The following is a 72,089-nucleotide window of genomic DNA, read 5'->3' as shown; positions in this document are numbered from 1 at the left end:
AAAAAAACAATACTAGTGCAAGATTACAAAAATGACGGTCCTGATAAAAATGTGAAAAACAGACGTCTGTTTTAATAAAATTTTCATTAAAAAATGACGTATTGGAGCATTCAACGACCGCAATGTATTTACCGACGTCTAAAAGCAATGTAAAAAAGAAGAACCACGACGGTATTGTGACACAGTTATTAACGATATCACGTCAGAGAAGCCTAAAGAGTGGACATGTAATTACAAATAACACAACTCCAATTTCATAATACCGACGTCTAAAAGACGAGATATCTAACCTGAACATTACAAAAGACGACGTCTTAGATTATGAACTCGTCCGTATCATCTCAAAAATCATAGTCTTAAATTTTACCATGTCGCTTGTTAACTCATAAACGAAGTGGAAACAGTACAATTCACGACGGTAGTTGAAATCCATAGGTAAATTTGTCGACGTAAAGAGATATTTGGACGTCGTTCTTTTATAAAAACAACGTTATATAGAAATATCCGCGTCTCTTTTTTTATTCTTCTGTCGTTAAAATGATTTTACACGACGGTTAGCTGACAAACTTTGCCGTCTCAGGAATATTAGACTATCGTAATTTTGGTAAAGATGACGTATAAATTCCGAAACACGGCTGTCTTTGACATGATGACGACGTTGTCCATCAAACACAACGTCGTCTGTAGAAATAAATGTGTCATAAGTAATGACCCTAACATATTTTTCACGCCGTTTATTTTCATATCATGTCGTTAAAATAATTTTACACGGCCATCGACAGACAAACGTTGCCGTCTCAGATACATTAGACGACGGTGATGTTTTTAAAGACGACGTATAAATTCTGAAACACTGCTGTCTTTTATCTGAGGATGACGTTGTTTATAAATACAACGTCGTCTATATAAATACATGTGTCGTAAATAATGACCCGTACCTCTATTTCCACGTCAACATTAATGGAAAAAATGAAGTGGAAAATTTGTTTCACGATGGTTATTTATGCATAAATAACGTCGTCTGTTATTTATTTAAAGACGTCATAATTGTATGTGTTGTGAAAGGTATATGTAATGGCTGTGAGTTTTAGTTTTTGTCGTGGTATGCGTCTCTTGCGGCCATTTTCTGTTAAAATATGTCATGTGTTGCGTTGTAAAAGACGTTTGTTTGTTAAAATTGGTCGTCTATTCTTATCCTTGACAATTTTTTTGGCTCATTTTTCAATACACAAATGTCGGTTGTTATTTGGTAATGATGTTGTTTGTTTTAACAACGATGGGGATTTATCGTCGTGGTTTGATTTTGGAAAAGATGTCGGTTGATTTCACGACTATTTGAAAATCGGATACATGACGGTGAATTCCTGTCGTCTTTTTCCTTTTTTTGTAGTAGTGAAGCCAATTCCGACACTTCCTTTTACCCATAGGAAATAGTCATCTTCCAATGCCTAGCTTTACTTGTTGGAAATAAGAATGACCCAATGCTCCCTTTTACCCATTGGAAATAGACTAGCTCCAACACATCCTTTTACCTATTAGAAATAAAGGAAAACCCTCACCCTCTATAAATTGGGAGGCATTTACTGGGCAAAATCAACCCTCTCTTGGTTGCTGCAAGCTTCTCAGCAACCATGAGAACTCATCTTCCTTCCTCCTTTAAGCTGCTGCAAGCATTCCAGCGGTCATCCCAGCCATTAACCTTCATCCTTTGGTTGCGGCAAGCATCCCAGCAACCATGAGAACTCACATTTCTTCAGGTACTGCAAGCATTCCAGCAGCCATCAACCCCCTTCTTCAGCCATCGGCCTTTCCTTTAGCTGCTAGAGCAGCACAACAACTTCTTGCTTTGGCTGCTGCAAGCATCCCAGTAGCCATCAACCCCCTTCTTCAACCATCGACTCTTCCTTTAGCTGCTGGAGCAACACAACAACTTCTTGCTTTAGCTGCTGCAAGCTTCCCAGCAGCCATCAACCCCCCTTCTTCAATCGTCACACCTACTTCCTAGTTGTTGTAAGCACCCCAGCCATAACCTCCTCCTCTTGAAATCCATCATATTCTCTATAAAGCCTCACCAAGCATACTCCAAGCTTTTCCTTCCTTTCAAGCTATAAACACCATAGCCTTCAAACATCAAGCTTTTCCTCCCATCCTCTTTCTCTTGAAACTCTTAAATCCATAAAGCCTCACTAAGCATAACTCCAAGCTTTTCCTTCCTTCCAAGCTATAAACACCATAGCCTTCAAATCTCAAGCTTTTCCTCCCATCTTCCTCTTGAAACTCTTAAATTCTCATAGTCATAGCCACAAAAAATAAATTATCAACACCCAAACTCAAGCATATCCAACACCAAGCCAAGCACATGCATTCTCATTTGCTAAACTTGGGTCTTTAGCTCCCACACTCCAAGCTCTCATGCCAAGCTCACACAATCTCAGTTCAACATCAGCAAGTCATCTTCAGCTCTTTGTCAAGCTGCCGGAAACATCAGCAAGTCACCTTCAACTCTTCGTAAAGCTACCGGAAACATCAGCACCAAGCACGCAGCCGCTAGAAGAAGAACAGAGTACTCCCCCCAACATACACTTTCATGTAATTCCTCTTAGCTCATCTTTATAAATTTGGCATTGGGTATTTGCTACAAAGTTGAAGTACATTGAAGAGCTTATGAGGCTACAAAACCAAGGTAATTTGTGCATTTATTTATAATGGACATCATTAGGAAAATCAGCATTTGCATCCTTTAATTTGTCGAGATGACTAGTCATATAGGCCAATATTTCCAGCACGAGATTTTTAACCAAGGCACGTTATTTTGCTTATTGTGAGTCCAATAATTGGCTGCCAAGTGTTCTTTTGACCTACCAAAGTGGCTAAGGGTGGTCTGGACTCATTAACACTCTTATTTACATTTTTCAAATGGGTTTTTAGGGAGTGAGAGAGTTCTAGTGAGAGATGATGTATAAATTAGGTTTTGGTTTTTGGGAGAAGAGTTCATGGGTTCTTGATTTCCTTTTGGGCTTTCATTGAAATTTCAATGCTCAAACTTTTGTTAGTGATACAAAGTTTTCATCTCTCATCTCTTTCATTTTCACCATTTTGGAAAACTTGGTTTTCTCTTTGGTTTGTCTGAGAGTGTTCTATGGCATAGGAATGGGTTTTCAAGCTTTCATTTTGAAAGCTACTTCTTTTTGAGAAAATTTGACCATAGCTTTGCATATCAAAGTTTTAATCTCTCATCTTTTTCATTTGCACAATTTTGGAAAACTTGGTTTTCTCTTTGGTTTGTCCAAGAGTGTTCATGGTTTCTGGAAATGAGGTTTTCAAATAGCTTTTGAAATCTGCTTCTATTTTCGAAATCCATTTCATCCATTGAGAATTTTTTAGAGTAAAACTTTTACTTTGCATTCTCTACTTGGTGAGGTTTGGATTTCCATTATGGGATTTTGAAAATTGGTTTTTGAAATCTGTTGTGGTTTTTTGAAATATGCATCTAGGGTTTTTGTTTAAACACTTCATCATCCTAGCTAGATCAGATTCTCTTTTGATTTCTTCAAGAGGATGATTTCTTGAAGAAATTGACCATTTCATTCTAGTATCTATATTTCATTCATCGATGACTATCTGGTGCTAAGTTGCGATGCCATAGGTTGAAGAAGCTAATGGAATAGCTACCATTTCCATGAAGGACAAGCTACTAGCTGAACTAAGTTTGGAGAAGAAGGTTTCACTGGGAGGTAGTGCTCATTTCCTAAATACACGTAGGATTGTTTGAGCTTGTGATTACTTTTTCTGTAAGAATCTTCTTGACTTAGTGGACTGCCTAGTCGAAGTGATGACCCCCAGTTTTTCCCAATGGTGGGTTTCTGGGTAAACATTTCTGGTGTGATTCTCTTATTCATATGCCTAATCATAGTGTATGTGTTATATCTGAAATGTTGATGAATGTTCACACACCTATCACTCTAGTTGTTGCTAGCATAGGGGATGCCTAGATTGACGGGTCCTTCTGAGTGCCTAGGTTGTCATGTAGTTATCTTCTAGGCTTGCAGGGATTTAAATATTTCATACTATCTCGAGGTTTATTTGATCATTGATGTCATACATTTTTCCATCGAGGCTTTAATTTACCCATTTCACCTAAGTACCAATTTCAGCTATGAATCTTTTCCTATAGGCATAAGCGCCATCAAGCAGATATAATAGAGCTTGTGAGTTGGATGATCGGCTTCCTTTCATCAAATGACATGGTGTCAAAGCAACTGTAAAAAGAAGAAGACAATTAGAACAAGTCAAGGCCAGTAGGAAGGAGAAGACCCCACTCCCCCCCAATGAACGTGGCAGTAAAGGGAATCGGCCAGCTGGTCTCGGCAATGTAGAAACTGGATAGCAGGCCGACAAAAAAAACTGATCAAGTCACGGCTTACCAAGGAAATGGTGCAGTTGGTTTCCTCTCTCTCTTTCTCTCCTCAATACATGGAGCCTCTCTTCTTTGCCTCTTGTCTTTGCCATAAGTCAAACAGAGGAGAAAATTAAATAGGGATGTAGCACAAGCAGTGGCGGAGCCATGAATTTATGTGTTGGGGGGCCAACATATAAACCAAACAAGACATTAAAAAATTTCACTTTTTCAACCTTAACAATGTTTGGAAAAATTAAAGGCAGAAAATAATTGTGTATTCAATTAGGTATCAAAATAACACTCGTCGTTCTTTCATATCTCGAAAACCATCTATGATTGAGTCAATGCTAAACTTTTCTGCAATTTCCCTTTCGATGTACATAATCAAAGAGTCTGTGAGAAAATCGTCTTCCATCTTGTTACGAAGCCTAGTTTTTACTATACGCATAGCAGAAAATGATCGCTCTGCAGTTGCTGTAGAAACAGGAAGACTAAGCACAAGCACAACCACTCTATAAACAAGTGGATATGTAGTTGATCTTCTAGTCGTTACCATCCATTGAGATAGATCAGAAATTGTTGACAAGTTTTTCAACTCTGGAAGTCTAACGACGTCACTCTCAAAATGTTGAAGTTGTCTTCTCAAACCTATCTTCTCATGATCTTCAAAGTCTTGCGGATAGAACTTATCTACCAATTGACAAATATCATCAATTCTAAAAGATTTATTCACTTCACGAGGATCCAAAGCCGACCCCAGAATAAGCAGCTCTGTTGTTTGATCACTAAATCTGCTATTTAATTCTTGAAGTTGAGAATCTATTGCAGCATAAAAAATATCTATCATGTAATAATGCTTAATCATAAAATCATCTTGTTGATGGCGAGCTCAACCTCGTCTCGCAACATAACGAGCATTCATATCTACGATATCTATGTTCCGTGCTTCACAAAAAGAATTCACCTTGGTCAGCAAAGAATCCCATCCATCATCTCTTAATTCTTGGATGAGTGCTTTAGTGGAAGAAACAAGATTCATGGCATTTATGATGTCTTGGGATTGACATTGCAAAGCTTGACAAAGATCATTAGTGATCTCCATAAGTTCTTTCATAAGATATAAGATAAAGACAAATTCATATGAAGTCATTGCCTCATAAGCTGCATCAGCATCTCCTCGTTGAGAATAAGTAGTTCCGTTATCAATTATATTAATTAGAACTATGCATATTGCACTAAACATATTTACCAAGCTTGTAATTGATTTCAAATGAGAACCCCAACGAGTATCACCAGCACGTTGTAAGGTGCCAATTTGGTTCATTCCTTTCCTAGTCTCGAGCTCATCAATTGCAATCATGTGCTCAATTTCAGCAGCTTGAGCATTTTTCAGTTCATCATTACGCTTACATGAAGCACCAACAATATTGACAATAGAAGTCAATTTAGTAAAAAAGTGGTGAACATGAATAACTTCTCTTGATGATGCAACTAATGCCAATTGTAATCGATGTGCTAAACAATGAACATAGTAAGCATATGAGCAATCATTCAAAATCAGAGCTTGTAACCCATTCCATTCACCTCGCATGTTACTTGCACCATCGTATCCTTGTCCTCTAATATTTTGAATATTTAGTGAATTATGAGAAAATATAGAGTATATACCTTTTTTCAGAGTTAATGCCTCAGTGTCTGACACATGAACAAGCCCAAAAAAAGGCTCCTGAATAAGACCTTCTTTGTCAACAAATCGCAACACTATAGACATTTGATCTCTCTTGGATTCATGACGTGCTTCATCAACAATTATAAAAAACTTTGATTCCCCAATTTCTTCGCAGATTGCTTTCTTCACTTTAGTTGAAAAAACATGTAAAATTTCTTTTTGGATCTTGGTGATGTGTAAGAGGCATTTTTGGGGTGTGTTAAGTTCATAATTTCATACATATACATGCCCAATTTACTTACTTCTTTTGCTTAGTTTCCTATAATTCTGAGTTATTTGCCTCTATTTGTGTGTTTTGTAGGCCAAAAGAGCAAGAGAGCATAATTCATGCAATTCATGCATGTTAAGGCCTAATTTGGATGAAGAGAAGAAGAGCTTAAAGACAAACTCATTTTGGCTACAGCCCCCTGCCAGTCCAGTTCCGTAGGTCATATTTCAAGCTTTGTTTCAGCAACCTACATAGCTCGGATGAGGCAACATTCTTCATGAAAGTTGTTCCAATGGGTGTGTACTATAACATATCCAAAATTCAGCCCCATTGGATAACTTTGGAGTCCGTCACCTAGCAAACACAGATCCATGCTCAGGATGGAATTTTGTCAGCGAGCAAACTGAGTTAGCAATTTGTTTCGGCCTTAACTTCCTCCTCCGAGCTTGTATTGGGCCAATACTTGTGTGGTTGGATCATACACATTCTGAACTTCACAATGGACATCTTAAAGTCTTCATTTGATTCAGCCTAGCCCAAGTTGTAAGCCCTTGAAGTTGCTGGTCATGCTGACCTCAGGATGAGCTGGTTGGAAGCTTGGTCATGGTGAGCTAGGTATGAGCTATCATTTCTGGTTGGAAGCTTGGTCATGGTGACATGAAGATGAGCTAGGGCTGCTGGTGGGATTTATTGGTGAAGTGCATCAACCAATTCAGATTTTATAATGCAAGTGTTGTATGCATTAGTGAAGTGCATCAACCAATTCATCTTTTATAATGCAAGTGTTGTATGCATTAGCCATATTGAATTCAGATTTATCACTCCCCTCTCCCTATAAATACCACATCCATTCCACATTCAAGACACAACAAATCCTGAGATTCACAACCCCACAATTCACTCCAACCATCCTCAAACACTCTCACAATCCCAAACACTCCAACAATCACCAAAACAACTCCAGCAAACTTCTCTTCCATTTCCCTACGAATTTCATCTTCCTTAGCCATCACCACTCACTCAAACTCATCCCAAATCACCTCCATATCCTTCATACATCTTTCTAGAAGTGGGGAAGCTCTTGGAGAAGCATTAGAAGTGGAGAAGCACTTGGAGAAGCCTTGGACACCACAAGAACTTCAGAAAAAGGGTTTTTCTACTCTTATTGCATTCATTATGTTTTCTCATTTCTGTTCAAGTCTCTTTTCCATTATGAGTAGCTAAATCCATAACTAGGGCTTCGATGTAACCTAACATGAATATTCTGGGTTTATAAGTTTGGAGTTTCAAGTTTGATTCATGATTCATGTTCTTATTCATTATGCTTATAAGTTAACATGCTTGTTTGAATGATTGATCACCATTAGAACTTGTTTGTTAACTATCTTGGTTTGAATTAAGAGTATACACCATGCTTTAATTCGAATTGAACTATGAATAGGAAGAGTATGTATGGACATTCGACAACAGGGATTAGATACATACTTGGTTGTTTAAAATGTTCTTCTATGCTTAATGGGTTCCTAATGCTTAATTTTAGGTTAGACAACAAATGATCAAATTAGGGAATTAGGAACACAAGGTTAGGACCAAACACCATGGCCTAATCATACTTTAGCTAGAATCAATCTTTGAATCTGAATTACACTTGTTACTTGAATCTTTATAACCCAGAATTGAATTGTTATGGTGATTCGAATGCCCTAGTCTCAAAATCTGTTTTCCAACTCTTAAAACCACTCTTTGTTACATTTGTTTACTTGTTTTTGTTTGAAATTTCATTTTGCTTCTTTTGTTCAACAATCACAACCACTCTTGTTTTAAATTCTGTTTTAGACATAACCTCCTACTTTCTTGAATTTGGGAATCTAAGTACATAACTAGTTTTAACTTCTCAGTCTTCGTGGGTACGACCTCGTACTTGTCTTGCTATACTACTAATTGCCCCGTACAATTGCGAGTTAACATAATATTAACAACAAATTTTGGCGCCGTTGCCAGGGACTGAACGAAAGTTCTTCCCTGGTTATGTGCCCAAGGTTACCCTATTCTTTTTAGTGTTTCTAATTAATCTAATTTTCTGTTTCAGGTAGTTTATGTCTAACAGGCCATTCCTTGAACAAGTAAGGTCTTCGTTCCAACGTTCCAGATCTTTGAACGCAGGACCATCATTGCAACCAAATCGTGTGACCTCTGAAATTCAGAATCGTCTAGAAAGGGAGTTGTCAACTGCAAAAGAGCAAGCTCTTGCTACATTTACAAGTCTTGCTCTCCACACTGAACTTACTGGTTCTTCACTTTCAAATTCGGAAGCAAGTTCAGACCAAGAAGAAGAAGAAATGATGGCTGCCATTGAGTTCATGGGAGAACTTGATATCCCAACAATTCCAGCATCTCCTTCAAGCATTTCACTGCCCACTGTAGCTCGAAACTATGAGCTTAAATCTTCTCATCTTAATATGTTGCCTTCCTTTTATGGTTTACCTAATGAAGATCCATTAACTCATATAAAGGATATTTTTAATGTTGTGAGTTCTTTTCCCTTGACAGGTGTGACAGAAGATCAACTTCGAATGAGAGTGTTTCCATACACTTTGAAGGATAAGGCAAAATATTGGTTGAATTCTTTGAAGCCGGGATCACTCACTACATGGGCTGCCATTCAAAAGAAGTTCTTGGAGAAATACTTCTCCACGCAAAAGACCGACATGCTTAGGGATAAGATCTTGTTATTTGCACAGCAAGATGATGAATCGTTTTGTGAAGCATGGGAGAGATTCAATGGGCTGCTCAACCAATGTCCTCATCATGGGATTCCATTGAAGCTTCAAATGCGTATGTTTTATAAAGGACTAACCCCTTCTAGTCATAATATAGTCACCAATTTTGCAGGTGGTTTTTAAAACCAAAACTCCAGAAGAAACGTACGAACTCTTTGAGGAGATAGCAATGGAGACCCAACATACGGATACAAGAGGTAAACGTGTTATTAGTGGTTCTAATGATGCTTCTAGTGTGCAGATTTTAAAACTGGAACAAAAGCTAGATTCTCTTCTTGCATTAAACTCAAGAAGCCCTCCGAAGGAAGTGTGTAGCATTTGTGAATCTCATGACCATGCTACCACAGCTTGTCCACTTGGGGCTGGATATCCAGAATTTGTGCAAGAACAAGCTAAGTTGGTAAATTCCTACAACCAAGGTCCAAGAAATGATCCATACTCTCAAAGTTATAATCCAGGTTGGAGAAATCATCCAAACTTTTCATGGAGAAATACCCAGAATCAAGCAAATCCCCCTTCATTCCAAAGGCCACAACAATCATCATCATCATTGGAAGATATAGTGAAGCAGATGGCAATCAACCAATCCAATTTTCAGCAAACTACACAAGCTGCCATCTCCAAATTGGAAGTCCAATTAGGCCAAATAGCTGCTGAAATAACTCAAAGAGTGCCTGGGAAATGGCCAAGCCAAACTGAGATCAATCCAAAGAACCCAGAAGCCAAGGCCATTCATGTGCTCAGATCAGGTAAGATCATTGATAATAAAGATGATTCTAATCTTTCAAATGATGTTGTGATTGTAGAAAATGAAGAGGAGGAGACCATGGCCACGGAAGGAGAACAACTCAAAACTTCTCAATCTGCTCCTAAGGCCAAATCAGATTCTCAGAAATCCGATCAATTCCAATTGCATAAAAGGGATGACAAATTTGTGCCACCACATCTTCAAGAAGATAGATACGTGCCACCCGCTCCATATGTTCCACAGATTCCATTTCCAGGCCGTCTTAAGAAAGCAAAGCAAGATAAGGCTTTTAAAGAGATTTATGATATTTTGAGTAAAGTTAATATCAATTTGCCTTTGCTTGATCTTATTGAACAGATTCCTGCATATGGAAAATTCATCAAGGACTTGAAAACTCACAAGCTCAATTTCGCTCCAAATGAAGGAGTAAAGCTCGACCAGAATGTAAGTGCTGTATTGCAAAGGAAGCTTCCACCAAAACTAGATGATCCTGGCAGCTTTGACATTCCCATTAACATTGGAGGCAAGAAGGTTGGAAGAGCCATGTTGGACTTGGGAGCAAGCATCAATGTTTTGCCATATTCAGTTTATCAAGAGCTTGGCTTAGAAGGGATGAAGAAGACTTCAATGCGACTTGAACTAGCTGATCATTCTATAAAATATCCAAAAGGTATTGTAGAAGATATTCTAGTTCAAGTTAATACACTAATTCTCCCTGCTGATTTTGTAGTGATGGACATGGAAGACAATCCAAATGGAGATCGTGTTGATCCCATTCTCCTAGGCAGGCCATTCATGGCCACTGCAGACACAATCATCAAAGTGAAAGATAGCACCCTCTCCATGACTGTTTTGGGTGAAACTGTTGAATTTAAAATGCTTAATGCTCTATCTCAACCTTCTATCTCTCTTGATTCTTGCTTTTCAATTGATGTTGTGGATCATGAGGTTTCTTCCAAAATTTTGCAGAGAAAGTCTAATGATGCTCTAGAAGCTGTCTTAACACAAGAAGAGGAAGATCTTTGTGAACTGGAGTTCCAAGAAGTGGTGGCTGCCTTAGAAGTATTTCCGCCATACCCACCATCCTTTAGGCCACCAATCGAGCCTCTTGGACCATCATCCACGAAATTGGAGCCATCCATTGTCATCCCACCAAAGCTAGAACTTAAACCTCTTCCCAATAATCTTAAATATACATATTTGGGTGCTAACGAAACTCTCCCTGTTATAATTGCTGCAGGTCTCTCCTCACATGAAGAAGAGAGCTTAATTAAAGTTCTAAAAGAGCATAAAACAGCCATTGGGTGAACCATAGCAGACATCAAAGGAATTAGTCCAAGCATGTGCATGCACCGGATTTTAATGGAAGAAGACAGCAAACCATCTCGTGATGCCCAAAGGAGGCTAAATCCCAACATGAAAGAGGTGGTTAGAGCTGAAGTTTTAAAGCTACTCGATGTAGGAATCATCTACCCAATTTCAGATTCTAAGTGGGTGAGCCCTGTGCAAGTTGTTCCAAAGAAGTCCGGAATCACCGTTGTGAAGAATGAGAAGAATGAGCTAGTTCCTACACGAACTGTCACTGGTTGGAGAGTTTGCATTGATTACAGGAAGTTGAACACATCCACTAGAAAAGATCATTTCCCTTTACCTTTTATTGATCAAATGCTTGAACGTTTATCTGGCCATGCTTACTATTGTTTTCTTGATGGTTTTTCAGGTTATAATCAAATTCCCATTGCTCCGGAAGACCAAGAGAAAACCACATTCACATGCCCATTTGGTACGTTTGCTTATAGAAGGATGCCATTCGGTTTGTGCAATGCCCCAACAACTTTCCAAAGATGCATGATGTCAATCTTTTCAGATATGGTGGAACGATTCATTGAGGTATTTATGGATGATTTTTCAGTTTTTGGTTCCTCTTTTGATAATTGTCTTCACCACTTGTCTCTAGTGCTTAAAAGATGCCAGGAAACAAATCTGATTTTGAATTGGGAGAAGTCTCACTTCATGGTGAGACAAGGCATTGTGCTAGGCCATGTGATTTCAAGCAAGGGAATCGAAGTGGATAAAGCCAAGATCGATCTCATCTCAAATCTTCCACCCCCTACCTCTGTTAAAGGAATTAGAAGCTTTCTAGGTCATGCTGGATTCTATAGAAGGTTCATCAAAAATTTCTCAAGCATTACAAGGCCATTGTGTAATCTCCTTGCTAAGGATGCTGTTTTTGAGTTTAATGAAGCTTGCATGGAAGCTTTTACTACCTTGAAGAGGGAGCTAACTTCAGCCCCTATTATCATAGCTCCGGATTGGTCTTTACCATTTGAAATAATGTGTGATGCCTCTGACTTTGCTATTGGTGCAGTTTTAGGTCAAAAGAAGAACAAGCTGCCCCATGTGATTCATTATGCTAGCCGGACCTTGAATGATGCTCAAATCAACTACTCCACAACAGAGAAGGAGTTGCTTGCTGTGGTTTTTGCTTTAGAAAAATTTCGTTCTTACCTTGTTGGTTCTAAAGTAATTGTTTATTCTGACCATGCAGCTCTTAGATACTTGCTCACTAAGAAGGATGCCAAACCACGCTTGATTAGATGGATTCTCTTGCTGCAAGAATTCGATTTGGAGATTCGAGATAAGAAGGGATGTGAGAATGTGGTAGCTGATCATTTGAGCAGAATTGTGGTTGAAGAAAAAGGAGGAGCTGTGCTACCCTTGAATGAGACTTTCCCTGATGAACAACTATATGCTGCCCAAGTCAAAGAGCCATGGTATGCTGATTTTGTTAATTATCTTGCTTGTGGTGTTCTTAGAAATGATCTAACTTCTCAGGATAAGAAGAAGTTCTTTTCCATGGTGAAACATTATGTATGGGATGAACCTTTCTTATTCAAGCATTGCCCGGATCAACTCATCAGAAGATGTGTTCCAGAAGAAGAGCAAGAAAGCATACTTAGGCATAGCCACGAATTGGCCTGTGGAGGTCACTTTGGAGCTAAGAAAACAGCACTTAAAATTCTGCAATCTGGTTTCTTTTGGCCCACTCTATTTAAAGATGCATTTAATTTTTGTGTTAAGTGTGATAGGTGCCAAAGGATGGGAAACATAAGTCGCAGGAATGAAATGCCATTGAATAACATACTTGTTGTGGAGCTCTTCGATGTGTGGGGTATTGATTTCATGGGACCATTCCCATCTTCCTTTGGTTATACTTACATACTTGTTGCTGTTGATTATGTGTCTAAATGGGTGGAAGCCATAGCCACCAAAACCAATGATTATAAGGTGGTGCTGAAGTTCTTGAAGGATAATATTTTCACAAGGTTTGGTACTCCAAGGGCTGTCATTAGTGATGGAGGCAGCCACTTCTGTAACAAGCCATTCGAAGCACTCATGAAGAAGTACAACATCACCCATCGAGTCTCTACACCATATCATCCGCAAACTTCTGGTCAAGTGGAAATAAGCAATAGAGAAATTAAGCACATCCTGGAGAAGGTGGTGAACAATACAAGGAAAGATTGGGCAGCTAAGCTCAATGATTCATTATGGGCTTATAGGACTGCATATAAGACTCCCATTGGAATGAGCCCTTATCGTCTTGTGTTTGGGAAAGCTTGTCACCTGCCAATGGAGCTTGAACACAATGCTTTTTGGGCCATCAAGAAGTTAAATTTTGATCTAGACAAGGCAGGCCATGCAAGAAAGTTTCAGCTCAATGAATTGGAAGAAATTAGACATGAGTCTTATGAGAATGCAAAGCTTTACAAAGAACGAACCAAGAGTTACCATGACAGAAACATTCAACGGAAAGAGTTCTCCAAAGGCATGTCAGTTCTTTTGTTTAACTCACGTTTACGTCTCTTTCCAGGAAAATTGAAGTCTAGATGGCAAGGCCCATTCACCGTGGTCAATGTTTCTCCCTATGGAGCTGTGGAGATTCAAAACCCTAAAGATGGCTCGACTTTCAAAGTAAATGGACAACGTTTAAAGCCATTCTATGAGGGAGTTTCAGCTGGCATCCAAACTGGCCATGTGGTAGATCAACTTCCCTTCGTACCATCAACTTAGCTGATTGCACAATGTCTTGCCAAGACAGTAACTAAGGCGCTTCTTGGGAGGCAACCCATGTGTTCAAGAAGAAGGTGCTTGGTAGCAATCGACCTAATCGCATCAAGGGGAAGCATTTCAATCCTTTCTCTTTACTTGTTTTGTTTTTATTTTAGTCATTTTAAGTTTCTGTTCCTTTTTATAAATAAATAAATTTAAAAAAAAAAAAAAAAAATTTCATATAAGCTAACTTTTGGTAACCCCAGTGAGCACCTCCGTCAATACAGTGTCTAGGAGTTCTTTAGGCGACACCTTCGGTGTCTAAGAAGTTTGGGTTTTAAGCGGGACCATTGTGACCCCTCCAACCTTCCCGGATCCCCTGGCTGTGTTTTCTGAGGCCCTTAACTGGTCATCCGTGAGTTGCTTATATATTCATTTTTTTTATTTTTTATTTTTCCTAAACCTTCTTCTAAACTTTTCCCTTTATCATTTGTTTGTTCTCAATCATCTTTTGTATGCTTTCACATTGAGGACAATGTTCAATTTAGGTCTGGGGGGAAGGTTTTCAATTTCAATTTTCTTATCCATTTGTGTTTTCAATTTTCATTCTCTTGTCACTTTATTTTTTATTTTTTATTTTTTTTAAGAATGTCATACAATCGATGCTATGGAGCTGCCATTGAGGTTTTCATATCAGAATTTTGCACTTCACAAAGCTTTGGCTCTTAGAATTTTGGTGGCTAAAGTACCATGCTCAAATTCTTGAAGGAAAATAGTGGAGACTACCCTAGTGAGCTATATCAAGCCTAATTGCTTTCTTGAGAGGGTTTAAAGTGTTCTATTTCTCATCCCTACTTATTTTCTTCAATTCACTCTAATTGATCTCATCATTTCATTTTGATCGAATACTAAGGATGATTCTCTTTTGCAGATATCATATGCTTGCTCTCATTCATGAATGAACTCATTGAAGTGATGCTAGGCTATGTGTGTATAACCATTCTATGTGCTTTCTTTTCACCCTACCCATATGTGTGTTCCATTAGCCCTCTTGAAGCCAAACACTTAAAGCCTTTTTCTTCTATCACCCTCATCATTTCCCTACCTTTGTATCTCAATCTGAGATACTTGACCTATTGTAGCCATACCCTAGTAACTTAGAAATATACCAAGGTTTGCCAACATAAAGTTTGATGCAAGGAAGTTGCTGCCATGTGCCTAAATGAAATTTGGTGTGAGTCTGTGCAATAAAATTAAAGAAGTTGCAAATCAAATCAGCAAAGATGAAAGTGTTTCAATATGATCTAAGTGTGAAAAATAAAGTCTATGCCAGGTGATACCATGAAGTTTGCTGCCATGCCAATCTAAATCAATGATGCCTTGCAGATTAATGAAGCATGCAACCTTGGTATGTTCTTAAGTTATTTGTTTTTCCTTCCAATTCTTCCATTTCCCCTAAACCTTAGCCTTTCATTACAACATTGTGAAAGACCTAGCTGATCTTTGAGGATGTATTCATGGGTGCTGGTAAGTATGTGTGTATCTCTATTCTTAGTATTTAATTCCTTTCATGAGATCTAACCAAATTTGTGCTTCTATTTCATACACTCACTTATGCTTTCTTGAGAGAATTAAAACATAGGTTCTGAGTGATTGAGTGTTATCTGTGAGAATTAGAGTCGAAGCATGTTCTCTATTCAAGGTTTGAGTGTGCTTGCTTTGAAACTGTGTGCCTTTGAGCTATAGCTTCCACTTGTACACACTGATTGATGACCTATCTTGGCAACTCTATGGTGTTGGAGGTATGACTAAAACTTTCTTTCATTTTCATTAGTTGATTTCAAAGTTGTTTTTCTAACCATTTTGTTTTGTAGAGTTAGAAAAACGTTTGTGGGTATCGTATCTGTTAAACCCTCAGGAGACACAACTCCTCCTACTAGGGATGCCTAGAGGTTTAAAGGCTTGTTGCATACGCTCAATGCAATCGAGTTACCTACGAAAGTGGTCTAGTTAACTTCTTGTTTTGTTTTTATCTTTGTTTCTCTTTTGTTTTGCTCGAGGACTAGCAAAATCTAAGTTTGGGGGTGTGTTAAGCTCATAATTTCATACATATACATGCCCAATTTACTTACTTCTTTTGCTTAGTTTCCTATAATTCTGAGTTATTTGCCTCTATTTGTGTGTTTTGTAGGCCAAAAGAGCAAGAGAGCATAATTCATGCAATTCATGCATGTCAAGGCCTAATTTGGATGAAGAGAAGAAGAGCTTAAAGACAAACTCATTTTGGCTACAGCCCCCTGCCAGTCCAGTTCCGTAGGTCATATTTCAAGCTTTGTTTCAGCAACCTACATAGCTCGGATGAGGCAACATTCTTCATGAAAGTTGTTCCAATGGGTGTGTACTATAACATATCCCAAATTCAGCCCCATTGGATAACTTTGGAGTCCGTCACCTAGCAAACACAGATCCATGCTCAGGATGGATTTTTGTCAGCGAGCAAACTGAGTTAGCAATTTGTTTCGGCCTTAACTTCATCCTCCGAGCTTGGATTGGGCCAATACTTGTGTGGTTGGATCATACACATTCTGAACTTCACAATGGACATCTTAAAGTCTTCATTTGATTCAGCCTAGCCCAAGTTGTAAGCCCTTGAAGTTGCTGGTCATGCTGACCTCAGGATGAGCTGGTTGGAAGCTTGGTCATGGTGAGCTAGGTATGAGCTATCATTTCTGGTTGGAAGCTTGGTCATGGTGACATGAAGATGAGCTAGGGCTGCTGGTGGGATTTATTGGTGAAGTGCATCAACCAATTCAGATTTTATAATGCAAGTGTTGTATGCATTAGTGAAGTGCATCAACCAATTCATCTTTTATAATGCAAGTGTTGTATGCATTAGCCATATTGAATTCAGATTTATCACTCCCCTCTCCCTATAAATACCACATCCATTCCACATTCAAGACACAACAAATCCTGAGATTCACAACCCCACAATTCACTCCAACCATCCTCAAACACTCTCACAATCCCAAACACTCCAACAATCACCAAAACAACTCCAGCAAACTTCTCTTCCATTTCCCTACGAATTTCATCTTCCTTAGCCATCACCACTCACTCAAACTCATCCCAAATCACCTCCATATCCTTCATACATCTTTCTAGAAGTGGGGAAGCTCTTGGAGAAGCATTAGAAGTGGAGAAGCACTTGGAGAAGCCTTGGACACCACAAGAACTTCAGAAAAAGGGTTTTTCTACTCTTATTGCATTCATTATGTTTTCTCATTTCTGTTCAAGTCTCTTTTCCATTATGAGTAGCTAAATCCATAACTAAGGCTTCGATGTAACCTAACATGAATATTCTGGGTTTATAAGTTTGGAGTTTCAAGTTTGATTCATGATTCATGTTCTTATTCATTATGCTTATAAGTTAACATGCTTGTTTGAATGATTGATCACCATTAGAACTTGTTTGTTAACTATCTTGGTTTGAATTAAGAGTATACACCATGCTTTAATTCGAATTGAACTATGAATAGGAAGAGTATGTATGGACATTCGACAACAGGGATTAGATACATACTTGGTTGTTTAAAATGTTCTTCTATGCTTAATGGGTTCCTAATGCTTAATTTTAGGTTAGACAACAAATGATCAAATTAGGGAATTAGGAACACAAGGTTAGGACCAAACACCATGGCCTAATCATACTTTAGCTAGAATCAATCTTTGAATCTGAATTACACTTGTTACTTGAATCTTTATAACCCAGAATTGAATTGTTATGGTGATTCGAATGCCCTAGTCTCAAAATCTGTTTTCCAACTCTTAAAACCACTCTTTGTTACATTTGTTTACTTGTTTTTGTTTGAAATTTCATTTTGCTTCTTTTGTTCAACAATCACAACCACTCTTGTTTTAAATTCTGTTTTAGACATAACCTCCTACTTTCTTGAATTTGGGAATCTAAGTACATAACTAGTTTTAACTTCTCAGTCTTCGTGGGTACGACCTCGTACTTGTCTTGCTATACTACTAATTACCCCGTACAATTGCGAGTTAACATAATATTAACAACAGGAGCTTTATCTAAGATAACTCCAGCAACTTTTTCATTATATGCAGCCAATATTTCTAACATTTGAAGAAAATTTCCACGATTGATTGAATTCTTTTTTTCATCATGCCTCTAAAAGCACATCCTTGAAATGCAAGCCACCTGACTCCTTCAATTGTTGCCTTAAGTCGTAGTCGATTGTCTGCAATTTGTTGGGAAGAATAATTCTCAACGACTTTCTGTATATGCTGGGATTGATTCATCAAATCCAAACATGATATTTCAGCAATTTTATGAGGGGAGTTAGGATCTTTCCCCTCGTGATTTAGAAAAGAACAATTTTTTCCATCTCTAACTTTCTTCCAATTTTGAAATCCCTCAAGAGTGAAAGTATTTTTCCCAGTATGTCCAGATGGTTTGTTAAAAAGATAGCGCGGTAGACAAAAAACTGCATCTTTCACAGGTGAATATTCTAACCACGAAGGAAATAGTTTGAACCATGAACTTTGAAAGCTACGCTGATGAGTTACTGATCCTGATTTTGGATACTTGGAAAGTATAGGTTGGTATGGACCAACGTTAATGTAAGCTCGTCGAATTTCGTCACATTGATTAACAGGATAATTCCATATTTGTGGACATAGCCCTGGGTTGCGGTCTAAAGTACTAATATCAACTTCATTGTTAGTAGTCTCAATTCTTGGAGATCCAGAACGATTTTCAGATGCTACTGTCTCAATATTAGAATCAGGTACAGATGTGGTAACTTCAGTATGTTTTCTTTGAAAAATCCATCAATTTTTGGTTGTTTCTTCATCTACAAACCAATTACAAATTTTATTAAGAACATGATTCATAAATTATACCCCAAAAAAAAAATCATATTCTACTATAACAATGAAAACTTCAATTTTAACTCATATAAAACATATACAAATATATTCTCATAAAAAGTAATATAAACAAAGGAAAAAAACTATGACTATGTAAAGTTATCTAACCTGGAATTAAAAATTTCGAAGCAGGAGGTTGGAGAGCAAACAACCAAATTCAATTATTTTCTTTTGTTGTGTGCGGCTGCTTCAAACTAAGTTCATGTTGCTTCATATAGGAACAAAAATTAAAATCCCAATCCTTTTTTACTTGGGTAAAAGTCTACTTCCTATTTGATAAAGGAAAGTTTTTGAAACTTTATTTGATTGGCTGCTTTTATTTTTTTATTAATATATTGATGGGACATTTAAAAAACCAAAGCTGGCATGTGGATTCACAACCTTCAGTCATGACTCATGTGGTGAATATTATATATACTTAATTTGGAAAGAGAAACACATCTTGAGGGGGCCACAAGCCAAATTATTATATATAATTCCTAAAATATGTAGGAATAGATGACCAAACATAAAATATTATTAAACTTTTGGGGGGCCCCAAGCCCCTTCAGGCCTTCAAATACCTCCGCCACTTAGAACAAGAATTAGGGTTTTTATCCCTTGGGAATTCTTAAGCAAGAAGGAGTTCAAAGATCCTTTCTTTATAAGGAGTCCAACATCAAGAAGGAATTCAAAGATCCTTTATTTATAAGGAGTCTAACAACAATTGGGATTCAAAGAATACATAGGTCCAATTTTTTCATCTCCTACATCCCACCACACATGACATGTAGAAGTTAGGAGCCATTTGTGGAGCAAATAATTTCTTGACCACTCCAATGGCGCCACGTGGAAATTAAAATAAAGGTCAAGCTTGCCCTAGGTCACATTAATTATGTTAATTTAAATCCTCATTTAATTAGTAAATTAATGGGCCTAAAATAAAGATCGAAAAAATCTTATGCCACTACCCTTTCTCTTGTCTTGGTATTAGTAGAACTCGCTACAACAAGAAGTTAATAACCTCGTCGCCTTTCTCATAGGCGAAATCATCAGCTCCATCATAATCATCATCATCACCACATTCATCATTATCCTCTCCCTTCTCTGCCAAGTTAACCTGTTTTCTGTTAGATTAATCATTATTAGACCCATATGACCGGTTTTCCACATCCATAACAAGGTTCGTTTTCCGAGGCCGACCCTTATCACTGGTTTTGCTATTGTTCTTTGCTGCTCCCTTGATGCCCCTGCACCTACTGATTATTACTATACCCAGGACCCTTATCTTATATAGCTAGCATCAATCTTAATGAAGGCCTACCACATACATAACATAAGAGATACTGTATGCGAAAATCTGAACCACTATGTTAGTAACGCAAAGCATGCATGATACGATGGTACCATTCAAAGAACAAAATTCCTTCCGAAAATATAGAAAGGAGTTCTCTTGACCCAAAAAAAAAAAGTAGAGAAGTGTTCGAAAACAATAAATATGCAAGATATTATACTTCAGAAAATTTAGGTATAGGTACCCATTAAAACATTGCATCTCAAAACAAAGGAGGCAAGCTCATTAGACAATCAGATCCAGTAGATTACCCTTGACCTAAAAAGCAAGACCCAGCGCTATTGCTTGTATTTGTAGGTATATGGCAATGACCAAGTGTAAGAAGTTCCAACTGTAAACCTCGCCTGGTGCATTATGTCTCCTCCTAGCTTCATTATTTGCAGGCCGATTTGATTTATGAAGACATGATTTTGCATATATAGTAGGGCAGGAGAACTAGGGACTTTGTTCATCTTCTCTTGTGTTTAAATGGATCAAGCCACAATCTGTTATTGCTTTGACCAAAATAATCCTTCATCAAGTGCATTTCTTCCGCAACATCATCAATGCCCTTGATTGAACGAGCTCCATTCACATCAATAGGTGAATCTGCAACAAGATCAAAATGCAGTCATCTTTGACATCAGCAAACATATACGACCATTGTTGTAAAATAGGCTCACATTTAGTATGCAAGCGAAGGAGTGAGCGACCGGTCGCAAGGTTTGGGCGACCGGTCGTTTAGAAGCAGATTCGAAATCTGGAAAAATCGCAACGAGCGACCGGTCGCAAGGTATCAGCGACCGGTCGCTATGTATCCAAATGGTCGTAGCGACCGGTCGCAAGGTATCAGCGACCGGTCGCCCCTGTGCTGTGCTGATGTTTTCTTACGTGTTTTCAACTGTGTTTTCGGTGGCTATCGCTTTCCACAAGATTTCAGAGGCTTTGTGGGTCACTTCTGAGGTAAAAGAAGGTTGACTACCTGCTGGATAGTTGGGAGAGCACTCATTGCCAATTGGTTGTCTTGCTTTGAAGGATCCATTCTCCATTTTCTGGTTTAGTGGAAGGTGGCTGAAGTGGGATTATATTACTTACTTGTTCTAACCTCTAGTCTAAGTGGGTGACTAAAAGGAAAGAACGTGGTGGACAATCAGATATCCTATCTCTTGTCCATTGGCTTGTGTAGGTAATGGGATGAAGTAAGATAACACAAGGGAGAAAACAAGTTGAATAAGAGGAAGTGGCTGAAGCAGAAACTAAGTGTGGTTAATCTCAAGGTGGTCAAGTAGCTGGGTGCTATTGTGTTCAAAGGAGGTTAACTCACCAAGGGAGAACGTGAGGGAGAGCAATCAGTTCAAGTTAGGAGCTGAGTTGGGGTCTTGAGAGTCTAGACACCAAGGAGGGAAACACCAAGGGTTGTGAGAGTGTTCACAAGTGCATCAAAGTGTTGAGCAAGGGGTGTGAGAGGAAAGAGAGCTTGGGGAGAGAATAGAGTTCTAAGGGGGTTTTTCTGTGTAAAACCAAAGTTGTAACTTATTCTTTCATGAAGTGAATTTCTCAAGGGGATCACCAAGAGGATGTAGGCAATTGCTGAACCTCTATAAATTCTTGTGTCACTTTGTGCTTGGTTGTTGTCTCAAGTGTGTGTGTGTGATTCATCCATCATTGTGTGTGTCACAAAGTCCATCAACAACAAGATCATTAGGGGAGGGAGTGAAAGTGTTTGTCCATTATTAACAACAAGTGGTATCAGAGCTGTGTTGGAGCAGCAAGTGCTAGTGTGTTGAAGATGGCAAGTGACAAGGAAGCTGAAGGTGGAAGTAGCTCTATGCATCAGAGGCTACCACAATCTGTCAGCATGAAGGTGGAGTTGAAGCCTTTCACAGGGAAGGAGAACTTCACACTTTGGCAAAGGAGGATGAAGTCAGCCCTTACACAACAAAATCTCAGTGTTGTCTTGGAAGGCAAAGAGAAGAAGCCGGTTACCATGACAGATGCGGAGTGGGGTGTGCTAGATGAGTTGGCTAGAGGAGCCATCGAGAACTTCATCTCCGATGAGGTGCTCATCAACGTGATGAAGGACACAGCGAAGCAAACATGGGAGAAGCTCGAAGAGATGTTTGCAGGGAAGTCGCTGTCCAACAAGCTCTTCCTCAAGGAGGAACTCCTAAATCTTCGGATGGCGGAGGAAGGAAATCTAATGGAGCATTTGAGCAGCTTCAATAGATGTGTTGCTGACTTGCAAAGAATGGATGTGTTGTATAATACGGAGGATAAGGCACTCATGTTACTAACATCCTTGCCTCCGTCTTATAAGCATTTCCGAACTACACTTATGTTCGGGAAGAGTACTTTGAATTTTGAGGAGGTGGTGCAAGATGTGATGTCGCATCACAGGATGTCTCAACATTCGGAGGAGAACTCTCAAGATGCTGGTTTGTTCGCAAGGAGTCGTTCAAGCAAGCAAGAAGGCAAGGGCAGCAAAAGGAATACTAAGTCCAAGGACAATGAAGGATGCTTCGAGTGTGGATCTATGGATCATTGGAGACGAGATTGTCCGGTATGGAAGGAGAAGCTGAACAAGATGAAGAAAGCTGGAAGTTCAGCCCACGTGTGTGATGAGGACACATGTGATGAACTCTTGACGGTTACGGAGGAAAGTAACGGGGAAGTCATGGCAAGTTCTTCGTGTAAGAATTCTTCTTCAAGTTGGATTTTAGATTCCGGGTGCTCATATCATGTGTGTGCAAATAAGTTGATGTTTGACACATATGAGGATAAGGATGCATGCAAGATTATGTTGGGAGACAAAACTACATGTGAAGTTTTGGGCATAGGGACTGTGAAGATCAAGTTGCAAGGTGGTGAAGTTTGGACTCTTAGTGAGGTAAGGTTTGTACCTGCACTAAGAACGAATCTAGTCTCTCTTGGTTCTTTGGATAGAGAAGGTTGCTCTTATAAGGCCAAAGGAGGGAAGCTCATGGTCACACAAGGTTCTGTGGTGGTTATGAAGGGGGAGATTCAACCAAACAACACATACAAGCTCTTGGGTGGTGCAGAGATTTGTACCAAGGAAGAGCAAGCAACAAGTCTTAATGTCAAGGAGCCGGTCCAACATGATGTAGCTGCAAGTGTGCTCAAGAGATGTTGGGCAAGGAAGGTTAGTCAAGGTTGTATGACTAACGGTTCATCATCAAAGGTGCTTGATTTCAAAGCTGCAGAAAGTGTGGAGAGGAATATCCACAAAGGTGAAATCAAGACAAGGAATGATGGGGAGGATGTTGTTGAAGAGAAGCTTCTTGCCAAGGTGGTCATGGAAGGGACTCCATTTGAGGTGGAGCTTGACACAAGGGCTGAAGAAGGAGGGCAACAACAACAAACTCACAAAGGGGTTCTACTTGAGGTAGAGCCATCATCAATTGCAAGGTCCAAGCCCAAGGAATCCATCAAACCGTCCCTAGGTTTTGGATGGATGGACCAAGAAGTTCCAACCACGTTTCGGAGTGCTATAGGGAGCATGAAGCGGGAAAGTTGGAGAAGTGCATTGATGAAAAGAAATGTGTTCTTAAATCCAAGAGCAAGGAGTGCTAAGTGGGGATTTAGTGAACAAATGTTTGGTATGTGGTTTGCATATCAAGGGAAGTCCAAGGTTCAAGGTTCCAAGGAGGCAAGGAGCAACGAATTTGGCAAGAGGGAACTCTTCTCTGCACAAGAGGTCCAAGTTACTCAAGTTTAGGCTTGGGTGGAGCACCTTCCACCAAAGGTGCATTGAGGCAAGAGGTGTATTGCCATGGTGGAGTTCTTGGAAATTACTAGAACGATTTCTAAGAGGTTGAAGAGGTTCTAGAGGTCAACAATGGTTCACGGGTTGATTAAATGGTTCGCCAAGGTGGAGATTGTTGTAAAATAGGCTCACATTTAGTATGCAAGCGAAGGAGTGAGCGACCGGTCGCAAGGTTTGGGCGACCGGTCGTTTAGAAGCAGATTCGAAATCTGGAAAAATCGCAACGAGCGACCGGTCGCAAGGTATCAGCGACCGGTCGCTATGTATCCAAATGGTCGTAGCGACCGGTCGCAAGGTATCAGCGACCGGTCGCCCCTGTGCTGTGCTGATGTTTTCTTACGTGTTTTCAACTGTGTTTTCGGTGGCTATCGCTTTCCACAAGATTTCAGAGGCTTTGTGGGTCACTTCTGAGGTAAAAGAAGGTTGACTACCTGCTGGATAGTTGGGAGAGCACTCATTGCCAATTGGTTGTCTTGCTTTGAAGGATCCATTCTCCATTTTCTGGTTTAGTGGAAGGTGGCTGAAGTGGGATTATATTACTTACTTGTTCTAACCTCTAGTCTAAGTGGGTGACTAAAAGGAAAGAACGTGGTGGACAATCAGATATCCTATCTCTTGTCCATTGGCTTGTGTAGGTAATGGGATGAAGTAAGATAACACAAGGGAGAAAACAAGTTGAATAAGAGGAAGTGGCTGAAGCAGAAACTAAGTGTGGTTAATCTCAAGGTGGTCAAGTAGCTGGGTGCTATTGTGTTCAAAGGAGGTTAACTCACCAAGGGAGAACGTGAGGGAGAGCAATCAGTTCAAGTTAGGAGCTGAGTTGGGGTCTTGAGAGTCTAGACACCAAGGAGGGAAACACCAAGGGTTGTGAGAGTGTTCACAAGTGCATCAAAGTGTTGAGCAAGGGGTGTGAGAGGAAAGAGAGCTTGGGGAGAGAATAGAGTTCTAAGGGGGTTTTTCTGTGTAAAACCAAAGTTGTAACTTATTCTTTCATGAAGTGAATTTCTCAAGGGGATCACCAAGAGGATGTAGGCAATTGCTGAACCTCTATAAATTCTTGTGTCACTTTGTGCTTGGTTGTTGTCTCAAGTGTGTGTGTGTGATTCATCCATCATTGTGTGTGTCACAAAGTCCATCAACAACAATATCATTAGGGGAGGGAGTGAAAGTGTTTGTCCATTATTAACAACAACCATATATTAAAATGCGAAGATATCATTCAACATTTAATGGATTTACATACTTTGCTCCTCATCAAAATCAATATGCCTCCGCTTTGGATGATCTGCTGGTTCTGAAAACAAGGTAAGGTATTGCTCTTCATGATCATGATCCATGACAACGACGTTAGGACCATGATTATCAACTGCGATGGTATCTGATCCACGAGGCCTCTTCCAAACACCACCCGTTGATCCTAAAGACAAGGAAACCAATTCATCTTGGTAGCGACAATGGATATCATCGTCAACTACCATGATCTGAGTCTCACTGACATCACCAACCTGGTGGCCTAATAGGTGGACCCCACACCTTGTAATCGGCCCTGCACCTTGGTAGTAAAATATAACTTGACACATATTACCCTGTTGCGACCGCGTCGGTCCTTCCGCCATGTTCTTGTTCGGATCCAATAATGGACTACAGTTGAGCCACACATGAGTTTCCTCTAACTTAATAGCATACTCATCCCAAATCCATATCTCGTTGACCTGTTTTCCATTTATGAGAGTCTTGGCGCGAAACTGACAACCATGATAAGTCATGAGATCGAAAACAGCACATAGAGCCAATCTTGACGTCTCCCATTCTAAATTTGGAGGAATTTCAAAACAAACTTCACATTCAGCAACGTATTCCCCTTTATTATCTGAAAAAGGATTTGCAAATACTGTTGCCTCTTTACAACAGCTAAAACACTTTGGAACTTCAGTTCCTGGAACTATAATTTCGATTGTAGAACTCTGAGAAGATACCTAGAATAATTACAACAATCATTGACTTAAAACGTGTGTGTATATATATATACATAGAGAGAGAGAGAGAGAGAGAGAGAGAGAGAGAGAGAGAGAGAGAGAGAAACCTGATTGAGGAAAATGTTTTCTGTGATGTCACAACCACATAGTCTAAAGCAATTAGTCAAATACAAATGCTGAAGCCCTGGTGACAGTTTTGGAATTGTTTCCAATGACGTGCAACTATTCAGGGTTACTGAAGTTAATTTTGGTGGAAGCACTTCTGGAATTTCCCGAAGCCTCTTGCAACCACACAATCTAAGGCTGAGCAAGTTGACAAATTTGCTAATGCATTCTGGAAGACTGACAAAATTGTTTCCGGAAAGATCAAGTTCTTCTAATGTGGACCAGCAATCAAGAGGCGGTAGGAAATCACTTTCTGATAAATTGCATCCTCCGAGAAAAAAGAAACGTAGCCTGGGAAGCGCTAATGAGATAGTGTTGTCATCCGAAAACTTTGAGCTATTTGAAAGCAGCTGTAATTAAGTGTAGCTGGATGAAACTTCAAAGTTAATCTCATTGCCAAATGTAAGGAGTTTTCGACACCCTTTGACACTAAGCTCACCGAGACTTTGCAATCCATAAATACGATGTAATGACGCATTTGAAAGGTTCTCACAATAATCAGCTTTTAATACTTCAAGACCAGTAAGATATGCAATTGATGAAGGCAATTCCCTTATGCCACTTCCTTCCATATCCAAAATGATTAGCGATTCCATCTTGTCCTCTATTTCTGGGAAACTCTCAAGCCCTTTACAATCACATAGATAAAGTCTTTCTAAGGATTTCAATCTAAGTCTTGTTCCAAACCTTCTAAGCTGAAAGCATTCTCTGAGATCCAATTCAACAAGTTTATCAAGGAATCCAACAGAACCATCAACCTCAACCAAACGTTTACACTCACTTAAATTCAAGTACTTCAAATTTGGGATTCCAGATAAGTCAACGATTTTTTCTAAGAATTGACAACCACTTAAATTTATATAGGTCAACTTTGGGAAATTCTGTGAGAAAAATACACAAAATAGGAAATGATCAACCACACACCCCAAATGTAAGGAGTGTTGAACACCCCAATGAAACTAGGCACAAAGAAATATATTTGAGATAATAATAGATAAAAATAATTTGAAGTGCGTACCTTAAATCCCTCCAATTGTCTGATATCACTGCAAGGCATATTGAACACAACAAGATGCCTGGCATGAAAATTGGATGGCAATAATTGTAACTTGCATCTACCCCAATCAATGAACCTCAACTCGTTGGGTAGATATTCAACATATCCAGATAGAACTGCATTACAGTTTATGAAAATTTCAAGATTTGCCATCCCGAAGAAGCTTTTTGCATTCAAGGGTATCTCATCTGGCTTGGGAAACTTCACCATGATTCCTTTAGTTTTTCTTGTTCCCTGTGATGAAAAGATAATGATATTAAGAAACCAAGTCGTTCTTCAAAGCAAAATGCAAGCCCATTTTGTGAAGAAAATTATTGGTTACAAACAACAGGTACTATTTCAGATTGAATATAAGGACATATATTATACTTACGCTATTTTCTGTTAGAACACGGTAGACATCCTCATGAAACCACAATCTACTACGCTTGCCAGGATCAATGGGGCACTCTTCGTGAACTATATCCTTACTCCGTTTTTCTAGCAAGTCATGCATCAAAATCCTATTATATTGAATAGTTATCATTGCCTTCTCAACCAGGACTTCAATACAATCTTGGGAAGCCTTGTGCTTAGAACTTAATATTTGCATCACATAGTCCTTATCTTCACCCTTGAAGAAACACGCCAAGTCTAGAAAAACTTGTTTCACTGAATTATCTAATGCATCATAACTTTTTCGAAGTATTTTCTGTATACCTGTATAAGGTTCTCCTTCATAACCATCTAATATAGCTTGCCAACGATGTATACCTTTATTACGAAGATGGGAACCTAAAAGTGTTATAGCTAGTGGAAGGCCTTGAGCATAGGCTATTGCTCGTTTTGCGAGTTCCAAATAATCATTTGAAGGTTCATTTCTTCCAAAGGCATTCAAACTGAAAAGCTCAAGAGCTTGGTTGTCATATAACTTATGGACCTCGTATATCAACTCAATTCCATAACATTTTAGCAATCCACTATCTTGTGTAGTTATGATGACTCTACTACCCTCACCGAACCAACCAACTCCAGCCAAGTTGTCTAATTGCTCCAATTGATTCACATCATCAAGAATTAAGAGAATCCTTTTATGCCTCAACAATTTATGTATAATAGAGATACCTTTATCAGCACTAACAATTTTCAACTTTTTGCCACCTAGAATCTCTTGAAGAAGAGTCTCCTGTAGTTGGATTAAGCCTCCATGTGGCATTGAATTTTCTCTAACATCTGCCAAGAAACAACACCCTTTGAACTTATGAGTAATTGCATTATAAACAGCTTTCGCAATTGTTGTCTTGCCTATTCCAGATGTCCCCCATATCCCAACTATGTGGCGACCATTCCCACCAGCACATAAAAGCATTTCCACAGCTCTTACACAAGAGTGAATTCCAACTGGGTACTTCGCCACATTCAAATATGTGCGGTTCAGCACTAGGACTACAATCTCCTCAACGATGTGGTTGATAAATGTAGCTTCAGACCTACCATTTAAAAAATTTGACACATTTAAGGAATAAAATGTATACATGCAAGCACACAAAGAACACAAGGTAGTCTATTCAGCCGACTGCCATACTCCATCGAGTTTGGTTGGATAGTCTGCTAAAGTAATGTTCCGTTTGGATGGAGGGATTTAAAAGAAGGGATTTGGATTTGAGAACAATGCTAAATTTGCTACAAAAACAAGAATGACATTAGAATGAAGGAATTTGGAATAACTAGATGTAGTGCCTTTAAAATAAATTTGAAATTGACTACATGTAAGGAATCATTTGAAATCCATTTATCTTCTTCATTTCTCTCATGTCCAAATCTTGGCCTACATGAATTTTACTAGTCTAAACAAACAAGTTTACCGTATAATTTCATCTAAATCCATGAATTTGGAATCCTTCCATCCAAATGGAGCTTAATAGTTCTGTTTTTTTTTTTTGGTTACATTGGTAGGAAAGACCCCTGGGGGTCGATCCTCGGTGCCAAGCAGGGGGAAGGGGGAGGGCCACCACTGTGGTAACCCTGCTTGACGAGCCTAATAGTTATTTAACTACAAACAATATTGACTAGTACGGCTTTTGGAGAGACTAATATATGGGTTTTGAATCTTCTCCCCTACAGCTATTGAAAAAAATCTTCGGCCTACAGTTTTCTATTTTTATCAAAACAGTACTTTTTTGAATGCGTAACAATTAAATATAACCAAAGGAAAAAGGAGAGAAAAAATTAAACTTGAAAAAGATAGATGACCCTGAAATATAGAATCAAGCCACTAAATTAACCATATATATGTGCACTATAGAGGGTAGAAATATACTCTCCCGCCTTGCAAGTATATCCTTTCAAACTTGCTGCTTCTCTAAGAGCGCTCCTCCACCTTAGCACCTTCTCCGTATTATCCTTAAATCTGCAGTTCATGTCAGCAAATGCATCACCGAAACTATTTGTTTGGTTCCGTACATGCGACGGATTCACTTTGTAAAAAATGGGCCAAACTATTAGTTTCGTTGAGTTTTTGCATCGAAGGATCTCAACGAGTTCGTCCAAGCACCAGCGTGAGGATGCATAGTTTTCAGAGAATACAATGAGAGAAATCCGTGACTCTTCAATTGCTTCGAGAAGGGCCGGTGAGATTTTCTCTCCTCCTATAAGCTCACGATCAATGAAGGTGTAGATCCCCTTATCGGACAAGGCCTTGTACAAATGATCTGTAAAATTGGTGCGTGTATCCTTACCTCTAAAACTCAAAAACACATCATATGTACATGGATCATGAGTGAAAGAAGAAGAAGAAGAAGAAGAAGAAGAATGTCCTTGTTGGTTGGCCATAGGAGCCATACTCAGATCAAAGACTAAGTTGTTGGTTGCAGTTGTGAATGTGATGAAGTTAAGAGGGGGAGAGGAACTTCCAATAATTACTTCCAGTTTTCAGCTTCCTTTGGTTTCTGACGCGCACACTTGGGACTTTTGCTCAATAAATTAGGGGGCTTCTCCAATGCGAACTCTAAGATGCGAACTCGTTGCGAACTTTTGTTTTTAACCATTGGAAGAAGAGTGAAAAGAAAGAAAATAAAGCCACACAAGCCATCCAACGGTTAAAAACAAAAGTTCGCAACGAGTTCGCATCTTAGAGTTCGCATTGGAGAAGGCCCCAATAAATTAATATTAAGACTGGTTTGTCTTTTTCAGTTTTTGTGAACTCAATGGGCCTCACCTTTCTTCTCCCTGCTGTGCAAGGATGTGGTCCAAATTTACCTCTGTTAGATATTTCTAAGGACACCTAACTTTGCAACAACCAACAAATCCTTTTTTCTTTTTTTTTTTGGTCTGAACCATGAGGTGGTCCTGGATGGGCCCCAACTATGGGTGGCACCTTTAAGCCTTAACCACAATCCAGACTAATCCCCACTCACACCGGGTCGGGCCGTAAAGGGTAAAGTGCTAGCCAAAGTGGTGACTCCGTATGAGAGCAGGGATCGAACCCCTGACCTCTCTTAAGGAATGAGAGTGCCGAACCACTCACACCAACCACCTTGGTTAACCAACAAATCCTTTCACTGTACTTAAATGCATATCTTTATATTATGTTATCTTTACAACGACTCTTTGATATAATTTACAGGTGTTGGTGCCTAGTCCCATCCACTACAGAAAATCAATAATGTTTGACATTCAGTTCTGAGATGAGATCTGTAGCTTTGTGATTAATCAGTGATAGGATTCTCATGGTTAATATGGTCTTTTTGTATGTTAGCTGAGCTGGTAAGGTTTTGTAAGGCAATTGGTTAGTTAGCTGGCAATTTTTTTTGTTAGTTAACAGCTGTTATTTGCTTAACTGGGAAGTGATTATATTAGTGGGCTTATTGCTCATTCTGATTCTTTGGCATTGGGTAAAGGTTGAAGGGCTTCTATCAATCAGCAGCACTTTAATGAAGCTTCTCAGTAATACTAATTAGGATGTTTATCCTAAACCCACAATTAAACACAACTTAAATATATGCTTAGCTTCATCAAAAAAAAAAAATGTGTTTAGCTTGACCATGCTTCTTGTGAATAAATATAAATGCAGTCATAGTAAGGCAGAGTCATTGTAGTTGATAAACCCATAACCTGGGCTGCAGCCCATTTCACTTTCTTTTCTCCAGCCCAAAAAATGAAAATTATTTCTTAAAATGCAACTTTTGTAACCGACATGTGTCGAACCTATTGCATTCCCCACTAGAGGATTAGAGACTCAACTAACAATATATATTAGGGTAAATTAATAATTCAATAAATAGTTTAGTAGTAAGGTGTATTAAGTTAATTTTAGGGTTCGTTTAATAGCACCATTTATGTAATTATTTAACATGCTCCCATATTTATTGCTTCTCATAATTTCCATAGATTGAGTCACTGTTGTGTTCTAATTTTATGGTTGTCACGTAGTTATCTTCTAGGCTTGCATGGATTTAAATATTTCATATTGTCTCCAGGTTTATTTGATCATTGTTGTCATACATTTGTCCATTGGGGTTTTAATTTACTCGTATCACCTAAGTACCAATTTCAGCTATGAATCTTTTCCCATAGGCATAAGCGCCACCAAGCAGATATAATGGAGCTTGTGAGTTGGATGATTGGCTTCCTTCATCAAACGACATCGTGTCAAAGCAACTGTAAAAAGAAGAAGACAATTAGAACAACAAGTCAAGGCCAATAGGAAGGAGAAGACCCCACTCCCCGCCAATGAACTTGCAGCGGCAATAAAGGTAACCGACCAGCTGATCTCGGCGCTGTAGAAACCGGACAGCAGACCGACGACAAAAAAATAAAAAAAATAAAGGCTTATTTAATGTAGCACCCCTTGAAACTTTGGTCAAATCTCACTTTACCCCCCGGAAGTTAAAATGGCTCACTTAACCCCCTTGACGAAAGTTTTGTGTTCCACTTTGCCCCCCTACCGTTATCTCCATTCATAACTTCGTCAATTTTGATGACGTGGCAAGGCTATTTTAGTCTTTTTCCCACAAGTGATGATGTGTCATGTGCAGACTCCACTTCTTTTTTTTTTTTTTTGCTTACAGTGAACTAAAATATTAATAATAATAAAAAATTAATTACTTCTTTAATTAAAAATTTGAAAAATTAATATAAAAAACTTATCTTCTTCATCTCTCTCTTTTCCCAACAACCATCACACACCAACCCCTCCTACTCCCCACTACCATCTCCTATATCCCTCCACCATATAAACCACCATACCCACATATCCAAACATCAAAACTTATCATCTAAATCACCATACCCATTATGGGTGGTTCACTGCTAAATGGAGGCATTTAAGATTGGGATAGTTTTATGGCAGTGATCCTTGGAAATGGTTAATGGAGAGATTGAAATATTCAAGTTGGCCTAGATTGGTAAATACATGTTCTGGTATTTGGCCAGCAAAGAAATTTCCAGACAAGTCCAAGAACATCAAGTTCCCACATTCATCGCCAGATCCAGACCCGTCGTTGATGGACGCCGTGTTTTTAGGGGTGGACTAAGGGTTTGGGTTGATGGGTTGTGCTGGGAAAGAGGGGGCAGGTTCAGAATAAGTGGCTAAGGAAGGGGGAGGTTGTGGCAGGGTGGGTGATTGTGTGGATGTCGGGGCTGGGCTTGGGAGAAGAGAGAGGAACAGAGAGAGAGGTGGGGGTGTCTTGAGAAGTTGTGTGGTGGGAGGGTAGTAGGGGTTGGTTGTTGGGTGGGTGATGTTGGGTAGGGTTGGAGTGGTGGTGGTGAGGGTGGCTTTGGGTTTGGTGGTGGTTGTAGTCTGATAGTGTGAAGCTAAGGGAAGGGGAGGGAACGACAGAGAGAGAGAGAGAGAGATGGAGAAGAAGAGATTTTTTTTAATATTAATTTTTTTCCATCTTTGATTTTTTTTATATTAACAAGTAATTACATTATTTAATTATTTTTATTAATATTTTAGTCTACTTAAGCAGAAAAAGTGGGGCATACATGTAACATCCCGGTCCGAAAAAGAAATAAAATAATTAAATTAAGAGGAAATAAATTGGAATAAACAATAAAAATAAAATGATTTGAATTAATTAAGGTTTTTGAAAAATTAAAATATTATTTAATATAAAAAGGGGTAAAAAGGTCATTTTAAGTTCGGGAAGTGATCGGTTCATAATTGTATATCATTTTGTACCCTTCTAGCTTATGATTTGGTTATGTTATTGAGTTAAACTTGTGCTTTTAATCCATTTTCTATTTTGATAAGTCCATAATTTCATACACTTGCATGCCTTCTTTACTTATTGATTTTGCTTAGTTTCTCTTTATTTTGAGTCACTTACCTCTGTTTGTGTGTTTTGTAGGTTAAGATAGCAAGAGATCACATTTGATGCAATCCATGCATGTTAAGGGCTGATTGGCAAAGAGCAAGAGCTTAAAGACAAAACCAAAGTTGGGCCACACTTTTTGTCAGTCCAGTTTCGTAAGTCACCTTGCAGGTCTCATTTCAGCAATCTGCACAACTCGGATGAGGAGACATTCTTCATAGAAGTTGTTCAATTGGGTGTCTAGTATAACATATCCAAAATTCAGCCCAATTGAACATATGTGGAGTCCTTAGCCCGTCCAACACTGAACCATGCTCAGGAGGATTTGCAGCTGCCAGCTTTGAGCCTTGTCTCCTCCTTTGAGCCATGTGCCTCACCCATGCTGCAACTGACTTTGGATCCAACATAATGAGTGAAGTGGGGAGGCATTCCAGCTATGAAAGTCTAAAGGATCAAGTTGGTACATGCTGGAGTTATTATAGAGAAAGCATGTGCATGCATGTAAAGCATAAATGAAATGAAGTCAATTCCAGTCTCTGTTCGGCAGCCAATTTGCAAGGCCCAAAACGCATACTTCTACTGCTCCGATGGGAATACTTTCTTCATAGAAGTTGTTCCAATGGGTGTCTACTATAACATATCCAAATTTGAGCCCCATTGGATAAGTTTTGAAACCTCTGGCCTTCCTACACCAAGCCTGGTTCAGAAAACTCGTTTTTCAGCAACCAAAAGGCAACCACATGGGTTGGCAACCAAAAGGCAACCACATGGGTTGGCAGCAAAGGCAGCCACAAATGATCACCTTTGAACCCATGTGAAGATGCTTGAGGTGCAGCAGCAAAAGATGAAGGATGGTGTGGGAATCCATCATGATGTTCCTCCCTCTTAGCCCTATAAATAGAGAAGCCTTCAAGCTTCAAAAACACACCCCAAGGGGGGAGCTCTCAAACACTTCTCTAGAGCTCCCTTCCCTTCTCTCCCTCAAATTCTCTTAGTTTCTCTTTCTAAGTTTTCAATTGTTGTAATGAAATTCTGAAATTCTGATTAAGTTTTTCTTAGTTTCACTTTACTTTTCATTGTAATGTACATTCTTTCTTAAGTTTCAAGTTTAATTAGTTTCCAAGTTTCAATTATGGTTTTTGTTCTTATTCATTATGCTTATAAGTTAATAGGCTAGTTTGAATGATTGATCACCATTTAGGCTTGCATGTTAGCTATCTTGGTTTGAATTAAGAGTAGACACCATGCTTTAATTCGAATTGAACTATGAATAAGAAGAGTATGTATGGACATTCGACAACAGGGATTAGATACATGCTTGGTTGTTTAAATTGTTCTTCTATGCTTAATGGGTTCCTAATGTTTAGTTTTAGGTTAGACAACAAATGATCAAATTAGGGAATTAGGAACACAAGGTTATGACCACACACCATGGCTTAATCATACTTTAGCTAGAATCAATCCATTAATCTAATTGAACTTGGGAACTTATTTGCTTGAGTTATTTCATTTTTTCTTGTTTTATTTATTTTCTTTTTTTCATTTCTATTTTGTGTAGGGGAAACAAATTGGATCATTCAATCACCAATCCTTGTGGGATTGACCTCGCACTTACATATGCTATACTACCAAACGGCTCGTGCACTTGCGAGTATCACAAGTTGAGGATGCAGTTGAAACCATTTTTGGTGCAGCTGAATCGACGCAACAGGAAGGAATTTGAGAATTTCATTTGTACCGGTGCGTAGAGCACGTCGAAACGAGTCCGTAGAGACGTGGTGGGCTCGGATCGGAGTTATAACGAGAAAAGTACGATCTAAATACTCCGAGGGGTAAAATCGTAATTTAGGAAAATCAGATTTTTAAAAATCTGATTCTCCTTCTCTCTCTCCCTCACGATCTCTCCCTCTCGCTCTGCAAAAACAGACCCCCCCTTTTGGATGGCAGCAACTTCTCTCCTCCACTGCCGCCACCACACGCCTCCACTTGGGGCGGCACCGGTCCCAAAAGGACCACCACCCTTCCCTCTTCCAGTTCCGGTCCATCACCGACCCGATCAGCCGCTGTGGTCGCCGGAAACAGCCACGAAACAGGCGGTTTTGGACAGATTTTTCGGAAACTTTCGGCCGCTCGTTCTCCCACTTCCGGTCACCAAATCTTGCGATCCAGGTATGGATCTTGAACCTCTCAAGCTATTCTAGCTGCTGGTTGTGTTAGGTTTGAGAAATTTCTGCGTTTTGGTAGTTAAATAAGCGATAGAAAAATCTGCCAGTTTCGGCCTCTGTTTTCAGCCACTTCCGGTCACTTTTTGGGTATGCCCAAGAACAAAAGTGACTCCAAATTAGGTGTATTACCTAGGATAGGAGTTTGGAGTCAAGATGTTAAGTTTTTTCCGGCGAGTGGTTATCGCTTTGGACACCCACGCGCTGCCGGCGCGTGTGGCGGCGCATGGGCCAGCAGAGAGACATCTCCTAGTTGTCACGAGCGCGTAGGAATTTGCGGATCTCAATTCGGATAACGTTTGAACCCCGAACGGATTTTACCTATCGAGTGTTATCCGGGTTCGATATGTTAGAACCATTGGATCACTTCCAAATTAATATATGTTGATCTAGGTATTCCTAGGATCGTGTAGGATTCGACGGATCGTGAATCGGAGCCCCGGATGTTCCGATTCAATAACTTAAAGTTTGTGTTTTACAATAACCGTCCGATCGTGCGATCGTGAGCGATCCGACCGTCCGATCTGAACCAAACTTGTAGGACATGTTTCCTAAATCTTGAGGAATCCATAGGAACGTTTGGATCGTAAAACGGAGGTCGTGGGCCCCGCGGGCCCAGTTGACCAAGTGTGGAAAGTTTATGTATATTGTTTTAATGATTCATTTTGAAATATATTATATTTTTTATTAATGGATTTGATATCTTACGAAGTATTTGTGTTGTATATTTGGGTTTGGATACATTTGAATATCTTGAGTGTAGATTTACAATAATTGAGAAAGTGCTATCTTTGTTGATTTTGTATGGGGTACTTAGAATGTTAATTTGAGTGTTATTAGCACTACCTTAGGTACCTCACCGGTTGTGGGTTCTATGTTTGAGATTGATTTATTTTGCCCAGGCCCGTCGGAGTTTGCCCAGGCCCTTCGGAGATTATATTATTTTGTCCAGGCCCGTCGGAGTTTGTCCAGGCCCCTCGGAGATTGATTTATTTTGCCCAGGCCCGTCGGAGTTTGCCCAGGCCCTTCGGAGATGATTTATTTTGCCCAGGCCCGTCGGAGTTTGTCAAGGCCCCTCGGAGATTGATTTATTTTGCCCAGGGCCGTCGGAGTTTGCCCAGGCCCCTCGGAGATTGATTTATTTTACCCAGGCCCGTCGGAGTTTGCCCAGGCCCCTCGGAGATTGATTTATTTTGCCTAGGCCCGTCGGAGTTTGCCCAGGCCCCTCGGAGATTGATTTATTTTGCCCAGGCCCGTCGGAGTTTGTCCAGGCCCCTCGGAGATTGATTTATTTTGCCCAGGCCCCTCGGAGATTGATTTATTTTGCCCAGGCCCGTCGGAGTTTGTCCAAGCCCTTCGGATTATTTATTTTGCCCAGGCCCGTCGGAATTTGTCCAGGCCCTTCGGATGTCTTCTTAATACGATGACTTGGAAAGAAATTAATAATGTTTCAATGTGTTTTGTCGGATTTGGAATTGTGATAGATCTTGAATGTATAGTTGGTTATGTTGTAAATATTGGTTTATTACCGGAGTTGTGACCGTTGATGATGAGAACTACGTGTGGCTTGATCCCTTGTTCAAGGGTACGTAGGCAGCCTGGGGTCTCACCTAGGTGCAGCCGTGAATTATATTGCGTGTGAAAGGTTTGAACGGTTCTGAATTTATGAATGGATTTTATTGTGGTTGTGGGACTTGAATCCGGCTTAATGATTTTGGGAGTAATCGTATGATTGTATGAGATCATAAATGGTATGGTTTATGTATTAATTGACTTGAGAACATTATTGGTTCTGTTTCGAACTATCTGAAGGCCAGAGGCCTATTATGTGTTTTGCATGAGATTATATTGTGCATGCTGCCGGTTGGTATTGTTAAATGTGTTTTATGCAGGTTGGAATTTTTGGGGAATGTTCAATTTATAGGGGAGACTCTGCCGAAATTTCGGTAGAAAGTCCCGTGCTCTTTTCCCTTAATTTGGAAAATAGGCTAAATCTTTGGTTAGTGGGCCCGGCATCGGTGTAATGTCGGAATTTACACAGGATTCGTCTCGAGTTTCGAGGAATTCGGGGTGGGTCCTGTCAATACATCTGACACATCATCACTTGTGGTAAAAAGACTAAAATAGTCATGCCACGTCATCAAAATTGACGAGTTATTAATGGAGATAACGGTAGGGGCAAACTAGAACACCAAACCTTGGTCAAGGGGGTTAAGTGGGCCGTTTTAACTTTCGGGGGGTAAAGTGAGATTTGACCAAAGTTTCAGGGGGTACTACAGTAAATAAGCCTAAAATAAAACCAATTACGTTGCGGCTTACCAAGGAAGTGGTGCAGTTGGTTTCCTCTCTCTCTCTTTCTCTCCTCAATACGTGGAGCCTCTCTTCTCTGCCTCTTGTCTTTGCCATAAGTCAAAGAGAGGAGAAAATTAAATAGGGATGCAGCACAAGAATTAGGGTTTTTATCCCTTGGGAATTCTTGAGCAAGAAGGAGTTCAAAGATCCTTTCTTTATAAGGAGTCCAACATCAAGAAGGAATTCAAAGATCCTTTCTTTATAAGGAGTCCAACAACAATTGGGATTCAAAGAATACATAGGTCCAATTTTTTCATTTCCCACATGCCACCACACAAGACATGTAGAAGCTGGGAACCATTTGTGGGAGCAAATAATTTCTTGACCACTCCAATGGTGCCATGTGGAAATCAAAATAAAGGTCAAGCTTGCCCTATGTCACATTAATTATGTTGATTAAATCCTCATTTAATTAGTAAATTAATGGGGCCTAAAATAAAGATCGAAAAAATCTTATGCCACTACCCTTTCTCTTGTCTTGGTATTAGTAGAACTCACTACAACAAGAAGTTAATAACCTCGTCGCCTTTCTCATAGGCGAAATTATCAGCTCCATCATAATCATCATCATCACCACATTCATCATTATCCTCTTCCTCCTCTGCCAAGTTAACGTGTTTTCTGTTAGATTAATCATTATTAGACCCGTGACCAGGTTTTCCACATCAATAACAAGGTTCGTTTTCCGAGGCCGACTCTTATCACTGGTTATTGTTCTTTGCTGCTCCCTTGATGCCCCTGCACCTACTGACTATTACTATACCCAGGACCCTTATCTTATATACCATCATTCTTAATCAAGGCCTACCACATACATAACATAAGAGATACTGTATGCGAAAATCTGAACCACTATGTTAGTAACGCAAAGCATGCATGATACGATGGTACCATTCAAAGAACAAAATTCCTTCCGGGACTATAGAAAGGAGTTCTCTTGACCCAAAAAAAAATTTGAAAAGAAGTGTTCGAAAACAATAAATATGCAAGATATTATACTTCAGAAAATTTAGGTATAGGTACCCATTAAAACATTGCATCTCAAAACAAAGGAGGCAAGCTCATTAGACAATCAGATCCAGTAGATTACCCTTGACCTAAAAAGCAAGACCCAGCGCTATTGCTTGTATTTGTAGGTATATGGCAATGACCAAGTGTAAGAAGTTCCAACTGTAAACCTCGCCCGGTGCATTATGTCTCCTCCTAGCTTCATTATTTGCAGGCCGATTTGATTTATGAAGACATGATTTTGCATATGTAGTAGGGCAGGAGAACTAGGGACTATGTTCATCTTCTCTTGTGTTTAAATGGATCAAGCCACAATCTGTTATTGCTTTGACCAAAATAATCCTTCATCAAGTACATTTCTTCCGCAACATCATCAATTCCCTTGATTAAACGAGCTCCATTCACATCAATAGGTGAATCTACAACAAGATCAAAATGCAGTCATCTTTGACATCAGCAAACATATACGACCATATATTAAAATGCGAAGATATCATTCAACATTTAATGGATTTACATACTTTGCTCCTCATCAATATCAATATGCCTCCGCTTTGGATGATATGCTGGTTCTGAAAACAAGGTAAGATATTGCTCTTCGTGATCATGATCCAAGACGACGACGTTAGGACCATGATTATCAACTGCGATGGTATCTGATCCACGAGGCCTCTTCCCAACACCACTCGTTGATGCTAAAGACAAGGAAACCAATTCACCTTGGTAGTGACGATGGATATCAACGTCAACTACCACGACCTCAGCCTCACTGACATCACCAACCTGGTGGCCTAATAGGTGGACCCCACACCTTGTCATCGGCCCAGCACCGTGGTAGTAAAATATAACTTGACACATATTACCCTGTTGCAACCGCGTCGGTACTTCCACCATGTTCTTGTTCGGATCCAATAATGGACTACAGTTGAGCCACACATGAGTTTCCTCTAACTTTATTGCATACTCAGCCCAAATCCATATCTCGTTGACATGTTTTCCATTTATGAGAGTCTTGGCGCGAAACTGACAACCATGATAACTCATGAGATCGAAAACAGCACATAGAGCCAATCTTGATGTCTCCCATTCTAAATTTGGAGGAATTTCAAAACAAACTTCACATTCAGCAACGTATTCCCGTTTATTATCTGAAAAAGGATCTTCAAATATTGTTGCCTCTTTACAACAGCTAAACCACTTTGGAACTTCAGTTCCTGGAACTATAATTTCGATTGTAGAACTCTGAGAAGATACCTAGAATAGTTAACAATCATTGACTTAAAACGTGTGTGTGTGTGTGTATATATATATATATATATATATATATATATATATAGAGAGAGAGAGAGAGAGAGAGAGAGAGAGAGAGAGAGAGAGAGAGAGAGAGAGAGAGAGAGAAACCTGATTCAACAAAATGTTTTCTGTGATGTCACAGCCACGTAGTCTAAAGCAATTAGTCAAATACAAATGCTGAAGCCCTGGTGACAGTTTAGGAAATTTTTCCAATGACGTGCAACTATTCAGGGTTACTGAAGTTAATTTTGGTGGAAGCACTTCTGGAATTTCCCGAAGCCTCTTGCAACCACACAATCTAAGGCTGAGCAAGTTGACAAATTTGCTAATGCATTCCGGAAGACTGACAAAATTGTTTCCAGAAAGATCAAGTTCTTCTAATGTGGACCAGCAATCGAGAGGCGGAAGGAAATCACTTTCTGATAAATTGCATCCTCCGAGAAAAAAAAAACGTAGCCTGGGAAGCGCTAATGAGATAGAGTTGTCATCCGAAAAATTTGAGCTATTTGAAAGCAGCTGTAATTCAGTGTAGCTGGATGAAACTTCAAAGTTAACCTCATTGCCAAATGTAAGGAGTTTTCGACACCCTTTGACACTAAGCTCACCGAGACGTTGCAATCCATATATACGATGTAATGACGCATTTGAAAGGTTCTCACAATAATCAGCTTTTAATACTTCAAGACCAGTAAAATATGCAATTGATGAAGGCAATTCTCTTATGCCACTTCCTTCCATATCCAAAATGATTAGCGATTCCATCTTGTCCTCTATTTCTGGGAAACTCTCAAGCCTTTTACAATCACATAGATAAAGTCTTTCTAAGGATTTCAATTTAAGTCTTGTTCCAAACCTTGTAAGCTGAAAGCATTCTCTGAGATCCAATTCAACAAGTTTATCAAGGAATCCAACAGAACCATCGACCTCAACCAAACGTTTACACTCACTTAGATTCAAGTACTTCAAATTTGGGATTCCAGATAAGTCAACCATTTTTTCTAAGAATTGACAACCACTTAAATTTATAGATGTCAACTTTGGGAAATTCTGTGAGAAAAAAACACAAAATAGGAAATGATCAACCACACGCCAAATGTAAGGAGTTTTGAACACCTGATGACACTAAGCTCAAAGAAATATATTCGAGATAATAATAGATGAAAATAATTTGAAGTGCGTACCTTAAATCCCTCCAATTGTCTGATATCACTGCAAGGCATATTGAACACAACAAGATGCCTTGCATGAAAATTGGATGGCAATAATTGTAACTGGCATCTACCCCAATCAATGAACCTCAACTCGTTGGGTAGATATTCAACATATCCAGATAGAATTGCATTACAGTTTATGAAAATTTCAAGATTTACCATCCCGAAGAAGCTTTTTGCATTCAAGGGTATCTCATCTGGCTTGGGAAACTTCACCATGATGCCTTTAATTTTTTTTGTTCCCTGAGATGAAAAGATAATAATATTAAGAAACCATGTCGTTCTTCAAAGCAAACAAGTCCATTTTGTTAAGAAAATTATTGGTTACCACAGGTACTATTTCAGATTGAATATAAGGACATATATAATACTTACGCTATTTTCTGTTAGAACACGGTAGACATCCCCATGAAACCACAATCTACTACGCTTGCCAGGCTCAATGGGACACTCTTCGTGAACTATATCCTTACCCAATTTTTCTAGCAAGTCATGCATCAAAATCCTATTATATTGAATAGTTATCATTGCCTTCTCAACCAGGACTTCAATACAATCTTGGGAAGCCTTGTGCTTAGAACTTAGTATTTGCATCACATAGTCCTTATCTTCACCCTTGAAGAAACACGCCATGTCTAGAAAAACTTGTTGCACTGAATTATCTAATGCATCATAACTTTTTCGCAGTATTTGCTGTATACCTGTATAAGGTTCTCCTTCATAACCATCTAATATAGCTTGCCAACGATGTATACCTTTATTACGAAGATGGGAACCTAAAAGTGTTAAAGCTAGTGGAAGGCCTTGAGCATAGGCTATTGCTCGTTTTGTGAGTTCCAAATAATCATTTGGAGGTTCATTTCTTCCAAAGGCATTCAAACTGAAAAGCTCAAGAGCTTGGTTGTCATATAACTTATGGACCTCGTATATCAACTCAATTCCATAACATTTTAGCAATCCGCTATCTTGTGTAGTTATGATGACTCTACTACCCTCACCGAACCAACCAACTCCAGCCAAGTTGTCTAATTGCTCCAATTGATTCACATCATCAAGAATTAAGAGAATCCTTTTATGCCTCAGCAATTTATGTATAATAGAGATACCTTTATCAGCACTAACAATTTTCAACTTTTTGCCACCTAGAATCTCTTGAAGAAGAGTCTCCTGTAGTTGGATTAAGCCTCCATGTTGCATTGAATTTTCTCTAACATCTCCCAAGAAACAACACCATTCGAACTTATGAGCAATTGCATTATAAACAGCTTTCGCAATTGTTGTCTTGCCTATTCCAGATGTCCCCCATATCCCAACTATGCGGCGACCATTCCCACCAGCACATAAAAGCATTTCCACAGCTCTTACACAAGAGTGAATTCCAACTGGGTACTTCGCCACATTCAAATATGTGTGGTTCAGCACTAGGACTACAATCTCTTCAACGATGTGGTTGATAAATGTAGCTTCAGACCTACCATTTAAAAAATTTGACATATTTAAGGAATAAAATGTAAACATGCAAGCACACAAAGAACACAAGGTAGTCTATTCAGCCGACTGCCCTACTCCACCGAGTTTGGTTGGATAGTCTGCTAAAGTAATGTTCCGTTTGGATGGAGAGATTTAAAAGAAGGGATTTGGATTTGAGAATAATGCTAAATTTGCTACAAAAACAAGAACGACATTAGAATGAAGGAATTTGGAAGAACTAGATGTAGTGCCTTTAAAATAGATTTGAAATTGACTACATGTAAGGAATCATTTGAAATCCATTTATCTTCTTCATTTCTCTCCTGTCCAAATCCTGGCCTACATGAATTTTACTAGTCTAAACAAACAAGTTTACCGTATAATTTCATCTAAATCCATGAATTTGGAATCCTTCCATCCAAATGGAGCTTAATAGTTTTTTTTTTTTTTTTCCGGTTACATTGGTAGGAAAGACCCCTGGGGTTCGATCCTTGGTGCCAAGCAAGGGGGAAGGGGGAGGGCCACCACTGTGGTAACCCTGCTTGACGAGCCTAATAGTTATTTAACTACAAACAATATTGACTAGTACGGCTTTTGGAGAGACTAATATATGGGTTTTGAATCTTCTCCCCTACAGCTATTGAAAAAAATCTTCGGCCTACAGTTTTCTATTTTTATCAAAACAGTACTTTTTTGAATGCGTAACAATTAAATATAACCAAAGGAAAAAGGAGAGAAAAAATTAAACTTGAAAAAGATAGATGACCCTGAAATATAGAATCAAGCCACTAAATTAACCATATATATGTGCGCACTATAGAGGGTAGAAATATACTCTCCCGCCTTGCAAGTATATCCTTTCAAACTTGCTGCTTCTCTAAGAGCGCTCCTCCACCTTAGCACCTTCTCCGTATTATCCTTAAATCTGCAGTTCATGTCAGCAAATGCATCACCGAAACTATTTGTTTGGTTCCGTACATGCGACGGATTCACTTTGTAAAAAATGGGCCAAACTATTTGTTTCGTTGAGTTTTTGCATCGAAGGATCTCAACGAGTTCGTCCAAGCACCAGCGTGAGGATGCATAGTTTTCAGAGAATACAATGAGAGAAATCCGTGAATCTTCAATTGCTTCGAGAAGGGCCGGTGAGATTTTCTCTCCTCCTATAAGCTCACGATCAATGAAGGTGTAGATCCCCTTATCGGACAAGGCCTTGTACAAATGATCTGTAAAATTGGTGCGTGTATCCTTACCTCTAAAACTCAAAAACACATCATATGTACATGGATCATGAGTGAAAGTTGGTGCCTAGTCCCATCCGCTTCAGTTCTGAGATGAGATCTGTAGTTTTGTGATTAATCAGTGATAGGATTCTCACGGTTAATATGGTCTTTTTGTATGTTAGCTGAGCTGGCAAGGTTTTGTTAGGCAATTGGTTAGTTAGCTGGCAATTTGTTTTGTTAGTTAACAGCTGTTATTTGCTTAACTGGGAAGCGATTATATTAGTGGGCTTATGCTCATTCTAGGGCATGTAATTGTAAATCCAGTTTCAATAAGAAATAATACTTTGGCATTGGGTTAAGGTTGAAGGGTTTCTATCAATCAGCATCACTTGAATGAAGCTTCTCGGTAATACTAATTAGGATGATTATCCTAAACCCACAATTAAACACAACTTAAATATGTGCTTAGCTTTCATTAAAAGAAGAAATATGTGTTTAGCTTGACCATGCTTCTTGTGAATAAATATAAATGCAGTTATAGTAAGGCAGAGTTATTGTAGTTGATAAACGCATAACCTGGGCTACAGCCCATGTCATTTTCTTTTCTCCAGCCCAAAAAATGAAAAATATTTCTTAAAATGCAACTTTTGTAACCAACATGTGTCGAACCTGTTGCATTCCCCACTAGAGGATTAGAGACTCAACTAACAATATATATTAGGGTAAATTAATAATTCAATGAATAGTTTGGTAGTAGGGTGTATTAAGTTAATTTTAGGGTTCATTTAATAGCACCCTTTGTGTAATTATTTAACATGCTCCCATATTTATCGCTTCTCATAATTTCCATAGATTGAGTCACTGTTGTGTTCTAATTTTTTTTCCCGTTCCCCTCATCGCTGTGATAAGTTGTTTATGTCAAAATATTATTGTGTGGCGATGGCGCCATCAGGGCACTTCACCACTTTTATTAGAAATCGCCGTCTTTTGTTTCGCATCTGGTCTCCAATTTCAGGAAGCGGCTTTGTGATAACGATCCGGGAGTCATGGGTGCCACGCTCTGCCCGTTGTTTGACCTCATTACCATCGATGTGAATTCTTATAAGGATTTGGTGGTCAGCTTTGTCAGCATTCTCAAGCAGGTCGCCGAACGCAGGTTGCCTAAGACCTACGATTACCATCAGCTGCCCGCGCCCTTTATTCAGGTTTTACTTACTTTCAATGAAGTTGAGCTTATTAATGCGTGAAGTTTTTGGTATGATAGAGGGATTAAAATAATGAGCTTTTTTTGTTTGCAGTAACGTAATGTAGTAATTGAATTAGTTTGACAGTGCAGATTAGGTTGTTGAAGATCTTGGCATTGTTGGGGAGTGGTGATAAGCAATCGAGTCAGAAGATGTATAATGGTAGTCGGTGATATTTTTAGGGGAGAGGATCCGCTGTCCCCAAAATTGAGTGTCCCCTCAGGTCCCCCTACTAGTTTGTTGACACATGTCAGCTAACTTAACAAATAACTTTTTTATTTTTCAATTAAAAATACTATATAAAAAAACCAAAATACACTCGCGTCTTCTCCACCAACTCACATCTCTACAAACTTCCTCTTTGGGTAGGGTAATGGCAATCACAGGTGGAAGATCTCCATTTCTTGGTCGTCATCTCTTTGGGTCAGACCTTCGAGCACCACTTCGTCCAAGTATGTCGCAAATTTGGCTTCTCCCCAAGGTCGAAGATGGGTGGCGACCCGATTTCTCCACCATGATTTCCAACTTAGTCATCAAATCCACCATCTAGAGAGAGTTTGCTGAAGGGGATGGCTAGATGTTGGAACTCAAAAAAAAATTGAAAGCTTGAAGCTATTGAACTTAAAAACTGGAAAATACTCATTACTGAATGAAACAATATTACAACTTAAATAGAATTGATCTAGGCATGTTAAACACTAACTCAACTTATGCAAATTTTGTGGAACTAGACGAAAGCAACGGAACACTTCTAACTGTGGTGCACAACCTCAACCACAACTCCGGACAAACTATGAATCCTACTTTACTTGGACTCTAAGTTACCAAGTCAACGCTATTTAATTAAAACATAAATAAACATAACTAAATAACTCTTTGTAACATCCCGACCCAATTTAAGGGTTTATTTAATTATTTAATTATGAAATTACAATTTAGCCCTAGGTCTTTTTTGTCACTTTTTAATCCGAGAGGATTTTGGAGAATTGAGTGGCACCGTTGCGTAGAGCTCGTTGATACAAGTCTGTGGACTGACGGCACCCTCAATTCCGAGTTTATTTTACTTACATATGTATTGATTATATTTTGTTCATGTATGTATACTTGTATTTGTCTTAGTGAGTTTTCCAAAGATTTGCAAACACAGAGGGGTTAGTATGTTCTATATAATTAGTTTCAAGAAAAACTTTTTTTTTGTCCACTCACGCTTTTACTGTTTTGCACCCCAGAAAGTAGATAGCTCAGAGTTCAAACGATCACGTAAGCTACTCCGGCATCGGTGAAGTCCTTGTAGTTCTACCTAGTAGGAAATTTCATTTTCCGTTTTCGTTGTTTATTTGTAAACTAACTTTATAAATTTAACTCAAGTAGTTACCGGGAGGGCAACGTCTATAGTGCACCAGGTGCACTGATACACCCAATTTTAGAAAGTTTATAAGTTTTCTCGTAGATTACAAGATTTTCAGTTATGTTTACAAGGATAATAACACAACTTTACTCCTCCAAGGTCCATTCTTACCTTAGAGCAACTCCACCCATTTGCCCCTTGCCATGGCAGGGGGGGGGGGGGCGGGGGCTAGGGCAGCCACTATTCATGTGAATAGTGGTTGCCCTTGCAAATAGTAAATTTTGTGTTTCCACCCATTGCCATGGCTAAGGGCAATTACTATTCATTTTTTTGTTTTTTTCACAAATTTTTTTACCTCAATAATTAATTTGGATAATATTTTCGAATAAGATTTCCGGGTTCCTACGTGTCATGACTATTCATAATCGGATAAAATTTCGGGATAAGATTTTTGGGTTCAATTTTCGGATGAATTTCAAAATTCAAATTTCAGATAAAAATTTGGGTTCAAATTTCGGATGAATTTCAAAATTCAAATTTCAACTAAATTTGGGTTCAAATTTCGGATAAATTTCAAATTTCAGATAAGATTTTCATCCAATCAAATCAAGCCACGTGGCATCTCTATCTTGCCAAAATATTCTACAAAACCAGAGGCTAAGCTCATACCTCTCACACCACATCTTTCTATATTTTCATTTCTCAGAGTTTAGAATTCATACTCAATTCATTCTCAATGGAAGATTTTAGGAGAAGCTTGGAGAGGCAAGAGCGAGAAAGAAATGAGAGAAACCGTAGAGCAGATGAAATCAATGAGTTGCAGAGACAAGTTGATGAACAAGTTGTCATAGCAGTGGCTTTGCAAGATGAAGAGAACCAAGGTCGCCGCCATGGTTCACAAGTTGGCCGCCAAAAGAATGTGGACAGACATAGGCATTCTCGGGGTAAGAATCTTTTGGAAGATTATTTTATCCCAACTTCTTTGTACTCTAATGTTGATTTTCGAAGGCGATTTAGAGTGGCACCCCATGTGTTCAATAAAATCATGCATGATATTTGCAATCATGATGCATACTTTGTTCAAAAGTGTGATGCTACTGGGGTTTTGGGACTTCTTCCGGAGCAAAAGCTTACTGTTGTTATACGAATGTTGGCGTATGCAGCATCTGCTGATCAGGTGGATGAGGTTGCCCGGATGGGGAAGTCAACTACGTTGGAGGCTTTGGTAAGATTTTGTGATGCGGTTGAAACTCTGTACACTAGAGACTACCTACGTAGACCTACGCCCAAGGACCTCCAACGGCTTCTACAAAAAGCCAAAGCTCGAGGATTTCCAGGAATGGTTGGCAGCATCGACTGCATGCACTGGCAATGGAAGAATTGCCCAACTGCCTGGCAAGGTGATTACAGAAATAGAAAAGGCCAAAAAAGTATCATCCTTGAAGCCGTTGCTGGCTTCGACACATGGGTTTGGCATGCCTTCTTTGGAGTTCCTGGATCCCAAAATGACCTCAACGTGCTGGGTCAATCCCCGGTCTTCAACGATGTTTTGAGAGGCCAAGGCCCCAATATCACCTATGAAGTCAACAATACAGTCTACCAGACGGGATATTATCTAGTTGACGGCATCTACCCGAGGTGGACCACATTTGTCAAATCCATTCCGAATCCCCGATCCCAGAAGGAAAAATTATTTGCTACCTATCAAGAAAAATACAGGAAAGATGTCGAAATCTGTTTTGGCATCCTTCAAGCTCGGTGGTTGATTATTCGAGGTACAGCCCGTATGTTTGATGAGGAGGTCCTCAGAAGCATTATGATGACTTGCATCATCCTCCATAATATGATTGTAGAGGATGAGTATGATTATGAAGCTGAAGAGGTCTACGAATCAGATCCCATGAACATGGCTTTGACATGAATTTATGAAAGGCCCATGGGGCCAAGTGGAGAACCGTTTGAACCAGAGCCGTTGGTTAAGGATGGTCGTTTCATGACCCGTATGATAGATCGATATTAAGAGATGCAATCTTCGTATGTTCATGAAAGGCGTCAACGTGACTTGATGGCGCATCTATGGGCGGTGATAGGCAATCAAGATGAATGATGGAGCATAGATGCTTTGGTTATGTTTTATTTATTATGGTTTGGTTGTGGTTTTTTATTTATTATGGTTTGGTTGTGGTTTGTAGTTTTTTTTTATTTTAATTATGTTTTGTTTGATGTATGGAATATGTTGAATAAAAAGGTCTTTTATTGAATGCTTTGTTTATTAAATAAAGAAATCCAATACAAGTCATTAAGAATTACTACTACTAAAATAAAAAACATGAATTACAACAACTTTAATAGAAAACATGAATTACAACAACTTTAATAGAAAACATGAAAAATACAAATACATAAAAGGTATGCCAACTAATTTAATGGTTTTCATCATTTAACCAATCCGTGTTGCTAGGCCCATCATCTTGGAAAAGTCTTTTTCTTCTCATAACATCCCTGCGTTCTAGCTTCCAAAATTGTTTTGTTTCAGGGGACATATGGCTTGTATCCATCGCCATGGTTTCCCGATCCGTCTTCTCCATATCTTTTTTGCGCAAATACTCCCTTTCTCATGAAAACTCGGCTTGAATTTCCATCTCGTTATCTTGGCGTTTCTGCTCCAGTTCAATTCTTATGGCATTTTGCCTTGCAATTTCCTCCAAAAACTTTGAATTACTATTACTTGAATTACCCGCTTTTTTTGCCTTCGCAGCCTTTCGGCCAATGGGCCTCGGCTCCTTTTCGATGGGTGAGTCTTCACTCATAGGGGAATCGAGAGGTGACTCCGATGTCATTGAATTACGGAGTGGCGTCTCATTTAACACAACGGCGGGACCCGTGGGAATAATTATGAAGCGTTTGCAATATTTCACCACATCCCAACATTCATGATGGTTGAAACTTTTTTTGCCACCCCTGGTTGCACCGAACCACATCTGTGCTTGAATCATCTATTTAACAAAAAAAAATGGAAATGCAAGAAATATTTAAAATATATTGGATATGCAAGTAACCAAAAATAAACAAATGGAAATGCAATTAACCTTACAAATTAATTGGAAGTGCAAGAAATATTAAGAAACAATTGGAAATGCAAGAAATATTAACAACATATTGAAAATGCAAGAAATATTAACAACATATTGAAAATGCAAGAAATATTAACAAATATTTAAAATGCAAGAAATATGAACAAAATATTTAATTTGCAAGAAATATTAACAAAATATTGAAAATGCAATAAATATTAACAAAATATATAAATTAGGACATTAAACTTAATGAAACGAAAATTACAAAATACTTACCTCGTTAGTACGATTTTCCCTGCTTCTACAGTTTTCCATCGCTTTTGACAACGCATCTCTCCATTTTCCCAACTCTTTATTTAGAATTTTCCACCTACTAGATAATGCCATTTCCGTACGAGTAGACCCAGGAATTTTTTCACAAAATTCGGCATGAATTTTTTTCCACATATGAAAAAATTTCATCTCATTGCCTGTCACGGGACAATGACAAACTTGGAGCCAAGCCTCACACAAGGAAACATCTTCCATGGTGCTCCACGCCCTCCGGTTTCGATAGAAGAAGCCATAAAAAGAAGAAAAAAAAAATACAAGGTTAAAGAGAGGAAAATGTTGAATAAAGAGTGAATAATAGTAGAAGTAGAATAAAATGTATAAGGATTGGTGTTGAAAGTGAAGGGTATTAATAGGTATTTATAGAAAGAAAAAAAAATCAGAATTTTTTAGTATTTTTTAAAAAAAATTTCGATTTTTTTTTCATAATTTTATTGCCAAAAAATCGCCAGCCGTTGGATTGGAGGAGAGAAGCAGATCGGAGCGCCCAGGTTATGACACCTGTCTTCTAGCCGTTGGTGATCGCGCAGGGCTGACGTCAGCACGACGTCAGCGCAAGCGAATTCAATTTTTTTTAACGTTGGCGCGTGTATTGCACGCGCCAACGTTAAAAAAAAATTGAATGCGCTCGCTGACGTCACCCCAAACCGAGTTTTGGACCTCGGGCTGAACTAGCCTTCAGGCCAGCCCGACTTGCTGGGACCCGCACTTGCCCGGGCTTGGGCTCACCGCTGGAAACTCCTTTTTTTGCTTTTCTCCCCCCAGCCTTGGGCTAGGCTCATGGCTGCACTTGCTCTTAGTACTATGTGTCAATTTCTTTGTAAATTAGGGTATTACAATGTTATGGATTAAGGTGGACCATAATGTTGTAACTGAGCTGCAAAGTCTCATAAATGAGAACCCAAATATTGTAACTTACAAAGTTAAGGAAGTTTACAAGGTTATGGAGGCCTATGTCCATCATAGTGTAAATGTGGTCCTTAGTGTTGTATACCCTTGTGTTTACAAGCCTAAAGACCAATTATACTCCTCCAAGGTCCACTCTCACCTTAACATTGTAATAGGGGTCCATTTCTTTGTAAATTAGGGTATTGCAATATTAAGGATTATGGTGGACCTTAACGTTGTAATAGAGGTGCACATTCTCGATGGCAATGTAATTGACAAACAGATAATATGTAATTACCATTTCAATTTGCAAATGCCGACCGACGGATTGGCAATTGCCAAACGACCTCAATGCGTTCCATAACATTGTAATGTTTATCCCTAATCTTGTAAATTACAAGATCCGAGTTCGAATTTACGAGATTTGGCATTGTTATTACAACTTTAAGGTTCACTTTGATCCATAATCTTGCAAAACCCAAGATTTAGAACATTAAGGACTCATGTTACATCATTTGGGGCATGAGAATTCCCAAACCTTATAAAGTTTATCCATAATCTTGTAAAACAAAAGGTTTAGAAGATTAAAGAGTCATATTACAGTGTTTGGGGCTTGAAAGTTCCATACCATTGAAAAGTTTATACATAATGTTGTAAAACAAGAGTTTACAATATTAAGGACTCATGTTGCAATGTTTGGCACATTAACATTTCATAACATTGTAAAGTCTATCCTTAATCTTGTAGATTACAGGATTTGAGTTCGAATTTTCTAGAGTTTGCATTGTGATTACCACTTTAAGGTTCACTTCAATACATAATAATGAAATAGCCTAATTTACAATGGAAAGGATTAGACCCGGCAATATTGTACACGACCCGTTAACACGACACGAATTCGCAAAAAAATTTCAGTATTCGGGTTTGAGTTATCGGGTCGTGTTGATATCGTGTTGACCCGTTAGCCACCCGTTAAGCTAACGGGTCATTTCAGTGTTCATTCGCAAATACACGAATCCACCCGTTAAGGGGGGTAATTTTGTAATTTACTATTCTAAAATCCTTACCTACCCAGCGCTTCGTCTCTTCATTTCGCATCTCCAGCGCTTCACCTTCACTCTCTCAACCTCATCTGCTCTTCTTCTTGCAATCTCTGTGTCAAATGTTCTCTTCCCTTCTCAAAACCTCTCTCAACGTACGATTGCTCTCACTCTTCTTCTTGCTCTCAAGTTGATGTCTTTCTTGATTTTCAGTTTAAATTGATATATTTTGAACTTTTGTTGTCCTGTGTATTCGTGGCCTTTGTTTGGTTTGTCTTTAAATACAGATGGTGGGTTATCTTTGGTTGTGATTGAAAGGGCAAGGGAGATGGTTGTGGAGTCTGCCTCAAGAGTGCAAAACAGAAATCAGTGGCGAACCTTTTGTGGAAGAAGATGGAGGGCTAGGGCTCCCAATTAAGCAATGAATGAAATCGAGCACAAGCCTTGGAATCTATATCACTCTTTCATCATAACCCATTTTCTCATTTCCAATGTTTGATTTTTGTGTATGCATAATCTATTGATGTTGTTCTGAACCTTGGATCTAACTGATAATCCATTAATGTTGGTTGATTGAGGAGAGTGCGGCTGCGCAGTGGTTTTAGTTTCCTTTTTTTATTAAGTTTTTTTTCTTAACGGATGAAACGGGTCATGTCGTGTAATTCGCGAATTGTAACGGGTCGTGTTCGTGTTTGATATTTTCCACCCGTTTTCTTAACGGGTCGTGTCGTGTTAACCCATTAGAAAAAAAGCGCGTTGACACGAACACGACACGAACACTGCAAACACGACACGAATGCCAGGTCTAGAAAGGATATTGATTACAATATTAAGGTTTGGTTGGACCTTAAACAAGCAAAATTATTCCTTATTCTTGTAAATCATATGTTTACAAGGATATGGATCCACAATACAATGAATTGGTAATGGTGGACCTTACTGATGTAAAATGGTTCCTTATTTTAGTAAACAATTTTGTTACAAGTTTAAGGACCGATGGTACCATAACGTCGTAAAAGGGTTCCCTATTCTTGTAAAAACAAGGATTTACAAAATTAAGGACTTATTTTATCATAGTTTGGGCATGCAAGGTCCATAACATTGTAAAGTTGATCCTTAATCTTGTAAAAACAATAGTTTACAACATTTAGGACTCATGTTACAGTTTTTGGGACATGAGAGTTCCATAAAATTGTAAAATTTATCTCTAATCTTGTAAAACAAGGGCTTACAACATTAAGCACTTAGGTTATAGTGTTTAGGACTTACGCATTCCATGACATTGTAAAGTTTATCTCTAATCTTGTAAAAACATGGGTTTACAACATGAATGACTCATATTACACTGTTGGGCACATCACTGTTCCATAACATTGTAAAGTTTATCCATAATCTTGTAATCTACAAGATTTAGGTTAGAATTTACGAGCTTTGGCATCGGGTTCACTTTCATCGATAATATTGTAATAGCCTAATTTACAATAAAAAGGATCTCAATTACAGTATTCATTAATTGTTGAGCCTTGAATAAGTAAAATTGTTCCTTATTCTTGTAAAAACAAGGTTTTACAAAAGTAAGGACTTATTTTATCATAGTTGGGGCATGCGAGGTCCATAACACTGTAAAGTTGATCCCTAATCTTGTAAAAACAATGGTTTACAACATTCAGGACTCATGTTATAGTTTTTGGGACATGAGAGTTCCATAACATTGTAAAGTTTATCTCTAATCTTGTAAAAAGAAGGGCTTACAACATTAAGCACTTAGGTTATAGTGTTTAGGACTTAAGCGTTCCATAACATTATAAAATTTATCTCTAATTTTAAAAACATGGGTTTACAACATGAATGACTCATATTACAGTGTTGGGCACATCACTGTTCCATAACATTGTAAAGTTTATCCATAATCTTGTAGATTACAAGATTCAGGTTAAAATTTATGAGCTTTGGCATCATTATTACAACGTTAAGGTTCGCTTTCATGAAGTACTAAATTTGGGTTCAACTTTACGACATTTTGAACATTGGTTAACACGTTAAGGTTCTTCTTAAACCATAGTATTGTAATAGTCTAATTTACAATGAAAAGGATCCTGATTACAATATTAAGGTAAGGGTGGACCTTTAAGAAGTAAAATAAGGTCCTTAGTCTTGTAAAAATAAGGGTTTACAACATTACATACTTGTGTTATAGTGTTTTGGGCATGAGTGTTTCAAAACATTGTAAAGTTTATGCCTAAGCTCATAGATTACAAAATTTGGGTTCAACTTTATGACATTTTGAACATTGGTTACCACATTAAGGTTCATCTTAATCCATAGTATCGTAATAGTTTAATTTACAATGAAAAGGATCCCGATTACAATATTAAGGTAAGGGTGGACCTTTAAGAAGTAAAATCAAGTCCTTAGTCTTGTAAAAATAAGGGTTTACAATACTAAGGACTCATAAAAATAAGGGTTTACAATACTAAGGACTCATGTTATAGTTTTTGGGACATGGTCGTTCCATAATACTATAAAGATTATCCCTAATCTTATAGATTATAAGCTTTTGGTGCGCATTTATGAGAGTTTGCATTGTGATTAGAACGTTAAGGTTTACTTTAATCCCAAATATTGTAATAGCCTAATTTACAATGACAACGATCCCGATTACAATATTAAGATATTCTTAGACTTGAACAAGTAAAATTGTTCCATTTTCTTGTAAAAACAAGGGTTTACCACATTAAGGACCAATGGTACAACGTTTGGGACATGAGCGTTCCCAATCTTGTAATGTGTATCCCTAATCTTGTAAAACCAAGGGTGTAGAACATTAAGGACTCATATTACAGTATTTGGGACATTAAGGTTCCATGACAATAATGTGAAGTGTATCCCTATTCTTGTCGATTACAAGATTTGGGTTCGAATTTACAAGATTGTGCATCGGGATTACAAAGTTAAGGTTCACGTTAAGTCATAATATTGTAATAGCCTAATTTACAATGAAAAGGATCCTAGTTAAAATATTAAGATAAGGATGGACCTTGAAGAAGTGCAATTGGGTTCTTATTCTTGTAAACTGTTGGTTTTAATTAGTTTTGTGAGTAGTTTGAAGTAATTAAACCTAGGAGCAATTTGAAGCTCAAATGACAGAAGTCGTTTGGTAATTACCACTAAGGCAGTTTGTTTTCGCAAATTGGAAGTGCAATTACATGTGCCTATTTGTCGATTGCCAACTTGACGTAGCTGAGCGAAAACAAAATAGGCAATTTCACTAACTTTTAACAATAAACAATAAAACTTGGTAGCTTTATATAAATCCAAATAGCTAAACTGAATACGACCCGAATCCGATATTCCGATTATAAATGGATTCGAATTTGGATTGAGGTATATCCGATCCGAATCCGACCCGTTTATAGGTCTACTTCTATATTATGGGTTTGTCTCATAATTGTATAAGTCGAGGATTAACGAAGTGGGGTAATAATTTAAACCTTACAAAACCAAATGATATGGATGTCACTAACTCAAAATTATCCTCGTAAGTAATTAGTGTAAGACTTAAAAAGATTTCAGTGAATTGTGAAACAATAGTTCAACACTAAACCAATTTAATTAGAGTGCTGCTAAATGAACCCTAAAATTAACTGAGTACACCCTATGATCTAAGTACACCCTAATATTTTAATTAAAATGTAAAATTAACTAAGTACACCCTATAGAATTACCACAAATACCCCTGGTACACCCTAATACTTATAGCATTATTTTATAGTTGATTTTCAGCTTGATTTTTTTAAAAGTGTTTATAAATCTTTGACTTTTCATATGGATTTATGCTTCTACTAAAACTGTTGACACTTTTTTTGCAATTACAAGTTCTTGCAATCACCACCTCTTTCGTTAAAAACACAATAGGACAAATGTGAAATTAAATACAAATTATCTCATAACATTTTTTGTGTTGGAAGAAGCCAAATGAGCAAAAAGCCATCATAATTACCCATGCACGAAGCTGAGACAAACGCATGGAGATTTATCCATGGCTCCAAAAAAAAAAAAATGCTTTTGGTTGCTTCGAGAGGGTCTACGTAAGTCAGATTGATTTTCATATTCATAAAGAAACTTTGACTTTGACTTTGATTCGGTTTCTTTTCTTATTGCTGATTGGGTAATTAGGATGATAAAAGATTGTTGGAGCATAAACACAAAGAACAGGAAGAAAGAAACAGCAAAGACGATTGCAAAAGTTTGGCAACCAAGTAATCCAAGTTGCCAAGAAATAGTTCTGAGAAGAAAGAAGGAAGGCTTCATCTCCTCCAAGCCATTCTGACTCGCGGATCACAAAGATGGGAATCAAGTAATCTCTTGATTAGGGTTGAATATTGTTAATTAGGTGTACTTATTAAAATTATATTTGTTTCATAATTCCATATATCCTTTTTGGTCATTTTATATTAGGGTAAATCAGTAATTCAATATATATTTTTGTAGTAGGGTGTACTTAGTTAATTTTAGGGTTCGTTTAGCAGCACTCTTTAATTATCTTCTAAACATATCAAGTAAAAAATATGCATTGTAGCATTATAATCCTTAAATAAATAAAAAAGACATTAATTCAAAATATTATCATATTAGATTGTGTAATATAACTTCTTAGATGAATTGATTTTGACAATTTTTTCGTACATATAGAAAATTGTACATTAGGATGAATGTTCATAGGTGAGTAATGGTTCTTACTTTCTTTACTAATATTGGATTCCTCTCCAACACTTTTTTGTAGATGGCCTTACGGTAAGTATACGGTTACATTAGGGTAAGTAAAACACAATTGGTTTTTACATTATAAGGGGATCCCAAAACTTATAAGTTATAAGATTTGGATAGTGATTTACAAGTTTTTGCATCAAAATTATAACATTAGGGTTCACCAAATCCATAAAGTTATAAATCCTTATTTTACAATGATATAAATTCACATACAAAGAATTGATAAGGTTAGACCTTTGTGATGTAAAAAATGGCCCTTATTCTAGTAAACACAAAAGTTTACAAAAGTGAGGACCAATGTTACAATGTTTTGGTTATAATAATACTATAATATCGTAAACAGAATCCTTAAACTTGTAAGTTATAAGATTGTACTTAAAATGCAATTGCATATTGGAATGCAATTGGATGCCCCCTGGTTGTCAATTAAGCAATCCTTGTTTGTCAATTACTCAAATCACCATGAATATTGGTATACTAACTAGAAGTAGTTACTTAAAATAAAAGTTCATAAATGATTAAATTAATACTTTATATTTGTTATTTATTTTTGCCAATCCGTATGACCTAATACTTTCTATTTGTTTTAACTTGTATTTATTTTACCCTTAATTAATTCAAATATTTTTAGGGAAAATAAATTTGTCCAAATGTATGGTACAATTCAAATGTTATAACTTGTATTTATTTTACCCTTGCAACTCTATGGTATTGCAAACAAGCATTTACGTGCTTATCTCCATATCTAATTTTTTTTTTGTTAACAATAAAATGGAAGTATACTAGTATTCCAAGTGTCACAACCGACACAAAGAAGACTACGTTTGTGATTTCCAATGCATACCTTTATCAAAATAAGGAGTAGCCCTTGTTATATACTACCCACGGCCAGAAGGAAAATTGTCAATCCATATGCATATCAGCAAAAGAGAAATTGCTCACGAGAAGAGCAAAAGAGATAAAAATCACATATGCATATCAGCATACCTAATTGTCAATCCATCATATTCATATCAGCATAACCAAATTATCAAAAAATAGAAACGAGTAAACAATGGGAGAGGATCACAGAAAGTAGATTAAAAGTATCAAACTAAATGACTGGAATGCAAATGGGACTGCTTCGTTTGTAAATTGTACAACTGGAATGCAAATGGCGCTACTTGTTTGTCAATTGCATTGACAAATCACATATTGTATTTACATTCTCAAAATTGAAAAGGCTGCCAATAACATGGCAATATGCGTACACTACTTGCAAAATCAGACTAACCAATTCGTAATTGGATTAAAAAATGACATATCTGATTAATAAGTTTGTATAAATATGTCCACAATTAACCAAGTAGGGCATATAATTTGTATGAATATTTGACAAAATAATAAATGGCAGGGAATTAATCATAAAGAAATCAGACCAATAGTTTTTATGATTATTCATATTTCTCATAAACATGAGTTTAGTGAAATCTCATACTCGGTACACAAAATAGCAATGGTGCGTTAAAGGAATCTGTAAGTTCATACCCTAAGCCTATTAAATAGACGACAAATAAATTAATTAGAAAAAAACCTTTTACCTCAACCCCAATTCAAAAACCCTAACCCCAAAATCTAACCAACTTATAACCAGTTACCCATCACAGAAGAAGCTAAAAAAGACATGAAGATCAAGAGGATGAGAAGTGCTTATCCGTCCAAGCATATGAGTTTTATTGTGTGATCCGTTGGCAACGAGGAAGAGGAAGATCAAGGTTGAGTTTTCCCAAATTTTATTCGGACTCACCTTGTCTTAGATAGCTTGGAGTTGATATGCCAAGCAATGTCATAAAATTCAACCTGCCCAGCCATCACTTCAGTAGCAGTAAACCTGATGTCGGAAGAAAATCAGACGGAGAAGAAGATTTAAGAGCGACCACGACGTTCTTGTTTCACACCCTGCCTTTCTTCTTCTTCTTCGTCTTCTGCTTCTTGCGTTCCAATTTGGGTTTGTTTTATTTTTTTATTTTTAATACTTTAACCTACAATAACAAGTTTCCAGTTACCAACTTCAACGGTGGAGATTAGCCTTTGTACTATTTTCTCAATCTAATGGTTCACAACCTTTGGCGCATCGATACACTGGTGCACCATAGAATTTTCGTACCGGGAGGGCAATCTTCTGTCACGCCCGATGACCCTTTTCTTTACCTTCTTAATTGTTTTTTGGCTTAATTACACTAATACCCCTTGAAACTTCAATCAAATCTCACTTTATCCCTCGAAACTTAAAATTGACCACTTTCATACTTTGACTGCGGTTTAGTAACTCACTTTGCCCCAGCTAGGGGTGGGCGGGGTCCAGTTCGGTCCGGTTCTCATCTCAAATCGGAATCAGAACGGTTTGGTCCAATTTAGGCAAAAAAAAATTCAAAAACCAACCGATTCGGTTCTAATCGGTTCCGGTCCAATTTTGACTGGGTTCGATTTTGAATCGGATTATTAATTTATTATTTTTTAAATTTTCTTTTTAAAAAAAAAAAATTATATTAAAAAATTATAATAAATAACTTATTTTTTTGACTTAAAAATTAACAAATAATCCAATTCATACATTTAGAAATTTTTTGAAGTTGAACTTGGAAAAATAGTGATTATAACATTTAAAATATGGCATTAGATTTTAAAATTTTGTAACTTATTTTTAAAATAATGATTATAACTTATTTTTTTCGGTCCGGTCCGGTGCGGTGTGGTGTAAAATTGGAATTGAAACCTGTTTAAATCAGTTTGATCCGATTCCGGTCCGATTTGTTGACTTTTTTGGTCAACCAGTTTTTTTTTCAATTTTTTTTCACCAGTTCGATTCGATGTTCCGATTTTCCGGTTCCAATGCCCACCCCTAGCCCCAGCCGTCAACTCAATCTAAAATTCTGTTAAAACTGATGATGTGGCATGGGTTTATTGGTAATTTCATACACATAGATCATAAAACCAAATGAGTGGGTGACGTGGTAAGTGGAGCCCACCTCTGCATAGATTAAAAAAAAAAATCTAATAACTAAAAATTAAAATAAACTTTTTTTAAAAATAAAAAAACTCAAAATCCATTCTCCCATATATGCACCCTAAACCCAACCTACACCCATCTACAGCCGCCACCACTCCACCATCCCTTTCCACAAACCCAACCCACCACCACACCACACCATCCCCACCTAGGCCTGGAAAAAAAGCCCGGGCCCGATGGGCTGGCCCGAACCCGGCCCTATTTTTTAATGCATGGGCTTACCCGGCCCGAAGTAATGGGCGGGCTTGGCCCGGCCCGAAGTCTAATGAGTAGGGCTTGGGCTTCATTTTTAAGCCCTTTAAAAGCCCGGCCCGGCCCGATTATAATTATTTTATTTTATTAATATAGTTATATTATATATAATATTAATAGTTTGAAAAGGCCCGTTACTTTGTCTCATATCTCCCCAACACCTTCATTTTTTAAGAGCATGCTTTGTCTCATATCTCTCTCTCCTCCCAACACCTTCATTTTTTATTTTTTTCCCTTCTTCTTCCTTCCGTTACTTTCCATCTCTCCCTCTCTCTTTTATTTCTTTTTTCCTTATTCTTCTCTCCCTCTCTCTTTCTATTTTTCCTCCTTCTTCCTCTGTTAGTCTTTGCAATTTTTTCTCTTCTCCCTCTTTTGCGTCATCTTCCATATCTCTCTCTTTTTTCTATTTTTTTCCATCGCTCTCTTCTCTTCCTTCGTCTCCTTCTTCCCGCTCTTGAAAGGAAGAAAGATAAAGTGGAGGAGGCTGGGAAGGAAGAAAAAGAAAGAGTAAGTGGGGGTGGGTGTCTATTTCTGTCCCACATCGACTTCACACATCAACACAATTATTTTTTCCTTTATAAATAGCTTGGCAGGGTCAGTCATTTGTATATGGGCCTTCCATTTGAAGTTCTTGCTAGATTGCCGAAATCCTCATTTGGATTATTGGATTTTAGCATAAATCTTAGTTGAGATTTTTGATAAATGCCTTGGCATTCATAGTCTCTAAATATTATATTGATTTGAAGATTTATTATTGTTTTCGGATTGGAATTGTGTCTTAATAATGTTATATATATAGACAAGGGCCATATAGGCCCGTCTTGAAAGCCCGAAATAGTTTGGCCCGTGGGTAGGGCCTGGGCTTTGCATATTTCATAGTGGGCTGGCCCGGCCCGGCCCGATAGTTGTCTAGGGCCAAAAAAGCCCGTGAAAGATAGGGCTTGGGCTCACACTTCTTAGGGCCGGGCTGGCCCGGCCCGGCCCATTTTCCAGGCCTATCCCCACCCACTAACCCAACCCTACCTAGCACTTATAACCACTCAGCACTACAGTGGATTAATTTCCCCCCAAAAATCCCCAAATCGAAATTTGCCCAAAATGAAGAAGACGACAGCGTCAGGTGGGGGCAAGATCTGGTTTTCTGGGGTTGAGCTAAGCAGATCTTGGGGTGGGGCGCAATTGTTTGGGGGTCAAAGTTGTATGGGGAAATTTTGGGTCTTTAAATTGTATGCTCATCGCTTAATTGTCTCTAGGTGCGGCTGGACATGGCAGCCCATCGCTAGCAAAGGGATTTTCTTGTTCTTTTTCTTGTGGGGTTATGAGATCTAGGAAATTGACTCGTGAAGAAGAATTGAGGAATGAAGAATGTGATGACTAAAAATTGAGATATGGGTATTGAGGAAGGAAGAAGGAAGAATAGAGATCTGCATTTATTCTAAGAAATTAAAAACTGAGAGTGGTTCATTGGATAAGAAAGAAGGTGATAATTGACGAAGGACAAAAAAATTAAAAAAATCAGCTATATTCCTATTTCACGGAAATGGATTTGAGTCTTGACAAACATAAAACGTTAATTACTAAGGGTTTTTGAGTTTATTTTTTGTTTTTTTAAATTTTTAGTTATTAGAATATTTAATTTTTATTTTTATTTATATGGAGGCGGACTCCACTTGCCATGTCACCCACTCAATTGGTGTAATGATCCATGTGTATAAAATTACCAATATGCCTATGCCACATCATCAATTTTAACAGAGTTTTTAATGAAGTTGACAGTAAGGGGCAAAGTGGATCACTAAACCTCGGTCACGGTATGAAAGTCGGTCATTTTAAATTTCGGGGGATAAAATGAGATTTAACTGAAGTTTCAGGGGCCATTAGTGTAATTAAGCCTTTTTTTTAATTAAAGAAAAACATATCACATCATACCAAAGGGAAGAGGCGCACCACGCGGACTCTTCCTCAATCCAAATTTTAGAAAAGAAAAATTACCGAAAAATATGAGCCCAAAACCCCATGGTTTTGGCTGCCCTGAATCCTAGCGTCCTCTCAAATAATGTCAACTCCTGGTTATTAGAGAATGCTTCCTCCCAATCCCATCTATATGAGTATGTGAAACCCTCGCATTAGGTTTCCAAATCAGTACTTTATTTTGGGTGTTTACCTTTTGATCTCAACAATTTGGTACGACAACTTGTTTCCTTCAAAGCCAACCACCCTTTGCCATTTATGGCATCAACTTTCACACTTTACTTACAGTACAAACCCCAGAGACCCTTGTAGCTATATATTTACCAAGCCTCTCTCTGAAGGCGCGCGTAAGCTATTTTACAGAAACCTTCTTTACCATATAGGAATTCCTTCTAATGCCCTTTCTATCTTTCAAAATGATTTGATAAACTCTAACTCCATTATTTATTAAACATTTAAACAGTGAATGGCAAAACACTGTTTCTTTAAGCGTTCACTTCAAGGATGCTCAACAAGTAAAAGCCTCCGGACTAGAATTTCTATCGACAGTTTTAGTACCAAAAGTCTGGGACAATTACTTCTATATCCTATGCATTTAAGAAGATTGCTAACAAAATGTTTCTTGAATCCTTAGAATAAGCCTTCTAACACATCAATCCCAGATGGCTGGGTTTCATGAGTTTGCATGCAGAGAGATTTTATATAGGAAAAATAACCCATATAAGGGAAAGTAAACTATGCAATTTCATCGAAGGAAAAGTAAACTATGCAAGCATGTCTCCACTAAAAATGAAAGATAAACAACATAAAAGTTCAAAAACATATAAACAAGAGGGAGATTCCAAACTTTTCAACCAGGATCATGTTTGTCTGCACCATGATTGCCTGTTTCTGGAACCTAAACCATCGACCCCACATTGAAAGATAAACAACAACAAAGTCACAGTTATGCTAAGTTCAAAAACATTTAAACACGATAACGTTCCAAACTTACTAGCCAGGATTCTGTTTCTTGGCACCGTAGCTGTCTGTTTTATAACCTACACAATCAACCAAAGTAACCCCGGCATTTTGATGATCCACATAAGCATTTATTTTTCCGATGGGGTCCATTGTCATTGTCAGCTTCACTAGAGCTTGAATTGCCATAATCATACGTCAACTCTGTCATAGGTGGAATGTGTCTGATGGCAAAAAAAGCAATATGAAGAGAGGACTGATTGTTGTGTTCATATAGAACCGGTTGCCAAAAAACATTTGGTGAGCAACTGTGATTAATGAACCGTGATACATTTCCAACATTCTTGGCACTTATGATTAGTCGATATGGGATGTTGTAATCCTCATTTATGTCATTAGAAGTCTCCTCCTCTAGTAGTCCTGGTTCATAATTCCACTTAAATGAGTCATAATTACGGCCTGTATCAAAAATATATTCATCGTCTTCACCTGCATTCCCTTTCTGCTTTAACTTCACTTCATCAATAACTTCACCCGCATACTCACAAATAAAAGAACCAGCCCGAATAGAATCCCACGACCGGAGGCCCCAGCCCCTATCCTTTGTCTTAAACACTTCCAAGCGCAATTTTACACCAGTTTGGGATACTCGGTTTTTGCAGTTGGGAGAGCAAGGACATGTAGGACCACATTCATGTAACAATTGCTTTCGGCTGACTAGGATCCCATTGCCAGTATAAGGAAAAGAACCTCCATTTTTCTGAATGCAAGAGCAATTCATATCACCTGGGAGGCATGCATTATGGCAATTGCAGCCAAAAGAGGGCGGCATTAAAGTGAAAGATTTAGAATATTTGAGTTTAGGAAAATAAGTGAAAGAAGCCAGCGTCTTCTCGTTATCAACCTCATTTACAAGGGAAACAGGTATAGGTTCAGTCCCTGATGTGAGATCTTGAAGAACAAGTCCAGCCCTTGACGAAAAACCATCCTTCCACTTACGAATAGTTTGCCAAACTGCAAAAGCACCAGGCTGCCCAGGCACCCTCACTAACTTGTACTTGAATATATTGCAACCAGATTTCCCCCTCTCTGTCCATGACTCATGGACTTTATATAGGCCATCATAGACATAGACCTTTGTTGTTGAACTAACCTCATCTCTCACACCCCGAATAACTCGTACTTCATTGCCATGATTCAAGCTTCTCTCAAGAGCAAGATTACCCCTTTCAAGCTTCTGATCAGCCACCTGCTTGTCTTTGTTGTTGTTATTCCCACCCTGGCCACTATATATCAAGACATCGCTGTCCTCCGTGTCATCGTCATACCCTCCTGAAGAGACAATGCTTAAGGCCACTGGATCTTTTTCAGCATCACCCTTCCCAGTCATGTAGTCAATTCCTGCCATTGACGGAGCATGCAATCCCACTGCACACATTTCCATTCGGAAATAGAAAACGTCGCCAATCTCAACTCCAGGCACAACCCCAATTCTCCTTCTCATGTTTGTTCGAACCTTTTTGGTCATCAAAATGTTACCAGCTTTCAAATCTGCACGCTTAATAATCCCATTTTTAGATTCCTTGGCATCTTCAATTTGGCAAATCCTTCTCCGCAGTGCATCAAAATTCACAAGTACATAGTTAACCAACTCCCTATTACCATCTTCAACTTGAAATGGACTCATAACCGGAACAAAGTTCACTCCCGACCCACTGTTTGTTAATGAATCGCCATCTCCACTTTTCTTTTTCTTCTTTCGAGATGAACTAGCCTTTGCGGTCTTCTTTCGTGATGAACTAGAACCTAGATGAGCATCAAAATAACCATCGTCATCTTCTGCCCCACCCATTGATGACCCTCTTTCTCCATTAGACTCCTCCGGAAAGTCATGGGGCAGTGCCCCAGATGGCGCGGGGGCTCTATATGACCGAATTGGAGCAGGCATGGGACCCGTTGGTGTCCTCATTGGGGAAGGACTATTGAGATTAGGTGAGGTTTGAGAGCCTTGTGGTTGAAATGGGTAAAATGGAGAATATCCATTAGGGGTTTGGCCGAAGGGAGGCATGCATGGAAAGGGAGAGGCTTGAGACGCAGCTGGAAACACAGGCATCAAACTACGCAGAGGTTTAACATCCAAAACCCTTGACTTATCAAAACCAGCTGAAGGAGGAACGAAATTGTGGCTTGACCCTCCTTCCATTACAAAACCTTTTGTCTACAAAGCAACACAAAAAACCCAACAAAACCCACAATTTCTGTTCTTAATTTCTCTTTCTTCAACTTCTTGATGCTTCTGATGGATGTCTAAATCCCAATTTCGTTTTTTTCAGAGAAAGCAAATTTCTCCCTCTAAACATGTTTCTCTGCAAGACAAGATTGCAGACGACGCTACACATCACTTAAAAGATTCATAATTTTAACAGGAAAGCAAAACTCAAGCTGAAATCCAAATATAATCAGATCTAGAAACATGGTAAACAAATCGGTCTTTGGCCAAAGTTTAAATATTAGTTAGAAAAATCAAAATTAAGCAGCAGTTTCTACATGCATGAACATTTGGGTAGGAAAACCAGAAGCAAAAAACCATTCTTACCTCTTTGCATGTTCCATTGATAGCTGGGTATTTCTCCGTTCGAGACTTTCAGGGAAAGAGAGGGAGCGCACTGCCTCAGTTCCTGTCTCTGCCTCTGTTCCTGGGTCTAACTTAAAACTGTCCTGTGCTTTGCCACATGGGTCTATTTAGGCCAAATTACACTTTTAGAAGTTTCCTCATTTTCACCTGAATTTTAACTCTCTCAAATTTAGCTTTGAAATTAACTTTCTGTCTATGCCATCAAAAAATAGAAAAACAGATAAAGAAAACTTTTTTTGTGTAGCACCTTAAATTTTGTTTAAAATATTAATAGAACTCATGGGCAATTTTGGTATTTTCATAATATCCATGATATGTGTCCTCAATTATAATAAGGAGAAGAAAAAAAATGTTTTATTAAGAATAATAGACAAACAGCTGCCAGTTTTGTCATAAGGGATTCTAAATGAAATGTTAGCATTGTTTGTCATAAGGGTTTTCCTATTGGTTATGTGTCTTGTATTACAACCTGAAACTATTGCGTTAAGACATAATTTGCTTTGGGCAATAAGGTTAAATTATAATGAGTTCATTTTTAAAGTGATTCTAAGGTTTTAATTGATTTTTTCTTTTGAACAAAAAAAATACTTGATTTTTCTTTTTAATACAATACAACCGATAGTCTAAACTACAAGGGGAGGAGGCTTTCCCATAAGGGTTCAAACTTGATATCACTAATTTGCAAGTCAATCCCCTTTTAAACTGGGCTATACCTCATTGGCTTTAATTGATATTTAAAATTGTAGATAAACTAACAAAATTTTGTCGATTAAGGATATCATAAAATCATGTAGTGCTATCATCACATAGAGCCTATTTTGTACATTATCTATGAATCGAAAATATGTTGTATCTCCATGTCTTGTTTATAATTAAAGGATAACCAAAGGTCGCGAGGAGAGCCATGTGAAAAACCTAGAGTTTGCATCGTCTCGCTTCTTTCCAGTGGTCTTCGTCATCCCTCTTCTTCAGTTTGTCGTCTCTAACGCCTTGCACAGGCTAGGGTCTAGCCTTGGATCCCTTGTGGCCCGATTTTGGTGTTGTGACGAGAGGCAATGTCTGACCCCAGCACTGACTCCTTGGTGTGGTTCTCTACTTGGTTGCTTTCTCCTTGCTGATGTGCTTTTCCTTCTGATGTGGTTTTGGCAAAGAAGACAATCGTAAGTAGGGTTTTGTCTCCTTTTGTCTCTCCTCCGTGCGAAGCTTTTAGATTTCATTATGTCGATCCCAATTAACATTCTCCATTCGTCTCTCTGGTTTTTCTCTGTGCAATGGATATGGTGTCTTATCTAGCGTGACCTTGGAAGCGAAGGCAGTGGTAGTTTTAAGGTTTTGTTACCCTTTTATTTCCATCAAAATGGGGTCTTCTCTGCCGGGTGCCATCTCTGTATCCATCCATACGGTTTGCATCGAAGACACCTTGAGCAATCTTTCGAGAGACACCTTGTGGCCACGGACCTCTTCTGGTGAGCGTAGATTTTGCATCGAAGATTTTGCTGCTAAAGTGACAGAGACCAACCTAGAAGGGTCTCCCAGGTCTCCCAGATGTGTTTGCATGAACGTATGTGGGCTTTGCATCGGATAAGTGTTCCTACTCTGATGATCTTTTATTGCAAGTTCGTCAAGCTAAGAGGTCGAGTTTGGGGTTTAGTGTTTCTCTTAATGTGGTTTGGGCAGTGTTGATGTGCTCCTTTAGAATTTTCTTCACTTCTATTGCCGCATGCTTTGTTTGTGTCCCTTTTTAGCCGCCAAACACTCTCCACAAATATTTTTACTTCCTCCTTTGCATCCCTCCCATTTCTCGCACCCTCCCAATCTTTGATCTCCTCTCTACCTTGGGGGTAGCATCTGCTCCTAAATGCGAGTTTCGCGCCCCTATTGGAAGGTGTGTAGAGCCTCTGGTCATGTGCTTGTACCACCTCCTTCCTGTTATTGGGCTCTGGTTCTTTGGTCTTCAGGTTGTTCTATCATGGGCTCTTGCTTTGGGTGGTTGCTGTTTTCCCTAAGGTGCACTTGCGGTTCGGGTTTGGTGGAGTTGGTGATACTTGGATTGATGTTGTTGCGTTGATGTATTGTTGTGTTTTGGGAAAATTTTGGTCTTGTCGGCATATTTGTGGGTCCATATGTGTAGCTCTGCTGATTTGTGTGGGAGTTGATTCTCTCCTCCTTTGTGGCCACAGTGGTACGTTCTTTGTTCGGCTGGTGGTGGTGGCGAAGTGACGACTTTTGTATTTTATGTTGATTTTCTATTAGGACAAGTTCGGTTGTTTAACTATTCTCTTCCCTTATTTTAATTTTGTTAGGGATTTTGATTAGGAGTGGGCACGGTATGACATGACACGGGATGAAGGTCATCCCGGTGTCAATCCCGAATAGTGGAATCGGTATGGGATGACACGGGATGAGGGTTTTTGAAAACACGTTCAAATCGTACCGAACCCAAACGGGATCGGTATGATTCGGTATCAATGTTGATACCGTAACAAATCTACAAATTTTCAAGTTCAATCAAATCTGAAAATCAAATGGATGCTGTTACAATAGTTCAATCAAATCTGCAAATTTTCAAGTTCAATCAAATCTGAAAATCAAATGGCTGCTGTTACAACATACAATAGTTCAATCAAATATGCAAATTTTCAAGTTCAATCAAATCTGAAAATCAAATGGCTGCTGTTACAACTTACAATAGTTCAATCAAATCTGCAAATTTTCAAGTTCAATCAAATCTGAAAATGGCTGCTGTTACAAGAGTTCAATCAAATATGCAAATCTTCAGATTCAATCAATTCTGAAAATCAAATGGCTCCTGTTACAACTTACAATAGTTCAATCAAATCTGCAAATTTTCAAGTTCAACCAAATGTGTTTGTACTGGTGGCAGCAGCTTCAGTACTTGCATATTCTGCAAAAAATAAATCCACACATGTTCTTATAACCAAATGCAACATTATAAAATAATAAACAATTAAAAAGCCTAAACATTTAAGATCAAATTAAAAATAAATACAACATTATAAGTAATAATTAATAAACATAGTAAACAAACCTAATTCAACACTCTCATAAAACTCATATTCTTCAGGAGTAGGTTCATCTTCTAAAGTTGTGCAAATGTCATCTCCCTTCAACCAATTTTGCATACATGCAGACTGGTGCATAGAACAAAAGTATCATATGGATATCATTAATAGATTCATAATAATAGTAAAAACAAGTTTCAAGGCTTCTTACCATTCCAAATTCCCAATTGGGGCTTCAAGCTACGTTGGAGAGCTGATGCAAGAATAATTTAACTGCAAAGCTGCACCAAATGACAAATTAATATTACTTTGGGTTTGATTATGATATGATACCAATTAATTCAAATGGCTGGTCTTGATTACATTCATAATTTAAATGATTAATTGAACCCACGTGTGCTACCATTGCATTTCATGTTGTAAGAAGATGAGACAATATAAAATTTAATGATAGTAAATTAATGCACAATTTATATGCTTATATATAAGAAAACAGACCATGGAATGCATAAAAGATATTTGCATTTGGTATCGAAATGCCAACTTGTGGTCTAAATGCTATGGCATTCAAAATTCATTTATTTTGTACTTAGGGTCTGAGATGTATAGGTTTGAAATCCAACTATTTCAAATCTTGATACTTGATTAGTGATGTCGTGTACCATTGGAGGTCTAGTTTGTCATGGAATAGAATTGATGCTGAACCACAGTTATTGTGCCTGAAATCTGAGCACAGAAACTTCTTTAAGAACATAACTATCAGATATATACATATACATAAACAGTAAACAGACAGTAGCCCATATGCATGTTAATAATTCATGTCTTCCCAAAATCAAAACCAATCCATCCTAAATAATAAGAGAATTGATACCATATGGTATTAATAGATTCCCACACATGCTTACAGAACCAATTCATGTCTTCCCAAAATCAAATAATCTCTCAAATTTGAAAACAAATACCTGAGATTGGTAGCAGAGGGTAAGGCTTGAAGAAGAAGATCCTACAAATTCGGAGAGACTTCGGGTTGGGTTGGGGCTTTCCTTTTCCACGGGTTTGGTTTTGCCGTTTTGGAGAAGAACAGAGACAGAGAGACAGAGACAAAGGAGGATGAGGAGGAGAAGAAGATGAGATCGATTGATGTTGTGGAGTTGGGAACAGATTCAATTTGACTGAGAAAGGAGAAGAGAAGAGAAAAATCAGACAGAGGAAAGGAGAAAGGAGGAAAAAACGCAGAGAAACAAAGAGGCAGTCGACAAAAACATCTCTATGGACTTAGGGTTAGAACTGAAATGAAAATAGGAATTAATAAAATAATTTACTATTCGGTACGGTATGACATCAACCGGGATCACAAATGTGAAACCAATGTCGTGTCAAACAGTAACGGGATGACACGGTATCATCCCGTTTACACATCAACACCAAACGGGATGGCACGAAATTGACACGGTTTGACACGGTTTCGGGATGACTTCGGTATTTCGGTTTTGATGCCCACCCCTAATTTTGATCCTTTGCTAGACTGAGGCTTGGTTCTAGCAGATTCTCCCCCTCTTTGTTTATGTTATGGCTAGCACATTTTTGTCTTAGTTTTGTATTGTTCTTTTCCCTTTTGACTTTTTGCAATGAAACCATTTTAACAAAAAAAAAAAAAAAAAAAAAAAAAGAGACTCACACCATATAAAAGTGGTTCTAAATGCCTATACAACAAATTACGAAGCTCATATTTTGAACATTAAGACAAAAAAAAAAAGAACCTCAATATAACAAAACAACTGTAGTTTTCCATTGTTGCCATCAACTTCTGTAGATGAACATCCCCCTATTGATGATTGATGCATGGCAAAATATGGGTTTATTAGAAGAAAATCCCGAAAATGGAAAAAATTCAAATTATAAAAATGGTTTCACACACAGAAAATCATGATTGAGCATCAATTATGGTGCAATGAAAAGAATGAAGCCTTATCATTGAGGCTTTCAGATTAGTTGACGAAGGTTTAAGCAAATATTGACAGGACCCGCCCTCGGGACGAATCCCGTGAAAGTTCTAGCATCTTACCGATGTCAGGCCCACTTACTAAAGACACGAGACTTTCTGCCGAAATTTCGGCAAAGTCTCCCTTGAAAAATGGACTTTACCCAAATTTCTCAACCTGTTAAAAACACAATTAATATATCCCAACAGGCAGCATGCACAAGGTGGATTCATATAGTTTACAACAAAGGCCTCCGGCCTCCCAAATCAAACCCTAGCACGGGCGATAACAGAGCAATCTAAGAGTTTCAGTTTACAAAAGATAACAAAGTTAAACGGGAGAGGAACAAACAAAGTTTAAACTACTGAGACTCGAGGTTTGAAAGCTCAGGGCTCGGCTCTGCTGCTCAACTCAGTCAACTACTGTCTGGGGGTGCAAAACAGAAAACAAAAATAAAGTTTAGTTCACAGTTGAAACCAACATAATAAAACCCCACCGTTTAGAAAACGATGGCAAAAACCATATGCATTCAAACCATCATGGATATATATATATATATATATATATATATATATATATATATATATATATATATATATATATATATATATAAAGTTTGGTCAAAACTATAACGAAATCCGGAATCCCATAATGATAATTAGTTTCTCAACCCAATCCAAACTTTCATACTAATCCCAAACCATTCTCTCGAAACGCGTGCCCATTGGCACGATGAGCAAAGAAGTATCCTCATCGATAAATAATAATAAACGAGTAGTTATATATATGTACATAATATGAATTATATAAATAAATAAATATATAAGTATGACATCACCTAGTTTGTACCGGGGAAACAATCCAACCGGGGGATTGTTCGACTAGTCCACATGGAAGAATCCTCAATTGACCATGTGGCTAGGGAACGAGCCGTCCAACTGGACTATGCTCTCCAGCACGTACAGCAGAATCCTCAATACGCCTGTGACAAGTCCTACGCACGTAGACTAACCCCCCTAAGGGTCTGCGAAACACCCCGTCAAGGGTGCCCGGGTTCCAACATACCCAAGTATCTCACACTGACATAATAAAATTCACTTTCTTTCCGTATTCTCACATCAACACCCCATGTACCCCACATATAACCAACCATAGCTAGAAATTATAAAAATCCATATATATAAATTCAAGATACTCAAATATGCCAAAACCCAAATATATTGCAAATACTTTACAAAAATATTAAGTTCAACAATTGAATATATAATGAATTCAATAAAC

General features: G+C 38.3%; 3 protein-coding genes, 2 long non-coding RNA genes, 1 other non-coding gene and 1 pseudogene across 7 annotated transcripts; 1 reads left to right on the top strand and 6 right to left on the bottom strand.

Moving 5' to 3' along the window:
- Positions 1–4,688: 4,688 nt before the first annotated feature.
- On the bottom strand, positions 4,689–5,990 carry LOC110745487 (uncharacterized). Its single transcript, XM_088248519.1, has 2 exons — positions 5,294–5,990; positions 4,689–5,218 (listed from the first exon to the last, which is right to left on the bottom strand). Exons 1-2 carry the CDS (start codon positions 5,988–5,990, stop codon positions 4,689–4,691), a joined length of 1,227 nt encoding a protein of 408 aa, XP_088104645.1.
- A 3,054-nt stretch (positions 5,991–9,044) lies between these two features.
- Positions 9,045–9,151, bottom strand: LOC148296419 (small nucleolar RNA R71). The gene has a single exon (XR_015834266.1). It is a non-coding gene; the product is annotated as a small nucleolar RNA R71 (small nucleolar RNA).
- A 10,690-nt stretch (positions 9,152–19,841) lies between these two features.
- LOC110746750 (TMV resistance protein N-like) lies at positions 19,842–30,137 on the bottom strand (annotated as a pseudogene). Its single transcript, XR_015833663.1, has 6 exons — positions 29,461–30,137; positions 27,535–28,630; positions 27,123–27,395; positions 26,047–26,985; positions 25,207–25,939; positions 19,842–20,788 (listed from the first exon to the last, which is right to left on the bottom strand). The product of XR_015833663.1 is annotated as a TMV resistance protein N-like (transcript).
- A 5,242-nt stretch (positions 30,138–35,379) lies between these two features.
- On the top strand, positions 35,380–37,378 carry LOC148296418 (uncharacterized). The gene is made up of 2 exons (XR_015833607.1): positions 35,380–35,626; positions 36,582–37,378. It is a non-coding gene; the product is annotated as an uncharacterized LOC148296418 (long non-coding RNA).
- Positions 37,379–38,938: 1,560 nt separating this feature from the next.
- Positions 38,939–45,417, bottom strand: LOC110744564 (TMV resistance protein N-like). The gene is made up of 7 exons (XM_088248518.1): positions 45,271–45,417; positions 43,849–44,321; positions 41,919–43,014; positions 41,514–41,786; positions 40,441–41,379; positions 39,561–40,293; positions 38,939–39,458 (listed from the first exon to the last, which is right to left on the bottom strand). Exons 1-7 carry the CDS (start codon positions 45,415–45,417, stop codon positions 39,319–39,321), a joined length of 3,801 nt encoding a protein of 1,266 aa, XP_088104644.1. The 3' UTR covers positions 38,939–39,318.
- Positions 45,418–62,959: 17,542 nt separating this feature from the next.
- Positions 62,960–65,915, bottom strand: LOC110746751 (histone-lysine N-methyltransferase, H3 lysine-9 specific SUVH1). The gene is made up of 2 exons (XM_021946991.2): positions 65,762–65,915; positions 62,960–65,531 (listed from the first exon to the last, which is right to left on the bottom strand). The coding sequence occupies exon 2, from the start codon at positions 65,366–65,368 to the stop codon at positions 63,254–63,256; it is 2,115 nt and encodes a 704-aa protein (XP_021802683.1). The 5' UTR covers positions 65,369–65,531; positions 65,762–65,915; the 3' UTR covers positions 62,960–63,253.
- Positions 65,916–68,554: 2,639 nt separating this feature from the next.
- LOC148296417 (uncharacterized) lies at positions 68,555–70,134 on the bottom strand. The gene is made up of 4 exons (XR_015834035.1): positions 69,789–70,134; positions 69,486–69,549; positions 68,850–69,104; positions 68,555–68,705 (listed from the first exon to the last, which is right to left on the bottom strand). It is a non-coding gene; the product is annotated as an uncharacterized LOC148296417 (long non-coding RNA).
- Between the last annotated feature and the right edge of the window lie 1,955 nt (positions 70,135–72,089).

Source organism: Prunus avium, chromosome 2 (assembly GCF_965620075.1).
Source record: "Prunus avium chromosome 2, drPruAviu1.hap1.1, whole genome shotgun sequence".
NCBI lineage: Eukaryota > Viridiplantae > Streptophyta > Magnoliopsida > Rosales > Rosaceae > Prunus > Prunus avium.
The sequence above is the reverse complement of the archived record's forward strand: the minus strand, read 5'-3'. Positions and strand labels throughout refer to the sequence as shown.

Coding starts and splice junctions, on each gene's coding strand:
- LOC110745487 (XM_088248519.1), bottom strand. CDS start 5,990: ATGCGAGGTGAATGGAATGGGTTACAAGCTCTGATTTTGAATGATTGC. Junction 5,219..5,293: donor TCGTTATGTTGCGAGACGAG/GTTGAGCTCGCC, acceptor ATGCTGCAATAG/ATTCTCAACTTCAAGAATTA.
- LOC110746751 (XM_021946991.2), bottom strand. CDS start 65,368: ATGGAAGGAGGGTCAAGCCACAATTTCGTTCCTCCTTCAGCTGGTTTT.
- LOC110744564 (XM_088248518.1), bottom strand. CDS start 45,417: ATGGTAATCGTAGGTCTTAGGCAACCTGCGTTCGGCGACCTGCTTGAG. Junction 44,322..45,270: donor GCACCCATGACTCCCGGATC/GTTATCACAAAG, acceptor GGATGGGACTAG/GCACCAACTTTCACTCATGA. Junction 43,015..43,848: donor TATACTTGCAAGGCGGGAGA/GTATATTTCTAC, acceptor TTTAAATGGTAG/GTCTGAAGCTACATTTATCA.